Source organism: Triticum urartu, chromosome 7, assembly GCF_003073215.2.
Source record: "Triticum urartu cultivar G1812 chromosome 7, Tu2.1, whole genome shotgun sequence".
NCBI classification, from domain to species: domain Eukaryota; kingdom Viridiplantae; phylum Streptophyta; class Magnoliopsida; order Poales; family Poaceae; genus Triticum; species Triticum urartu.
In genome coordinates, this window is record NC_053028.1 from 219,574,311 (window position 1) to 219,646,399 (window position 72,089).

A 72,089-nucleotide genomic window follows, 5' to 3' on the forward strand; every position below is an offset into this window, starting at 1 on the left:
AAGGTAAAAGCCTATGTCTAGTTGTGTTGTAATTGTTGGGGTTTCGATCACCAAGAGGCTAATCCGCCGGCTTGGTTATCGATTTCTTGTTTCTTGCCCTAAGCCGCCACCGGGTCGTCCCCTTATATACACGGGTTAGCGCCCGGTGGCCTACAGAGTCCCTGCCGGTTATGACTAATGTTGAGTTACGACTCAAAGTTTCTGTCTTGGCAAATGGGCTGAGTCGGAGGAAATAGTTACCTCTTCTTCCACGGCCTGACTGGCCCCAGTGTCGTCCTGGTAATGATCAGTGTTAATAATATTACTAAAAAGTTGGCCAAGGGAGTCACGGGCTACCTCCGACTCAGAAGTATCGTCAAGCTTCATCAAGTCTTCAGCGGTGCTAACATGGATGAACTACTGGAACGACGTCGGGGTGGAAGATCACAGAGAATATGAGACCAGGTTCTGCTATTTGCATCAACATTCGTGCGCCAACTTTCAGTCTGTAACACTTGAGAAAGTTTATCCAAGTTCGGCCATAAAAAAGCAGCGATCTTCTTGGTTCATGAACCCAACTCGAAACTTATATCCATGGCTTGTCTTCAATGTGACCAATTAACTGGTGTATTCAGTTATGGCAAGGCCAACCATCTTGAGTACATGTGCTCTGGCAAAGCAAGGAATGCACTGCAGGAAAAATAATATGAGAACACAATATATTCGCTATCCAAATCTAGAAATAATTTCCTCCTTCATGTAGGTGTTGACCATGGTACTAGTACCTTTTATCCAAATATAACAATCCAAATTTCCAAATTAGTCAATAGCATGTTCAAAAACCCCCACCCTCCCGGATAGGAAAGAGGATTCTAGGAACATACTGTGCACGTTTTAAAATCATGGGTTAGGATGAGAAGGAACAAGTGTGGCGTCTCGCCGAGGGCGCAGAAACCTGTAGGGTCCTCACACTTTGGGCATTGCAAATGAAACACACTAGATTCAGTAGGAAGAAAAATGCATCAATGGCAGCGGCTGCCATCCTAGGATTACCCGTGACCAAGGGACTTGGATTTATCGGGGATGGATGAAGATTCGTACCTGGTTCTCCATGAGAAAACCCTATGCAATCACCGAGAGGGGGTTTTCTCCGAACAAGCAGACGAGGGAGAAGGGGATTCAGGCCCAGTGAAATATTGTTGCTTTGTTCGTCCAGCTTACTGCTAAAGCTAGAAAGGTGGGGGTTTTGTGATTTGATGGCTCATTGGGCATTACTGCGGCGCTACGACCGGGGTGAGTCTACCGTGCAGTTGTGCACTCTAATTTGGTGCATGGCACGTGGACCCCATTGCCGGATGCCCCACATATCAGCGAAAGGAAGTAGAAATGCAGGAGTAACTAGTTACACATAAATATATTTTTGACAGAGAGATACTCCCTATGTAAAGAAATATAAAAATCTTTTATATCACAACTTTATACATAATAAAAATCAAGGGGAATATATATATAACATAATACGGGGGTTCAGCTGAGAATATAATACTCAGACAGGCTCATGGTTCTGGACTTAAGGCCACAGGCCGGTGGGCCTGCATGTTTGGGGGGCCATGTGTTCTAACTCAACGCATTTCATATTGCAAGCGATAGGTATGGCACTGGTTTTAGATGCTGTGGCAAGGAGAATACAGAAAATTGAATAAAGCACGACAACTGTTAGAATAAAATCGAACAACAGTTCCTAACCAGCAATCAAAGTTGCAATTCTTTCACGATATCCTATGTGATAAATAATACTATTGTACTACTTATACACACAGGACACTTGTTTCACCATGCCATATTATTACATCAAAATCTCTCGAAGGATAGATCAGTTCGGCAGTTGCGTGCTGCTACTGAAGAAATTCAAAGTTGATTTGGACCAGCTCTCCTTGTCAAGAAAGTTCGATTTTGACATCATCCCCTGCCACGAGATTTGATTTAGATTTGAACCTTGACCATCCTTTGGCATAAATCATCATGCGACCATCCTTTGTACTTATGGTATATTGAGCAGGTTCATTCACACCAAGGCTGCGCATGGTAAGAGAAACTTGGCCACGGTCGCCCGGATTGTTGAACGACTCCCTCGTTGCTCTAGGAATTATCTATTTGCAAACAAGAAGACATGCACAAATAGTTAGATCAAAACAGTGAATCATGTGAAACAACATGGAAAGAAAAAAGAACGAAGCACTTGGGCGGCCAATGCTTACCAAGAAGGTGGAGATGTCGGTTTTTGTAAGGACTTTGGTATATGTAGTGCGAACTGCAGCACAGTCTGTTGCCAGTGCAACTATTGGTTCCGTTGTCGCTGCACGGGCCGGAGCAGATGCAAGTGCAACTTCAAGTGTTGGTGCAGGAACCAGAGCCGTTGCTGGTGCCCGTGCCGGTGCAACTGGTAGTATCGCTGCTGCTGCCGGAGATGGTGCTCCTTGTGGAGCTGGTGCTGGTGTCGATGCCCGATCCTCTGGTAGATCAGCCTGATCCATTGACGCAGCCGATGCCCAATCCTCAGGTGGATCAGACTGAGCTATTGCCGCTGTTAGTGCTAGAGCAAGTGCCGTCGAAGAAGGTGCCGGTGCTCGATCCGTTGCCGAAGGTGGTACCGATGTGCGAGACAGCAGCGATCGTCTGTGGTCTTCTATGATCAGCTTTCTAACTTGACTAGGCTCTGTGACCTTGATCCAGTATTTTTCTTCATTTCTTTTAAGCGCAAGAAGGACTAATTGTGGCGTGTTTGTTAAATCAAACTGCAGTTCATCATAGGGCTTCAGATTGTACTCAGACAACAGACTAATCCAATTGTGTCCAGTAATATAAGTGATGGACAGTGCCTTCGTTACTGACATGACATAAGAAGTGAAACCCGCAAAAATAACCATCGTAGATCAAACCAAACGGTTTATTCTGTGACGAATGTCACATGGCAAAACCCGCATCATAAAATTGCAGCATAAGTAAGAAAACATGACATTAAATCAATAAGATTTAGACAGTAAATCAATAAGATTTACTAGACATGAGTTGTCATTTGATAACGGGATCACATCATTAGGAGAATGATGTGATGGACAAGACCCATCCGTTAGCTTAGCATATGATTGTTCAGTTTATTGCTACTGCTTTCTTAATGTCAAATACATGTTCCTTCGACCATGAGATCATGCAACTCCCGGATACCGGAGGAATACCTTGTGTGCTATCAAATGTCACAACGTAACTGGGTGATCATAAAGATGCTCTACAGGTATCTCCGAAGGTGTCTGTTGAGTTGGCCTGAATCGAGATTGGGATTTGTCACTCCGTGTATCGGAGAGGTATCTTTGGGCCCTCTCGGTAATGCACATCACTATAAGCCTTGCAAGCAATGTGACTAATGAGTTAGTTGTAGGATGATGCATTACAGAACGAGTAAAGAGACTTGCCAGTAACGAGATTGAACTAGGTATGATGATATCGGCGATCGAATCTCGGGAAAGTAACATATTGATAGACAAAGGGAATTACCTATGTTGTCATAAGGTTCGACCGGTAAAGATCTTCATAGAATATGTAGGAACCAATATGGGCATCTAGGTTCGGCTATTGGTTATTGACCGAAGAGGTGTCTCGGACATGTATACATAGTTCTCGAACCCGTAGGGTCTGCACGCTTAACGTTCGTTGACGATATAGTGTTATATGAGTTATATGGTTTGGTGATCGAATGTTGTTTGGAGTCCCGGATGAGATCATGGACATGACGAGGAGCTCCGTAATGGCCCGGAAGTAAATATTGATATAAATGTTGGGAAATGTAGTAATTTCAAAAATTTCCTACGCACACGAAAGATCAAGGTGATGCATAGCAACGAGAGGGGAGAGTGTTGTCCACGTACCCTCATAGACCGTAAGCGGAAGCGTTAGCACAACGCGGTTGATGTAGTCGTACGTCTTCACGATTCGACCGATCAAGTACCGAATGTACAACACCTCCGAGTTCAGCACACGTTCAGCCCGATGATGTCCCTCGAACTCCGATCCAGCCGAGTGTTGAGGGAGAGTTTCGTCAGCACGATGGCGTGGTGACGATGTTAATGTTCTACCGACGCAGGGCTTCGCCTAAGCACCGCTACAGTATTATCGAGGTGGACTATGGTGGAGGGGGGCACCGCACACGGCTAAGAGATCAATGATCAATTGTTGTCTCTAGGGTGCCCCCCTGCCCCCGTATATAAAGGAGCAAGGGGGGGTGTGGCCGGCCAAGGGAGAGGGCGCGCTAGGAGGAGTCCTACTCCCACCGGGAGTAGGACTCCCCCCCTTTCCTAGTTGGATTAGGACTTGAGGGGGGAGGAGTGGAGGAGAAGGAAGGAAGGGGGGGCGCCGCCCCCTTTCTTTGTCCTATTTGAACTAGGGGGGAGGGGCGCGCGGCCAGCCCTTGCCTCCTCTCTTCTCTTCCACCTAGGCCCACTAAGGCCCATTAGATTCCCGGGGGGTTCCGGTAACCTCCCGGTACTCCGGTAAAATCCCGATTTTACCCGGAACACTTCCGATATCCAAACATAGGGTTCCAATATATCAATCTTCATGTCTCGACCATTTCGAGACTCCTCGTCATGTCCGTGATCACATCTGGGACTCCGAACAACCTTTGGTACATCAAAACATATAAACTGATAATATAATTGTCATCGTAACGTTAAGCGTGCGGACCCTACGGGTTCGAGAACTATGTAGACATGACCGAGACACGTATCCGGTCAATAACCAATAGCGGAACCTGTATGCTCATATTGGCTCCTACATATTCTACGAAGATCCTTATCGGTCAGACCGCATAACAACATACGTTGTTCCCTTTGTCATCGGTATGTTACTTGCCCAAGATTCGATCGTCGGTATCTCAATACCTAGTTCAATCTTGTTACCGGCAAGTCTCTTTACTCGTTCTATAATACATCATCCCGCAACTAACTCATTAGTTGCAATGCTTGCAAGGCTTAAGTGATGTGCATTACCGAGAGGACCGAGAGATACCTCTTCGACAATCGGAGTGACAAATCCTAATCTTGAAATACGCCAACCCAACAAGTACCTTCGGAGACACCTGTAGAGCACCTTTATAATCACCCAGTTACGTTGTGACGTTTGGTAGCACACAAAGTGTTCCTCCGGTAAACGGGAGTTGCATAATCTCATAGTCATAGGAACATGTATAAGTCATGGAGAAAGCAATAGAAACATACTAAACCGTCGTATGCTAAGCTAACGGAATGGGTCATGTCAATCAGATCATTCTCCTAATGATGTGGTCCCGTTAATCAAATGACAACCCATGTCAATGGCTAGGAAACTTAACCATCTTTGATCAACGAGCTAGTCAAGTAAAGGCATACTAGTGACACTCTGTTTGTCTATGTATTCACACATGTATTATGTTTCCGGTTAATACAATTCTAGCATGAATAATAAACATTTATCATGATATAAGGAAATAAATAATAACTTTATTATTGCCTCTAGGGCATATTTCCTTTAGTCTCCCACTTGCACTAGAGTCAATAATCTAGATTACACAGTAATGATTTTAACACCCATGGAGCCTTGGTGCTGATCATGTTTTGCTCATGGAAGAGGCTTAGTCAACGGGTCTGCAACATTCAGATCCGTATGTATCTTGCAAATTTCTATATCTCCCACCTGGACTAGATCCCGGATGGAATTGAAGCGTCTCTTGATGTGCTTGGTTCTCTTGTGAAATCTGGATTCCTTCGCTAAGGCAATTGCTCCAGTATTGTCACAAAAGATTTTAATTGGGCCCGATGCACTAGGTATGACACCTATATCGGATATGAACTCCTTCATCCAGACTCCTTCATTTGCTGCTTCCGAAGCAGCTATGTACTCCGCGTCACATGTAGATCCCGCCATGACGCTTTGTTTAGAACTGCACCAACTGGCAGCTCCACCATTCAATGTAAACACGTATCCGGTTTGCAATTTAGAATCGTCCGGATCAGTGTCAAAGCTTGCATCAACATAACCATTTATGATGAGTTCTTTGTCACCTCCATAAACGAGAAACACATCCTTAGTCCTTTTCAGGTACTTCAGGATTTTCTTGACCGCTGTCCAGTGATCCACTCCTGGATTACTTCGGTACCTCCCTGCTAGACTTATAGCAAGGCACACATCAGGTCTGGTACACAGCATTGCATACATGATAGAGCCTATGGCTGAGGTATAGGGAACATCTTTCATTTCTCTCTATCTTCTGCAGTGGTCGGGCATTGAGTCTTACTCAACTTCGCACCTTGTAACACAGGCAAGAACCCTTTCTTTGCTTGATCCATTTTGAACTTCTTCAAAACTTTGTCAAGGTATGTGCTTTGTGAAAGTCCAATTAAGCGTCTTGATCTATCTCTATAGATCTTAATGCCCAATATGTAAGCAGCTTCACCGAGATCTTTCATTGAAAAACTCTTATTCAAGTATCCCTTTATGCTATCCAGAAATTCTATATCATTTCCAATCAGTAATATGTCGTCCACGTATAATATCAGAAATGCTACAGAGCTCCCACTCACTTTCTTGTAAATACAGACTTCTCCAAAAGTCTATATAAAACCAAATGCTTTGATTACACTATCAAAGCGTTTATTCCAACTCCGAGAGGCTTGCACCAGTCCATAAATGGATCGCTGGAGCTTGCACACTTTGTTAGCTCCCTTTGGATCAACAAAACCTTCCGGTTGCATCATATACAACTCTTCTTCCAGAAATCCATTCAGGAATGCAGTTTTGACATCCATCTGCCAAATTTCATAATCATAAAATGCGGCAATCGCTAACATGATTCGGACAGACATAAGCATCGCTACGGGCGAGAAGGTCTCATCGTAGTCAATCCCTTGAATTTGTCGAAAACCTTTTGCAACAAGTCGAGCTCTGTAGACGGTAACATTACCATCAGCGTCAGTCTTCTTCTTGAAGATCCATTTATTCTCAATTGCTTGCCGATCAATGGGCAAGTCAACCAAAGTCCACACTTTGTTCTCATACATGGATCCCATCTCAGATTTCATGGCCTCAAGCCATTTTGCGGAATCTGGGCTCACCATCGCTTCTTCATAGTTCGTAGGTTCATCATGATCTAGTAGCATGACTTCCAGAACAGGATTACCGTACCACTCTAGTGCGGATCTTACTCTGGTTGATTTACGAGGTTCAGTAGCAACTTGATCTGAAGTTCCATGATCATCATCATTAACTTCCTTACTAATTGGTGTAGGTGTCACAGAAACTGGTTTCTGTGATGTACTACTTTCCAATAAGGGAGCAAGTACAGTTACCTCATCAAGTTCTACTTTCCTCCCACTCACTTCTTTTGAGAGAAACTCCTTCTCTAGAAAGGATCCATTCTTAGCAACGAATGTCTTGCCTTCAGATCTGTGATAGAAGGTGTACCCAACAGTCTCCTTTGTGTATCCTATGAAAACACATTTCTCCGATTTGGGTTTGAGCTTATCAGGTTGAAGCTTTTTCACATAAGCATCGCAACCCCAAACTTTCAGAAACGACAACTTTGGTTTCTTGCCAAACCACAGTTCATAAGGCGTCGTTTCAACGGATTTCGATGGTGCCCTATTTAACGTGAATGCGGACGTCTCTAAAGCATAACCCCAAAATGATAACGGTAAATTAGTAAGAGACATCATATATCGCACCATATCTAGTAAAGTACGATTACGACGTTCGGACACACCATTACGCTGTGGTGTTCCGGGTGGCGTGAGTTGCGAAACTATTCCGCATTGTTTCAAATGTAGACCAAACTCGTAACTCAAATATTCTCCTCCACGATCAGATCGTAGAAACTTTATTTTCTTGTTACGATGATTTTCAACTTCACTCTATAATTCTTTGAACTTTTCAAATGTTTCAAACTTATGCTTCATTAAGTAGATATACCCATATCTGCTTAAATCATCTGTGAAGGTGAGAAAATAACGATATCCGCCATGAGCCTCAACATGCATCGGACCACATACATTTGTATGTATGATTTCCAACAAATCTGTTGCTCTCTCCATAGTACCGGAGAACAGCGTTTTAGTCATCTTGCCCATGAGGCACGGTTTGCAAGTACCAAGTGATTCATAATCAAGTGGTTCCAAAAGTCCATCAGTATGGAGTTTCTTCATGCGCTTTATACCGATATGATCTAAACGGCAGTGCCACAAATAAGTTGCACTATCATTATCAACTCTGCATCTTTTGGCTTCAACATTATGAATATGTGTATCACTACTATCGAGATTCATCAAAAATAGAGCACTCTTTAAGGGTGCATGACCATAAAAAGATATTACTCATATAAATAGAACAACCATTATTCTCTGATTTAAATGAATAACCGTTTCGCATCAAACAAGATCCAGATATAATGTTCATGCTCAACGCTGGCACCAAATAACAATTATTTAGGTCTAATACTAATCCCGAAGGTAGATGTAGAGGTAGCGTGCCGACCGCGATCACATCGACTTTGGAACCGTTTCCCACGCGCATCGTCACCTTGTCCTTTTCCGGTGTTCGCTTAATCCATAGTCCCTGTTTCGAGTTGCAAATATTAGCAACAGAACCAGTATCAAATACCCAGGTGCTACTGCGAGCTCTAGTAAGGTACACATCAATAACATGTATATCACATATACCTTTGTTCACCTTGCCATCCTTCTTATCTGCCAAATACTTGGGGCAGTTCCGTTTCCAGTGACCAGTCTGCTTGCAGTAGAAGCACTTAGTTTCAGGCTTAGGTCCAGACTTGGGTTTCTTCTCCTGAGCAGCAACTTGCTTATTGTTCTTCTTGAAGTTCCCCTTCTTCTTACCTTTGCCCTTTTTCTTGAAACTAGTGATCTTGTTGACCATCAACACTTGATGCTCCTTCTTGATTTCTACCTCCGTAGCCTTCAGCATTGCGAAGAGCTCGGGAATTGTCTTATCCATCCCTTGCATATTATAGTTCATTACGAAGCTCTTGTAACTAGGTGGAAGTGATTGGAGAATTCTGTCAATGACGCTATCATCCGGAAGATTAACTCCCAGTTGAATCAAGTGATTACAATACCCAGACATCTTGAGTATATGCTCACTGACAGAACTATTCTCCTCCATCTTGCAGCTATAGAACTTATTGGAGACTTCATATCTCTCAATCCGGGCATTTGCTTGAAATATTAACTTCAACTCCTGGAACATCTCATATGCTCCATGACGTTCAAAACGTCGTTGAAGTCCCAGTTCTAAGCCGTAAAGCATGGCACATTAAACTATCGAGTAGTCATCAGCTTTGCTCTGCCAGACGTTCTTAGCGTCGTCAGTTGCATCAGCAGCAGGCCTGGCACCCAGCCGTGCTTCCAAGATGTAATTCTTCTGTGCAGCAATGAGGATAATCCTCAAGTTACAGACCCAGTCCGTGTAATTGCTACCATCATCTTTCAACTTTGCTTTCTCAAGGAACACATTAAAATTCAACGGAACAACAACACGGGCCATCTATCTATAATCAAACATAGATAAGCAAGATACTATCAGGTACTAAGTTCATGATAAATTTAAGTTCAATTAATCATATTACTTAAGAACTCCCACTTAGAAAGACATCCCTCTAATCCTGTAAGTGATCACGTGATCCAAATCAACTAAACCATAACCGATCATCACGTGAAATGGAGTAGCTTTCAATGGTGAACATCACTATGTTGATCATATCTACTACATGATTCATGCTCGACCTTGTGGTCTCAGTGTTCCAAGGCCATATCTGCATATGCTAGGCTCGTCAAGTTTAACTCGAGTATTCTGCGTGTGCAAAACTGGCTTGCACCCGTTGTAAATGGACGTAGAGCTTATCACACCCGATCATCACGTGGTGTCTGGGCACGATGAACTTTGGCAATGGTGCATACTCAGGGAGAACACTTTTATCTTGAAATTTAGTGAGAGATCATCTTATAATGCTACCGTCAATCAAAGCAAGATAAGATGCATAAAATATAGACATCACATGCAATCAATATAAGTGATATGATATGGTCATCATCATCTTGTGCTTGTGTTCTCCATCTCCGAAGCACCGTCATGATCACCATCGTAACCGGCGCGACACCTTGATCTCCATCGTAGCATCGTTGTCGTCTTGCCAATCTTATGCTTCCACGACTATCGCTACCGCTTAGTGATAAAGTAAAGCATTACAGGGCGATTGCATTGCATACAATAAAGCAACAACCATATGGCTCCTGCCAGTTGCTGATATCTCGGTTACAAAACATGATCATCTCATACTAAAATTTAGCATCATGTCTTGACCATATCACATCACAACATGCCCTGCAAAAATAACTTAGACGTCCTCTACTTCGTTGTTGCAAGTTTTACGTGGCTGCTACGGGCTTAGCAAGAACCGTTCTTACCTACACATCAAAACCACAACGATAGTTTGTCAAGTTGGTGCTGTTTTAACCTTCGCAAGGACCGGGCGTAGCCACACTCGGTTCAACTAAAGTTGGAGAAACTGACACCCGCCAGCCACCTATGTGCAAAGCACGTCGGTAGAACCAGTCTCGCATAAGCGTACGCGTAATGTCGGTCTGGGCTGCTTCATCCAACAATACTGCCGAACCAAAGTATGACATGCTGGTAAGCAGTATGACTTATATCGCCCACAAATCACTTGTGTTCTACTCGTGCATATAACATCAGCGCATAAAACCAGGCTCGGATGCCACTGTTGGGAAACGTAGTAATTTCAAAAATTTCCTACGCACACGCAAGATCAAGGTGATGCATAGCAACGAGAGGGGAGAGTGTTGTCCACGTACCCTCGTTGACCGTAAGCGGAAGCGTTAGCACAACGCGGTTGATGTAGTCGTACGTCTTCATGATTCAACCGATCAAGTACCGAACGTACGGCACCTCCGAGTTCAGCACACGTTCAGCCCGATGGCGTCCCTCGAACTCCGATCCAGCCGAGTGTTGAGGGAGAGTTTCGTCAGCACGACGGCGTGGTGACGATGTTGATGTTCTACCGACGCAGGGCTTCGCTTAAGCACCACTACAGTATTATCGAGGTAGACTATGGTGGAGGGGGGCACCGCACACGGCTAAGAGATCAATGATCAATTGTTGTCTCTAGGGTGCCCCCTGCCCCCGTATATAAAGGAGCAAGGGGGGTGTGGCCGGCCAAGGGAGAGGGCGCTCCAGGAGGAGTCCTAGTCCCACCGGGAGTAGGACTCCCCCCTTTCCTAGTTGGATTAGGACTTGAGGGGGAAGGAGTGGAGGAGAAGGAAGGAAGGGGGGCGCCGCTCCCCTTTCCTTGTCCTATTCGGACTGGGGGGGGGCGGCCAGCCCTTGCCTCCTCTCCTCTCTTCCACCAAGGCCCACTAAGGCCCATTAGATTCCCGGGGGGTTCCGGTAACCTCCCGGTACTCCGGTAAACTCCCGATTTTACCCGGAACACTTCCGATATCCAAACATCGGCTTCCAATATATCAATCTTCATGTCTCAACCATTTCGAGACTCCTCGCCATGTCCATGATCACATCCGGGACTCTGAACAACCTTCGGTACATCAAAACATATAAACTCATAATATAATTGTCATCGTAACGTTAAGCATGCGGACCCTACGGGTTCGAGAACTATGTAGACATGACCGAGACACGTCTCCGGTCAATAACCAATAGCGGAACCTGGATGCTCATATTCGCTCCTACATATTCTACGAAGATCTTTATCGGTCAGACCGCATAACAACATACGTTGTTCCCTTTGTCATCGGTATGTTACTTGCCCGAGATTCGGTCGCCGGTATCTCAATACCTAGTTCAATCTCGTTACCGGCAAGTATCTTTACTCGTTCCGTAATACATCATCCCGCAACTAACTCATTAGTTGCAATGCTTGCAAGGCTTAAGTGATGTGCATTACGAGAGGGCCTAGAGATACCTCTCCGACAATCGGAGTGAAAAATCCTAATCTCGAAATACGCCAACCCAACAAGTACCTTCGGAGACACCTGTAGAGCACCTTTATAATCACCCAGTTACGTTGTGACGTTTGGTAGCACACAAAGTGTTCCTCCGGTAAACGGGAGTTGCATAATCTCATAGTCATAGGAACATGTATAAGTCATGAAGAAAGCAATAGCAACATACTAAACGATCGTATGCTAAGCTAACGGAATGGGTCATGTCAATCACATCATTCTCCTAATGATGTGATCTCGTTAATCAAATGACAACCCATGTCAATGGCTAGGAAACTTAACCATCTTTGATCAACGAGCTAGTCAAGTAGAGGCATACTAGTGACACTCTGTTTGTCTATGTATTCACACATGTATTATGTTTCCGATTAATACAATTCTAGCATGAATAATAAACATTTATCACGATATAAGGAAATAAATAATAACTTTATTATTGCCTGTAGGGCATATTTCCTTCAATATATAGGACGATGATGTTTGGACACCGGAAGAGTTTCAGGTGGTACCGGGTAATCATCGGATCATCGAAAGGAGTTTCGGGAAGCCCCAGGAGGCTATATGGGCTTAATGGGCCAAAGGGGGAACACACCAGCCCACAAGGGGTTGGTGCGCCCGTCTCCTTGGCTGTCGGCCCTAGGGGAAGGAAAGGGGGAGGGTTGGCCCCTCCTGCCTTTCCCTCCTCATGAGAGAAAGGAAAGGGGGGAGGGCGCCACCTCCTCCTGCCTTCCTCCCGCGCATAAACAAAGGAAAGGGGGCGGCCAAAGGCAGGAGCCCAAGGGGGATTGGCCACCCTTGGGGCGCCTCCTTCCTGCCTCCCCTCTCCCCTGCCTATATATATGAGGGAGGGGACGCCACACAAGGACACAACAATCTCTTAGTCGTGTGCGGCGCCTGTCGGTGTCAAAACCGACGGATCTCGGGTAGGGGGTCCCGAACTGTGCGTCTAGGCCGGATGGTAATAGGAGGTAGGGGACACGATGTTTTACCCAGGTTCGGGCCCTCTTGATGGAGGTAAAACCCTACGTCCTGCTTGATTAATATTGATGATATGGGTAGTACAAGAGTAGATCTACCACGAGATCAGAGAGGCTAAACCCTAGAAGCTAGCCTATGGTATGATTGTATGTTGTGATTGTTGTGCTACGGACTAAAACCCTTCGGTTTATATAGACACCGAAGAGGGTTAGGGTTACACAAGGTCGGTTACAAAGGAGGAGATATCCATATTCGTTTTGCCTAGCTTGCCTTCCACGCCAAGTAGAGTCCCATCCGGACACGAGACGAAGTCTTCAATCTTGTATCTTCATAGTCTAACAGTCCGGCCAATGGAGATAGTCCGGATGTCCGGAGACCTCCTAATCCAGGACTCCCTCAGTAGCCCCTGAACCAGGCTTCAATGACGATGAGTCCGGCATGCAGTATTTTCTTCGGCATTGCAAGGCAGGTTCCTTCTCCGAATACATCACAGAAGAATTTGAATACGAGGATAGTGTCCGACCCTGCAAAATAAGTTCCACATTCCACCGTAGAGAGAATAATATCTTCGCTGATCTAATTTGCTGGCTTGTTTTGGCAGCATGACGTTATGTCATGGCCCGGTGATCATTTGAACCGTTTCTTTTAACCAGCCCCGCACATAACGCGAGGCAGTTTTTCGACACGTCTTCTCAAAGCAGAGATCGTGTCCCCTTCTTATGGGATTCTCATCAATACGGGCGTGGGTAACCCAACCGCGCCATCAATTGCGGCGCTTGGGGGATAAGCGAGTTTTACCAGGCAAGTGGGGACGCTTAGTTTCGTCCGCCCATATAAAGGGATAAGGATTCACCTTTCTATCCACGCCTTCTTCCTCCTTTGCTCATCCCTTCTCGCACACTCGAGCTCTAGCGCCCAAGTCCACACTTCCACCTCCACCTTTTCCAATCATGTCCGGAGCAGGAGGCAAGTGGATGGTCTCCTCCGTCACGGAGGGAGACATCAAGAAACTGAGGAGAGCCGAATACCTGCCCAACGACATCGAGCACCGGCTCCCAGATGAGGGGCAGCTCATCCCCACCCCCAGGCCCCATGAGAGGGTAGTATTCCTCACCCATTTCCTCCGCGGACTGGGGTTCCCTCTCCATCCCTTCGTCCGGGGGCTCATGTTTTATTACGGCCTGGATCTCCACGATCTAGCCCCGAACTTCATCCTCAACATCTCGGCGTTTATCGTTGTGTGCGAGGCCTTCCTCCGCATCAAGCCCCACTTCGGCTTATGGCTGAAGACCTTCAATGTCAAGCCGAAGGTGGTGGGCGGCGGCCAGGCGGAGTGCGGAGGCGCCATGGTAGGCAAGATGCCCAACATAACATGGCTCGAGGGCTCCTTTGTGGAAACCATAAAGGGGTGGCAATCAGGGTGGTTCTATATCACCGAGCCGTGCGACCCTGCATGGGCAGCGGCCCCCGAGTTCCGATCTGGCTTCCCCACGCGGCTCACCTCCTGGAAAGAGAAGGGCCTGTCCTAGGGTAGTTCGAAAGAGCTGACCGGACTCCAAACATGTATTCAAAACATGGTGGACAAGAAGCTCAAGCTTGTCAACATAGTCCAAGTTATGCTCATCCGCCAGATACTCCCGTGCCAATAACGGGAGTTCAACTTGTGGGAGTTCAATCCGGCGCAGCACCGAACTCTGAACAGGCTCTTCGACACAACTCATGAAGACGCCTGGAGGGTGCTGTTCAAAAGTGCCGAGGTCCCCCCCCCTATTACTGAGGATCGCAGATTCAGCGCGAAGCGCCAAGCCAGTGCGGTAAGTTGTTTTACCTTTCACAGGATAATTATTTTTTATATAGATTGACTCCATGTGGGATCTAAACTCCCGTACCTTTGATAGGACTGGCAGAAGATGGCCGGACAGATCGACTGTCCGGCTCCTTTGCCCGAAGGCCTCGCAGACGCTCTTCTGGCGAAGATGCTGACTCCGGCCCCTTATAAGGTGCCGGAGAAGACCAAGAAGGCCAAGGGAACCCGAAAGAGTTCCCGGCGCCAGGCGTCGTCGGACTCACCGTCCGATGACTCTGCGGCGCTCTCTTCCCCCGAAGACGAGGAAGAAGAAGAAGCAGATGCTCCCCCACCGACTGGGGGAGACAAGAAAAGGAAGGCCCCCCCAACCGGGGAGGCCGGAGGGTCCAAGAAGGGAAGGACTCTCCTTCCGGACAGTTCCACCGCCGCCGATGAAGGCAAAGGCGAGTGGTTGCCCAGGGTCAAGCCCCCGGGGAGATCGTAAGTATTTGAATACCAGAGTAACTCCTAGGATTCCTTTGTCGCACTGCTTTCCCTAACGCCGAACGCAATTATGCAGGCCGCCACGAGCCAGTATCGATGTATCATCGGACGGCTCCTTGGGCTTGTCGGACATGGATAGCGATCCAGTCTCGACCGCCACCTCCCCTCATTCTGCCGACGATGCCGAGGTGTTGTCTCAAGAGGCACCGGATCGAGGAAAGACAGTCCCGGAGGCGCCTCAAGGCGACCTTCCGGACTGCGGGAGCCGCGGGGACAGGGCCCCCGAGAGCTCCGAGTTCGGCCCTTAGCCGAACACCGTGCCGGACCCTCCAGCGGTTCCGGGCTCGGGCAGGCGGTCTCCTTCTAAGGGGGGCAAGACGCCTGTGCCAGTGACCTCTGTCCATCCAGAGGTACCGGACAATCTGCTGGAAGCGCTTCGCAGCGCTTCCATCGACGAGGAGCACCGCACTATCATGAGTACGGTGATCCAGAAGGTTCAGTACGCCAAGAGCGGATTGACTGAAGCCTGTGCCAGCCTTCTAACAGGCTTCGAGGTAAGTGTTTTAAAATGTAGTAGAAATATTACCGCATAGACAGTAGCTCCTGATGCTCTGTTCGGTGTTCACAAAGAAAAGCCGAACAGAGGATCAAATAATATCGCAGGAGTCTAATATAAGTATGTCAATATGCGTATGCAGGCTTCGTTGCTGGCGTCCGCCGCACTGACTGCGGAGGTCGCCGTACTGAAGCAGGACCTCGAGGGGTCCAAGAAAGAGCTCGGCCTTGCCAAGAGGCAGCTCGAAGAGAACAAGGGTAAGTAATACCCCGTCTATAGATATGTATATATATAAAAAAGGACGCGATTTCAAAATGACAGGATCATTGTATGTTTGCCAGGGGCCACGACCGAGGTGGCGACCCTGAAACAAGCATTAACCAAGGCCGAAGATACAGCGGCCAAGGAGCGCACCGAGCGAGAGAAGCACGAGGCTCGGGTGGGCGGGGTGCAGCAAGAGCTCCAGGCTCTTGTGGCGAAGCACGAAGCGTTGGAGCTTGACTCCAAGACGCGGGAGTATGAGCTTGCCGCGTCCCTCGAGAGTGTAAAAAGTGCCAAGGCTGAAGCCCAAAAGGTCCTCCAAGAGATCGACGCAATGAAGAAGATAGCGACAGGTAAGGCTTTCTATATGCAAAGCAAGCATGTAAAAGTAAATAACCGATTACTTACCCGGATCCGGAGCTCTTCAGGAGCATTCGCAGATTTGCCCCGCAGTGTGTCCAATGCCGCACAATTTTACCAGGCCGAGGATTGAAGCTCGACGGAGAAGCTGTTCTGGTCTCAGTATGCTGAGGCCGAACATCCGGTGCCAATGAGCGACCAGCTGTAGCAGATGGTCGAGCTACATAAGGCGGCCGATCAGGCCATGAAGAGCTTTATAGTCCGGTTGTGGCCTAGCGACGCCCTTCCGAACAGCTTCTTCGGCCTGGTGAGGCGGCTCATGGATGCCTGCCCGCCGCTGGAGGTCGTCAAGCGATCTGTCTGCATTGAAGGTGCATGCCGGGCTTTCGCCCGTGTGAAATTGCAGTGGGTCAAGCTAGACGCCGTGAAGCTGATCAAGGAGGGGCCGCCAGAGGGCAAGGAGCACCGCCACCCCGAGATGTACTACGAGGGTGTTTTGCCGGGCGCCCGTCTCATCGCGGACGAGTGTTCGAAAGATGTAGTATTTGAATGAGACTTGCTCGTTTTATCATGTATGTATGAAAACTTGTTTCATATGCGCTATGCAATGCTTGTTGGAATTTAAAATATTACCTTCCGTTTGGCTGTTTATCCAATCTGGGAGATGGCTAGTCCTCGGCTTCTGCCCCCATGCCACGAGTGCTGGGGTGTTTGGGGTAAACCTGAGCACTCTTGTTCCCATGTTTGGGTCCTTCGAGGGAGGTGCTCAGCACAACGAACAAGGCAACCGGACTAATAATACTTTATCACTCTCACTTAGCCATAGAATTCTATAATTTTAAATTTCGGCGAAGCCCCTGGTATTCGGAAGGCCGAATTCGGGGCGCGATACACACCTATAAGCCGGACAGGGCCGGCCCCTCGCCCTAAGCGGCATAAGTCTTTAGGGACTCGAAAAACCTCGCCAAACAACGACCAGTCTCTCGCCTTATCATGACAGTTAGTTTTAGCTTTCTCTACTGAGGTGCTCAGCCCGGCAGAACCGGGGCACAATTGCAGTAGTTCTCCTAGAGCTACCTTAGCCGATAGAGCGGAATGTAAGGTACCAAAACATAGGAGTCGGGCAAACCCAGCATTTGACCAAAGACATGATTCGGAGCTGATGCATATAACGCTATAAGTTCGGGGTGTCGCACTTGTGAAAGTGTTCGGACTTTTCACACCGTATTGTGGGGTACATAAGCCCCTGGTGTATTGGCCGTACCAGAGTGTACGGTTGCAAGGCGTCATTAATGAACACACACACATATATATATAACAAAAATGCAATAATAGTCGTAATGTCATGCATTGTTTATTAAAAAATTGCGTTAAAGCAGAGTGATACAGATAGTGCGATAAGCAAAGAGTAGGACTAAGTCCCTTCCAAGGGCAAGCTGAGGAATGATATTAAATTGAATATGTCAGTCGTTACTGTAATCAACCTGGGAATTCCATGATATAACGTAGCTGTCTGCCTCCTTGGTTGCTGCATCATGTGTTCGGCGATAGTGCTGCCGGACAGTGTTTCCAGAGATTAAGGTCCTGAAAGAAAAAGAAAAATAAACAAACGGGAAGCCCCTAGTGCGGTTTAGGCCGCGTTTTGGGGCGTGCCGTAGTTGTGCCCCCCTCCCCACCTGTGCCCATGGTATTTTTAGTGCGTAATTATGTATGCGCGGCACGAGTTTCACCGCTGGGATGGGATTGGGGTGGCCGCCGTATTGCTATGCGTGCTCAGATCGTGCCAGGCGGTCTATTTGCCGATTGCCCCGAGCGCGCTTGAAGGTGTCCGGGCTGTGAAGCGCCGAACTGGTTGATTGCCTTGAGAGGCTGCTTTGCGCTTCTGCTGCGAGGGCCGCGGTGTGCTCCTCTGTTCGGAGAGAGCGCTCTGTGTTTCCATTGACTGTAATAACTCCGCGAGGTCCTGGCATCTTGAGCTTGAGGTATGCATAATGCGGTACCGCATTTAATCTAGCAAATGCGGTTCGCCCGAGCAGCGTGTGATAACCACTGCAGAACGGGACTATATCGAAGATTAACTCTTCGCTTCGGAAGTTATCCGGGGATCCGAAGACCACTTCCAGTGTAATTGAGCCTGTGCAATGGGCCTCTACACCTGGAATGACACCCTTAAAGGTCGTTTTTGTGGGTTTGATCCTTGAGGGGTCTATACCCATTTTGCGCATTATGTCCCGATAAAGCAGGTTCAGGCTGCTGCCGCCATCCATAAGGACTCGAGTGAGGTGAAATCCGTCAATGATTGGGTCTAGGACCAGTGCGGTGAATCTGCCATGACGGATACAAGTGGGGTGGTCCCTGCGATCGAAGGTGATCGGGCAGGAGAACCAAGGGTTGAACTTTGGGGCGACTGGCTCTAACGCATATACGTCCCTGAGCGCACGCTTCCGCTCCCTCTTGGGGATGTGGGCCGCGTATATCATGTTCACCGTCCGCACTTGCGGGGGAAACCTCTTCTGTCCTCCAGTGTGCGGCTGCCGGGGCTCCTCCTCGTCATCTCTATGCGGCCCCTTGTCCTTGTTTTCGGCAATTAACTTGCCGGCCTGCTTGAACACCCAACAATCCCTGTTGGTGTGATTGGCTGTCTTGTCTGGGGTGCCGTGTATTTGACACGAGCGATCGAGTATACGGTCCAAGCTGGACGGACCCGGCGTACTTTGTTTGAATGGCTTTTTCCGCTGACCGGATTTAGAGCCTTTGAATCCGGCGTTGACTGCCGTATCCTCAGTATTTTTGCTGTTAATGCGGCGCTTATGCTTGTTGCGACGTGACCTGCTATTGCCGTCCTTGGTATCTGAGGTACCATGGTTCTTTGATATGTTATTACTGCGAGCCAGCCAGCTGTCTTCTCCCGCACAAAAGCGGGTCATGAGCGTCGTGAGAGCTGCCATAGATTTCGGCTTTTCCTGACCAAGGTGCCGGGCTAGCCACTCGTCTCGGATGTTGTGCTTGAAAGCCGCTAAGGCCTCCGCATCCGGACAGTCGAGGATTTGATTTTTCTTTGTAAGGAACCGAGTCCAGAATTGCCTGGCCGACTCTTCTGATTGCTAAATTATGTGGCTTAAATCATCGGTGTCTGGTGGTCGCACATAAGTGCCCTGAAAGTTGTTGAGGAATGCGGCTTCCAGATCTTCCCAACAGCTAATGGAGTCCGCTGGCAAGTTGTTAAGCCAATGCCGCACTGGTCCTTTGAGCTTTAGTGGGAGGTATTTGATGGCGTGTAAGTCATCACCGCGGGCCATGTGGATGTGGAGGAGGAAATCCTCAATCCATATTGCGGGATCTGTTGTGTCGTCGTATGATTCAACATTTACAGGTTTGAAACCTTCTGGGAATTGATGTTCCATTACTTCGTCTGTGAAGCATAAGGGGTGTGCGGCGCCTCTGTATTGAGCTATATCGCGACGCAGCTCGATTGGGTCTTGCCCGCTGTGTTCGGCCCGGCCAGATTTGCTTTTACTGTATCCGGCGTGACATTTGTCGTCTCACAGAGTGGTGCGCCCTCGTGATCCGTAGATCGATCTTGAATGCTTTGCCTTGTCCTCCAATATGTCTTGCAGGTCTGGCGTATCTCCCCATGCCTTTTTATTTGAATGGCGTTGGGGGGAGGCTGAGCTTTTGGCTGGAATGCCTCTCTATCGCGGCCACGAGGTGGCCGATCAGCCGTATCATACGCTTCTTCCTCCAGTAGGGGTAGTAACCTGCGCCTTGGGTAACTCTTGGAAGGACGCTCGAGTTTATATTCCTCGGCCGCGAGGACTTCAGTCCATTTGTCAGCTAGCAGATCTTGATCAGCTTGAACCTGCTGCTGCTTTTTCTTCATGCTATTTGCCGTGGCCATAAGCCGGTGCTTGAAGTGCTCTTGTTCGATGGGATCCTCTGGTACGGCGAATTCATCGTCGCCGAGGCTTGCCTCGTCTTCGGAGGGGGGCATGTGATCATCCTCCTCCTCTCCGTCTGCCGCTCTCTCAAGAGAGCTGGCTCCTTCATTCTCCTGCTCTAAATCTTGCTGGAGGGGATTGTTGTTGTCTTCGGCACTATCCGGAGTGTTATTATCTCCTGTGCTGGTATCACCACTTTTGCTTTGGCAGGACTTAGAGCGGCGCCGCTGACGTCGGCGCTTGGGTTGCTTCTTGGAGGGGTCATCCTCCGCTATCTCGTCGCCATTGCCTTCGTTGGGTGTATCCACCATGTATATGTCATATGACGACGTGGCTTTCCAGTGCCCTATAGGTGTTGATTCATGTTCGTCTTCTACATCGTCGTCCATACCGTCGATGTCTTCGGAGTCGAAGTCGAGCATGTCGGTTAAATCATCGACAGTGGCTACGAAGTGGGTGGTGGGTGGGCATCGAATTTCTTCGTCGTCCGCATCCCAATCCTGTTGGCCATAATCCGGCCAGGGCTCTCCTGACAAAGAGAGAGACCTTAGTGAATTCAGAATGTCGCCGAAGGGCGAGTGCTGAAAGATATCTGTGGCGATGAATTCCATGACCGGCGCCCAATCGGATTCGATTGGCAGGGGCGCGGATGGTTCAGAGTCAGAAAAAGAGTCCGGCACCTTGGAGTCACGGGCTGCACAGAGGATTATGCCGGTGTTTGGCTCGATCGCCATTGAGACTGCAGCCCCTGAGGCGGTGTCTAACCACCCTTCCTCGATTGGCGCAATTGGCTCCGAGCTAAGGGTCGGAGCTGATGCGGGCATGGCCTCTGGGGTACTATTCAGCGGCAGAGCTAGGTCATACCCATCGCGACAGTGCAGCGCGCCCGGCTGTGGCTCGAATCCGTTGAAGATCAAGTCTCCACGGATGTCGGCCGTGTAGTTCAAACTTCCAAATCTGACCTGATGGCCAGGGGCGTAGCTTTCAATCTGCTCCAGATGGCCAAGCGAATTAGCCCGCAGTGCAAAGCCGCCGAATACGAAGATCTGTCCGGGGAGAAAAGTCTCACCCTGGACCGCATCACTATCGATGATAGTAGGAGCCATCAAGCTTAACGGCGACGACACAGAGGAACTCTCAATGAAAGCACCAATGTCGGTGTCAAAACCAGCGGATCTCGGGTAGGGGGTCCCGAACTGTGCGTCTAGGCTGGATGGTAACAGGAGGCAGGAGACACGATGTTTTACCCAGGTTCGGGCCCTCTTGATGGAGGTAAAACCCTACATCATGCTTGATTAATATTGATGATATGGGTAGTACAAGAGTAGATCTACCACGAGATCAGAGAGGCTAAACCCTAGAAGCTAGCCTATGGTATGATTGTATGTTGTGATTGTTGTGCTACGGACTAAAACCCTTCAGTTTATATAGACACCGAAGAGGGTTAGGGTTACACAAGGTCGGTTACAAAGGAGGAGATATCCATATTCGTTTTGCCTAGCTTGCCTTCCACGCCAAGTAGAGTCCCATCCGGACACGAGACAAAGTCTTCAATCTTGTATCTTCATAGTCTAACAGTCCGGCCAATGGAGATAGTTCGGCTGTCCGGAGACCCCCTAATCCAGGACTCCCTCAGCGCCCCTCTCCATATTTTCGTCCATTGGTCATATTTTCGGAGTGCTTAGGCGAAGCCCTGCGGAGATAGCATCAGCACCACCGTCACCACGTCATCTTGCTGCCGGAACTCATCTACTACTTCGCCCGTCTTGCTGGATCAAGAAGGCGAGTACGTCACCGAGCTGAACATGTGCTAAACGCGGAGGTGCCGTATGTTCGGTACTCGATCAGTTGGATCGAAGTTCGACTACATCAACCGCGTTAATAAACACTTTCGCTTACGGTCTACGAGGGTACGTAGACACACTCTCCTCTCTCGTTGCTATGCATCTCCATGGATAGATCTTGCGTGTGCATAGAATTTTTTTGTTTTCCATGCAACGTTCCCCAACACTGCCTTCTTTGCATCCCGGAAGGCCGTAGGCAACAATAATTGTCTTGTCACCATGACCGTTAGATCGATGTGACCACATCGTTCGAGCTCGAGCTGCCGCAAGGGGACTCAAATGTGATCGTGTACAGGTTTACCATCTGAGAGGCTCTCCCGCGTCGGGGACCCGTCCAGCCTGTGGAAATGTTCATGTCAAATTTTTATTCTTTTGATCACTTCTAGGTCGCCGATGGATTTGTCATGGAATGATGGCTATGGAAACACCAACCTTGACGAATTCATATTCAACAAGTTCATCGACTTGTTAGATTCAGACGACAAATATGTTGAAATGATGATGATGATGAGCATCCAAGAGGAGACGGAGAAGGCGGAGGATCACGTACTCAACTTCAAAGTTCCATAGAGGGTCGGAGAGTTGTTCCCTGGGATAGTATTTCCTGTGCATGGCTTATGTACACGGATTATTTCTTTGTAGACCCAACATACCATGAAGGTTTCTTTCGACATTGCTTTCGGATGAACATGAATTTGTTCTTGCGCGTCGTGAGTGTCGTGGAGAAGGCTGATGACAACTTCAAGCTGAGGAGGATTGTTGCGGACAACTTTCTTTCTCTCCTCTGCAGAAATGCACGGCTGCTTGCTTACGGTAAGGCCGCAGATGCAATTGATTATTGAAATCCGGATGGGAGAGACCGTGAAAACCACAACGCAATTTGCATGCACTCTGGTGAATGTGTTTGGACCAGAGTACCCGATAGAGTCAACTGTGGAGGACACGGAAAAAGTATTGGCAATTGGAGCTACGAGAGGATTCCCAGGTATGCTGGGTTTAGTTGGTTGCATGCACTCGCAAGGAAGGATATAGAGAGGGCATTCAGAGTGCTCCAGACTCGTTGGGGGTATTGTTTGTGGAGTTGCAATGATGTGGGGAGCAAAGACACTTTTACAACTCATGATATGTTGCGTAATCTTACAATCATGATTGTCGAGGATGAGGATGAAGCAGCAGTGCACACACATGATTTTGAGAAGCCCGGTGTTCGGCTCCGCCTCCCGGAACTTTCTGAAGATGCATCGATAACTATGAGATTAACGGGTGCATATACGACCTTTCAATGGTCTTGTGAAGCATATGTAGATTCAGGATGGAATTCAGTAAACTTTGTTTTTAATTTGTAGTTATGCACCATGGACAATATTTATGTTCGGCCTGTGGTTTTGTTATGTATTCTTAAGTGTGAATAATTTGTATTTGTGTGCACTAACATTTGAAAGAACATGCGGTGCCCCCATGTTTGGTTTTGGAAATTGATGACAATCTCTATGGACTAATGGTTGCCTTGAGTTATATTTGAAGGTTTTGTCCATAGGCTTTTCTTGGAGTACATGTGTTGGTTTCAAGAAAAGTTTGTGTCGACCAAGGTGCTATTCAAGGAATTATCCAAAGATTGGTCATTTGAGAGTTGAGCTTATTGCAAGCATGTCTTGAAGAAGAAGATTGTGTGATCATTCATGTTTACCTTCAAGACATCATCCAAACGAAGAGAGTTGGAAAGATTCAAGGTTGATCAAGACTAAGTCAAGAGTGAATCAAGTTGATCAACTCACAAAGCATAGAAGATGTACCGAGAGGGATCAAGTGATCCCATGGTTTGGTAAGCATTGTCCATTGTGCTTTGTGTACTAACCCATGGTCTATGTGAGAGTTTTACGTGGGGTTAGGTACATGTTCATGGGCTTGTGTCAAGAGGAAGATATCTCTCAACCCATGGAGAGGATGACATCAAGTGATGATCGTCATCAAGATTGCCGTGTGCAAGTTCAAGTGGATCATCGCGAAGAGATCAAGTGCTTGAAGCTTCCCGGCCACTGTGGTGACAATGGACTTGTGAAGATGTGCTGAAGAGTGGCTCACCCATAGTGGTCTATGGGGGAGCAATCATCTAGTCTTCATCGTGCCAACACAATCAAGAAAGGTGGTCCAACTTGAGGAAGTCAAGATCGTCATCATCTAGCTCAAGTGGACCATGTGCAAGGCAAAGGTTTGCCCTTAATAGGTTTTCTATTTTACCGGTCTCATGATGGTAGTTGGGAGACCGGGTTATAGGATCGATTGCCGTACTATCAAGGGGGGCTCTCGATGAGTAGCTTGATCGTATCGTTCGTAGAGAGCTCAAACCATTGCATCCTTGCATCATCTTTCTTGGTTCTTGTTTGGTTCTCTTTTGAGTCTTAGAGCTTATGGTCATCTTGATGACAAGCTTGAGTTCATCGAAAACGGAGTTCGCATGCTTCTTCTATGATGTTTTCGATGTTGGAGGTTTTGTCGGTTCTTCTCGGTTGGAGGTTTCACTCCTCTATTTGTTGGCATTCCTCCCCTGCCTCTTCTTACTCGTTGTTTTGATGCTACTCGTCGTCTTGTTTTTAACAAGCTTGAGTTTACTCAATTCGGAGCTCATATGCAGAAGTTATGGCAGTTCTGATTTTCTTGAGTGTGGTTTTTGTCAGGGTCCCAGCGGTAGTACCGTGGTACCCAGCGGTAGTACCGCTGAGGAGTCACAAGCGGCAGTACCGCTCCGCAGCGGTAGTACCGCGGGCCACAGCGGTAGTACCGCTCCTCGGAGCGGTAGTACCGCTTGATGGTCTCAGCAGTAGTACCGTTGCGGCTCCGTGCTCCTACCGCCTTGACTCGAGTGCGCTTTTCTCGTGTCGGGTTTTGCGGCACTTGCTGCGGTAGTAGTGGCGGTAGTACCGCTTATTAGCGGTAGTACCGCCCTGCCTCCACGGTAGTATCGCTCTGGGTCCCAGCCCCAGCCCCTTTTCTTCTGGCGCGGTAGTACCGCTGAAGGGGAGCGGTAGTACCGCTTATGAGCGGTAGTACCGCCCTGCCTTCGCGGTAATACCGCTCTCTGCGGGGCTGAGTGGGGGATAACGGTTGGATTTTCCCCCTCCTATAAAAGGGGGTCTTCTTCCCCGTTGAACCTTATCCTTTAAGCTCGTGTTCTTCCCCCATTGTTGACCTTCTTCGAGCTTGCTAACTCTCAATCCCTCCATGGATTCTTGCTAGTTTTTGAGGGAAAAGAGAGAGGAGATCTAGATCCACATTTCCACCAATCACTTTCTCCTCTATGTGAGGGGAACCCCTTGGATCTAGATCTTGGAGTTCTTGGTGTTCTCTTTCTTGTTCTTCCTCTCACCTTCCTCCCTAGCATTAGTTGCTTCGGTGGGATTTGAGAGAGAAGGACTTGGGCACTCCGTGTGCCCTTACCATTGCATTTGGTGCATCGGTTTGAGTTCTTCACGTGATACGTGGAAGTTACAAGTTGAGAAGCTTATTACTCTTGGGTGCTTGGTACCCTTGAGCTTGTTCCTCTTGGGTGCTTGGGCGCCCTAGACGGTTGTTGGTGTTCGGAGCTCAATCATTGTGGTGCAAAGCTCCGGGCAAGCGTCGGGGTCTCCAATTAGGTTGTGGAGATTGCCCCGAGCAATTTGACGGGTACCGGTGACCGCCCCCAAGGGTTGCCAAAGTGTACGGGTTCGGTGACCGCCCCCAAGGGTCGCCATTTGTACGGGTTCGGTGATCGCCCTCAAGGGTCCCTTAGTGGAATCACGGCATCTTGCATTGTGCGAGAGCGTGAGGAGATTACGGTGGCCCTAGTGGCTTCTTGGGGAGCATTGTGCCTCCACACCGCTCCAGACGGAGATTAGCATCCGCAAGGGTGTGAACTTCGGGATACATCATCGTCTCCTCGTGCCTCGGTTATCTCTTACCCGAACTCTTTACTTATGCACTTTACTTTGTGATAGCCATATTGTTTCTTGTCATATATCTTGCTATCACATAGTTGCTTATCTTTCTTAGCATAAGTTGTTGGTGCACATAGGTGAGCCTAATTGTTTTAGGCTTTGTGCTTGGCAAATTAACCGCTAGGTTTATTCCGCATTTGTTCAAGCCTAAATCGTAATTATTTTAAAACGCCTATTCACCCCCCCCCCTCTAGGCGACATCCACGATCTTTTAACATTGATGATCGACGTATATGTGTTTGTATGTATTTAATGTTTTGAAAGTAAGGATTGTGATTATAAATGTGTTCATTTGAGGGCCCGCCGGTATGTTACACTATGATCCAAATTCAAGTACTCCCTCTGTGTGTCTAAGTGTGTAAGTCACCTTACGAAAACCAAATAATTCCAAAACACTTAGGCACGGTCCATTAGCTCCCTCCTCGTTTCTTATTTCGCGATATATCAACCAATAAGAGATGTGGGACGTGCATACTTTTAATGACTCGAGACTAACAAACATGACATGCAGTGGTTAGTTCATTGCATGCAATGCTATTAATTAGCAAAAAGACATTAAGTTCTCTCATTTTCTCCTTCGCCTTGGTCGCGATGCACAACCTAAGATGACTTATACACCTAGATGTAGGGAGTATAAAGATAAAAGCTATTTTTTGATTGAGCTAAATCACTTGTGTTGTACTATATCGTTTGATTTACATGTCGTATTCCACGGGCGTGTAGGGGCTGGACTGCTCTAAGAGCCAATACGGAGTGCCTTGGTGACAGATTTGAAAATTGAAAACATCCCCAATTATTTAATCCTTACGGGACTGTAAGCAGACACCATCAACCAGTAATCAAATTCAAACAGGACCCCACACACAGCCCCAGTCCCATGTGCCGGCGCCTGCACAAATTCAAACGGAGAGGCTCGAATCCAGCAGGGGCCCAGCGCACAGCCTCAGGAGTAGCCAATCACCCCGACCACTCCAGCAGAACAGCATACTAGTACTAGTAGGAGTATGATATCAACGTTAACCCTGGGGATTATAAACTACTAATCCATGCGATTTCCCACATGCCAACACGCTTAATAACTCCTTTAGCAAAAGTCGCCCCGAGCACAGAGCTTCGATCGAATCCACCAGCCAAGCCCACCTCGCCCCTACCCCTCCCCCTCCAGCGCAGCTCCCCGTGCCCTGCGGTTCGAATCTCCATCCCCGAAATGCCCCTCACGTAGGCCCCAAATAACAGAAGGGACATCATCCTCCAGGTGGGTATTTCCGTCATTTCGCAAGTAAAATCTCACTCCCCGGCCTAAACCCAGTCTCCCCGGTTCCCCAATCCCTCGGCTGTCCTCTTCTCCCCCTCTTCCGTGCTGCAACCCCACGTACTCCCAAGAAATGGCAGGGCTGTTTGTTGTAGTCTAGCGCGAGCCATTCCGAGGGGCAGATACGAGTTCTTTCTCCCGTCGCAATGGCGGCCGTGCGGGCGGCGGCGGTGGCGGTGCTGCTGGCGGCCGTGGCCGTGGCGGCGGCCGCGCTGAACACGGACGGCCTGGCGCTTCTCGCGCTCAAGTTCGCGGTGACCGATGACCCTGGCAGCGGTCTCGACACCTGGAGGGACGCCGACCCCGACCCCTGCGGCTGGGCCGGCGTCACCTGCGTCGACGGCGGCGGGGGCCGGGTCGCCGGCGTCGAGCTCGCCAACCTCTCGCTCGCGGGCTACCTGCCCTCCGAGCTCTCCCTGCTCTCCGAGCTCGAGACGCTGGCGCTGCCGTCCAACCGCCTCTCCGGCCAGATCCCGGTCGCCATCTCCGCGCTGCAGAAGCTCACCACCCTAGACCTGGCGCACAACTTCCTGTCCGGCCAGATTCCCGCCGGGATTGGGAGGCTCGCCTCCTTGTCCCGCCTCGATTTGTCCTCCAACCAGCTCAACGGGACGCTCCCGCCGTCCATCGCGGGGCTTCCGCGTCTCTCCGGCGTGCTCAACCTCAGCTACAACCATTTCGTCGGCGGGATCCCGCCGGAGTTCGGCGGCATTCCCGTCGCTGTCAGCCTTGACCTCCGGGGGAACGACCTCGCCGGCGAGATCCCGCAGGTGGGCTCGCTCGTCAACCAGGGCCCCACCGCCTTCGACGACAACCCGAGGCTCTGCGGGTTCCCGCTCAAGATCGAGTGCGCCGGGGAGAGGGATGAGCCAAGAATCCCGCAGTCGAACCCTGGCATGAACCCTGGTGCGGCGGCGCAGGTTGGGAGGCCGCCGAAGCGTCGGTCGTCGCCCACGGTGCCGATTCTTGCCGTCATTGTGGTGGCGGCCATCGTCGCAGGGCTAGTGCTGCAGTGGCAGTGCCGGAGGCGGTGCGCTGCGACGACCAGGGACGAGGAGAAGGAGTCGTCGACCAAGGAGAAGAGCGCGGCGGTGACGCTCGCCGGCACTGAAGAGCGGCGCGGCGGCGGGGAGGAGGGGGAGCTGTTCGTGGCCGTGGACGACGGTTTCGGGATGGAGCTGGAGGAGCTGCTCCGGGCGTCCGCCTACGTCGTGGGGAAGAGCCGCGGCGGCATCGTGTACAGGGTCGTCCCCGGCCGCGGCACCGCCGTGGCCGTCCGCCGTCTCAGCGAGCCCGACGACGGCGATGGCACTGAGTCCGGGTGGCGCCGGCGCCGTGCCTTCGAGGCCGAGGCTGCCGCCATCGGCCGCGCGCGCCATCCCAACGTCGCCCGCCTCCGCGCATACTACTACGCCCCAGACGAGAAGCTGCTAATCTACGACTACCTCGGCAATGGCTCCCTCCACTCCGCCCTCCACGGTAATGTGCCGCCGAAATCTTGTCTTGTTAACTGCTAGACTAGAGGTTGCATTTGATCCAGAGATAGTGGCACTGAATAGCATGTTTGAATCAGGTGGCCCGACGGCTTCGCCAACGCCATTGCCGTGGTCGGTGAGGCTGTCCATCGTGCAGGGCGCGGCGAGGGGGCTGGCATACCTGCACGAGTGCAGCCCTCGCCGGTACGTGCACGGCTGCATCAAGTCGTCCAAGATCCTGCTCGACGACGAGCTCCGTCCGCACGTCTCCGGCTTCGGCCTCGCTCGCCTCGTCGCCGGCGCGCACAAGACGGCGCAGTCGAGGAAGCTCGGCAGCGCGGCGTGCGCGCTCCGCAGCGGCGCCCTGTCGGCGCTGTCGTACGTGGCGCCGGAGCTGCGCGCGCCGGGGGGCACGGCCGCGGCGGCGACGCAGAAAGGGGACGTGTTCGCGTTCGGGGTGGTGCTGCTGGAGGCGGTGACCGGGCGGCAGCCGACGGAGGGGGAGGGCGGGCTGGAGCTGGAGGCGTGGGTGCGGCGAGCCTTCAAGGAGGAGCGGCCGCTGTCGGAGGTGGTGGACCCGACGCTGCTCGGCGAGGTGCACGCCAAGAAGCAGGTCCTCGCCGTGTTCCACGTGGCGCTCGGCTGCACCGAGCCCGACCCGGAGCTGCGCCCCCGCATGCGCGCCGTCGCCGAGAGCCTCGACCGGGTGAACTAGTCCGGCGATCCATCATCAATCATTCCGGGGAACGGAAGCCATGACCCGTCATTCTCGTCGACCATCAGCAGCAGTAGTTCCTGAAATCCTTAGCTCCGCAGATTAGCATCATTTGCCAACGTTATTAGGTTTAGAGAGACGGTGAAGAAACCAGCCAAGAATCGTTCGCTGATGTGCGTTTGGTACTCCTTTTTTTGTAGCTGCAATCTTCGCGGCCGTGTATGTATGTAACCGATGATCATGATCTGGACAATTTGCATCCTCCTTTCGCTAGCGTTTTCGGAATGCAGCAGCAGGCATTGTTGCACTTTTTGCGGTGAGAACTGAGGAAAAGCATTGGCTGGTGGCTTTCTTGGGGTTTGGAACCTGGGGAATGGGAGGCGTGTTGCGGTGCTGTACACCTTTGGGCCAGTTGACCCTGAAAGATGCGACAACGACACAGGAGGGGCTGCGTCCATCAGTGTCAGCGCATTGTCTTTTTACCTGTGCCCTGCCGTGCTGTGGGCCTGTGGCTGTGCATGCACAGCGAAACAGCCACACGCAATGGCGCAGTAGACTGGGTTCAGTGGCAACACGCGGGTAGGTTCAGTGGCCCGTGTCTAGTCTAGGTTCGCCTGGTACGGTTTCTTGTTGAGGTGAAATGGGTTCCCTACACTTTAATGACAGCCTGAGATTCTTGCTGAAGAATGGAGGTAGTCATTGCACATTCGCAGTGCTAGATTGGTCATGGGTGCATCATTGGTGCCATCATGCACGGGGATCCAATGTAAACATAATCATTTGCGATTTAGATCGAATCTGGTGTTATGTCAACGTTTTGCTTAGACCCTCGCACTGTAATCATCTCTATTTGGAGTTCTTGATTTTCGGATGCATTTTTACCAGGAAAGCTGACAAAATATGAAGGCCAGAGAGAAGTTTTTTCTTCTCCTTTCACTGTGGCAGCACATGAAGGACATTCAAACTTGAAAGGTTTAAATGCAGGGCACTGGATACGCAGTCATCAAATCCTGCAGGAGCATGGAGGAACTGCTCCTGATGACCTTAACATTTATAATCCTGCAGACCAACCGATCGATGATCCAATAATTCACCACTTGAACGTGACAGCTGCTCAGGGTGGGCGCTATTTGGCCCGTGATCTGACAGAGGTTTTAAATAGCAGTAAAGTTCTTCACCAACCTTCCACGCCAAGATGATAAAGCGTCATGCAAATTTAAACAACCCCTTAATGGTTTAGGACAAGTAGGCAGCTCAGTGTACTGGAGGTTAGAAGAGACCCCCCATCTAGTTTCTTGTCATGTCTAATTACCTCCTGACCGCAAAGTGTATACATCCAATTGGTCTTTGGAAAGTCCAGTACACATTTTGGTTGAGACTGCAAGCAAAAGAAGAAGATCCAGACCCCGCAAAAAAAATTAAAAAAAATCCAGATCAAATGCTAACAAAATTACCAGGCACCGGGCATACAGCTGAAGAAACTCTTGATGTGTAGTTTCATCGATTGATTCTCAGGTAAAGTGTTTTCATCCATAGATATCCTCTGCTGGGAACAGTCCTTGCGCTTCCTCTGGGAGATCAGGTTGGTACTGGAGCTGCTCGTAGTTCAGCTGCCTCGCTGCTTCGTACAGCGCTACTCCAACACTCACCGAGAGGTTCAGGCACCGGACATAGGTTTCCACCATCGGAATTCGGATGGTTCCACCACCCAGGGCTTCTCCGGAGCAGTCTTCCAGGGCGGACTCTGGTAGCCCTTTTGTCTCGGACCCGAATACTAGCCAGTCCCCAGGCTTATATGAGAAATCCTGAACGAAACATGTCGACAATAAGCTAACAAAATACAATCATCTATTCAGAGAATATGACTTGTATGTTTACATTGCATTGATCTGTCCACACACATCGGTTATGGGATGGCTGACCCAGAAAGAACTTCAAGGGGTGGACAAGTATTATATAAACATTTTAAGTGTCAACAATTCAACATGATTCATGTAAATGCACAATTATGAATAATTAGGTGTCGAAGTGTTAACAACAAGAAAAGGACACGACAACCCATTTATGATACTGAACGAATGAAGGATGAAGGAAAAAAAATGAACACAGATAGCTGTCATGAGCAACATACAACTTCTATGGGCCACTGGCTTTTTCCTTGATAATGATGGACCACTGTGGGTTGAGAGATTGACTATGTGGGAGATAAACATACATGGCGTAATCATAGTTGGGAGAGTTAATTGCATATAAGTACCACAATTGGGGTTAGGTTAACGGATCGGAACCTCGCAAAAAAAAAAGGTTAACGGATCGGAACCACTGTGGTCGTGTACTGGGCCGGTGCGTGCATCCCATGTGCTAAGTAGCCACTGGCTAGCCAGATCGATCAGGATACCCGGAGCTTGGTACGTACGTGCAATTGGCGTGAGGCCTGGGCGCTTGCCGCCAGCGGCATGGTGGCCTGCATGACGTGAATCGCTGGACTGCTGTGAGTGGCGTGCTGGAGGCGCGGGACTATGCGGGGAGCTTGGCGTCGAGAACGGATGCTGCAGGAGCGAGGAGCTCGAGAGGCGGGGGACTGGGGAGAGAGAGAGAGAGAGGACACGAGGAAGAAGATGGAACTGACAAGTGGGTCCATGTATGACTCAGCGGGTTGTTCATGTGTGCCCCATCCATCAGAAACACTATCAAAACCAGTATGTGCAACACCTCACCCCAAAACCAGTGCTGACTTGCAAAAAAATTGAAAAGTGGTACTGATCCGTTAAGCTAGCCTCAATTGTGGTACTTTTATGCAATTAACTCTAGTTGGGATGCTAGCCGGTTCGTTAAAGAAAGATTGGATAGACTATGCCCTCGAGGAGTTGATGTGCAAGATTCCTTAACCTTTAAGTCCTAATAGAGATCCATATCATTAGGACCATAGGCCTATAACTATCCAAATAGAGGAAGCTGGGAGATCATATTTTTTCAGGAGAATGGCGCGTAGTTTCAAGTTTGAAGCTAGGTTGTTGCAAGAAGATTGCGAGATCGTGGTCAACAATGTTTGGACCAACGCTGGCATGCGAGGGGACCATAATACTCAGGTGATGTTATGCAGGGTGGCAGGAGATTTGAAAGACTGGGATGCAAACTGTTGGGAACCAGGTCATACAAGAGGTTCTTCGGATATTGAAGGAGAAATGCGCGACGGGTGGAACTATACACTCAGTGCTAATTCCAAAGCATGCCAACCCAGTGAGCATAAAGGACCTGAGACCAATAAGCCTGTGTAACGTGGCGTATAAGCTGGTCTCCAAGGTAATCACAAACAGGCGCAAGGTAATCCTTCCCGACATCACCTCCCCCAACCAGAGTACCTTTGTGCGTGGGAGACTAATCTTGGATAATATTCTATTGGCATATGAGCTAACTCACTTCCTGCGGAGGAGAAAAAGGGGCTTGATGGGCTATGCAGCTATTAAATTGGATATGAGCAAAGCCTACGACCATGTTGAATGAACATTTTTGAGAGTCATGATGCAAAGGCTGGGTTTCAACATGGGCTGGATTAAACTGATAATAGTGCGTCTCGACTGTTAGGTACCAAATCAAGGTGAACCAAGATACAACTGAAATTATTACACCCCAAGGGCCTGCGCCAAGGAGACCCTCTCTCTACTTGTTTCTTATCTGTGCAGAGGGGTTCTCAGCCATGTTACATGAAGCTGAGATGAGAGGATCATTAAAGGGAATCAAGATCTGTAGAGAAGCTCCCAGTGTAAGTCAGTTACTCTTTGTAAATGAGTCATTTACTACTCATGGAGGCCAATGCTGAGAGTGCACATGAAGTAAATAGAATATTGAATACTTATGAAGCCTCTTCAGGCCAAATGATTAACAAAGACAAATCCACAACACTATTCAGCGCAAACACAAGGCAAGGGCTAAAGGAGGAAATGAGAAGTATTCTACAGATTACTTCGGAAGGTCTTTCCTCAAAATATCTAGGTGTTCCATCCTATGTGGGCAAGGCCAGGAAAAGGACCTTTAAGTATATTAAAGAGAGTGTGTGGAAAAAGATCTAAGGCTGGAAGGAAAAACTCCTTTCAAAAAGAGGGAAAGAAATTCTTGTAAAAGCAGTTGCACAAGCAATCCCCGTGTACTCCGTGGCTTGCTTTGATCTAACCAAGTCCTTGTGCGACGAGCTGAGCACTATGATCAATAGATACTGGTGGAGTCAAATGGACAAGGAGAATAAAACACACTGGGTCAGCTGGGAAATATTGATGAAGACAAAGAAAACTGGAGGTCTGGGCTTTAGGGACTTACACGCCTTCAATCTAGCTATGCATACAAGACAGGCATGGAGGCTTATTCAAAACTCATCTTCCTTATGTGCGCAGGTTTTGTCAGCACAGTATTACCCAAATGGCTCAACTCTACATGCCAACCCCACAGATGGCACCTTACACTTGGCCTAGTATACTAGAGGGAGTAAACCTGCTCAAGAAGGGGATCATATCGAGAGTTGGCAGTGGTACCAACACCAATATTTGGTCTGACCCATGGATTCCAAGAGGAAGAACTAGAAGAGTCATCACTCAAACGGGCAGACATGTTGTAACTAAAGTAAAAGACTGATTGATCCTGCCACAAACAACTGGGATGCAGACCTAATAAGGCAAACCTTCCTCCCTGAAGATGCAAAGATTATTTTGCAAATCACAATTCATGAACATAATGATGATATCATAGCATGGCCTTTTGATAAAATAAAAAAGGTATATTTTCTGTAAAATCTGCATACAGAGTTGCGATGGCTACTGCAGCTTGTGAACCCACTGCAGGGCTAACTTCTTCCTCAAGTGCAGATGAAGAAACATGTGGTTTCGACTGGCCGAAGCTGTGGTCACTTCCCCTTAGAAACAAAGTTCTTCATTTCATATGGCGTCTGTGTACGGATAGCTTACCCCTGTGCATGAAGCTTCAGCACAAAGGCATGCATGTAGAAACCCGTTGTCCTGTTTGTTTTTGATTCGATGAGGATGGCAGGCGTTGTTTCATTAAATGTAAGAAGGTTAAGGATGTGCGGAGGAAACCTCAGCTGGAGCATGTTAGACTGCAGATTCTTCCTTCTGCAGATGCACTGAGCTGCATGGAGCAAATCTTGAACCTCAATGAGGAGGGAAAACTTAAATCTTGCCTGCTCCTTTGGCAATGGTGGCATGAAAGAAATAGGGCAAATGCAGGAGATGCTATTAAATTTTCTGATGAAATATGTCATTCTATTGATTATCTTTGTATGCATCTCTTTAAGGTACAACAAAGTGGGAAAGTGCAGAAGCAGCAGCAAAAAGAAAGATGGTCCAGACCTCCACTGGGAACTCTGAAAATCAACGCAGATGGCGCCTTCCTGAAGGAGACAAATACTTGAGGTTGGGGCTTTGTTAGTATAGATGCTTGTGGTGTGGCACTGGCTGCTGGTGCGGGTAATCTGGATTCTGGAGAGATTCTCGGATGCGCTTCATTCAGAGGCTTTGGCAATGCTTTATGTCATAAACACAGTCACTCAGCTAGGCTGCGACCGAGTGATGATAGAAACAGATTCTGTGCAACTGAAGAATGCAGCAACCACTGAAGGCTTTGATCTATCAGTTTTAGGAGCGATTTAAAAAAATATTAGAGTATAGATGCCTGTGGGTTTCAATGATGTATGTGTGGCGTCTTGTCCTCAAACTTGTAATGGAGTTGCGCATCTGTTAGCTGCATGTGGCACTAAACTGCGAGCTAGCTTGTGTGAGATCTGGCTTCACCAGCTTCCAGACTTTGTAAAAGACGCTGTTGCTGGCAATTTGTAAAGCCCTTCTATATAATGGAATGCTTTGTGTTCCTTTAAAAAAAAGACATAGTGCCTAAGGTTGTATCTGTTAGAGCAACTCTAGCAGAGTCGCCAATAAAGCCCGATAGGCAAATAACTGCTAAAATACCAGTCTAGCAGATTCGCCATACAATCCTCAATCGACAAATTTTTGGAGGACACTCCATATTTCCCTTCCTCTCTCTTCCCCTCTCTTCTGCGCCAATACCAATGTCGCAGCCGCGTTTCCCGGTCCCTTAATGGCTGCCCGCCGTCTGCCCAACTGCCCATTAATGGCTGGCCACGCCCGTTCCTGCCACCATTTCCTCCCGCCTGCATCCTTTCCTGCCGCCCGACGCTATAAGAGGCTGGCGCCTCCCCCTCCCCTTCTCCACTCCCCCTCCACATCTCCCTTATGGGAGATCTCACAAGGCCAGACCCCACGGCCGCCGGCATCAAGCAGGATGAGGACGAGGCACTGCTCGAGCAAGCGCCCCCCACCCCCCACCCCCACCCATCAAGCAGGAGGAGGATGTCGTGTACGACGAGAAAGCGGGTGGGTGTATTTCAAGATCGCCATGGCGGCAAGATGGATGCCAAGAGGGAGCACTGCATTTAGGGGGCTGCCCCCAAAGCCGACAATGGCACATGGCTGGAGTGGGACGAGGCCTTAGCCCGTTTCCGCCCATTGAGGCCGCCAATACCTCATTCCACGCAGGCACGCCCACCACCGGCAAGTCCTCCCGCCACCCGCCACACTTTACTTTAGTTAATTTTCTATATGTATTAAGCTGCAGTGTGACTCATTTTCTGCCCCTATATATGAATGAAATCTATTTAGCAACATTTACTTTGCAAGTTTATAATTGCTTGAGGTTGATCTTGCCCAAAAAAATTCAAGAAAAAAAATATGGCGCGTTTTTGGCGACTCTGTGCATGCGCACAGCCTCCAAAAAATTATGGAGGGCATTCCAAACCGGTTTTGGAGGCTGTGGATATGCCGATTCTACTAGAGCTGCTCTTAAAAATGGTTCACTAACTACTACCATCCCTACAGAGACTGTTGACCAAATGATACGAAGTATTTGAAACAATGGAAAACATTTAAGTATATAACGATTTACTTTAAGGAGATGGATTTGATTAATATAAAAATCCGGTTCAGGAAAAGTTGTCATTTTGGACACAGATTGAGTGCTAACATCTTTTAAACTGTTTATAATAGATGGTAAAACATAGTGTATTTTTTCTTAAAAGTGAGTTATAATATTTGTTGGGTTTCGTAAATATACTACAACATAAATTAGTGGTGAAAATTGTTGCATTTGGAGACCATGCAGATGTCCAAAACACCGCTTTGATAGAACCAGAGGGAGTAGTTACTCACTGAATGAATGTGGGTGCCTCTTTTGGTAAATGCCAACAATCTTTTTTGCCCATCCTAATGCAAAGAAACACAATAGTTAAAACTTCACAAATATGCAGTAGTTACATTGATGTCAAATGATAAACTATTGTACCTGCTTCATGAAATAATCTCGGAACTCATCCCAGGAGTCATGAATCTTAACGACAACATATCTTAGTATAAATAGTTAAGGTTGAGACTTGCTACACTTCAAAGACACACTCGACAAAAGATTGGTCATGAATGCACCGCTGAGAGCAGCAGCCAGCAGGTTCAAATCACTGATTTGCAAATCATACAAATGGAGTATCTCCACATATAGGATACGGCCAATAATCCAATCCAGCACGCTTAAGTTTTGTGTCATCCACATGAAAACCCAATGGCTGCGAATATCGATGAAGAAAAATCATTCAGATCAAATAATACAATATAAAGCATGCACATTCTATAACATGTGTCTGGGGGACACAACAATGAGTACTAACCTTACCCCGACAAGATGGAGGCCAACTGCTGAAGCTGCACAAGTCCTTGCAATTGATCCTGTATTTCCTGGGATCTATGATGTAAACTTATAGTTTAGTGACAAGCAGCTAATTCGATACCTCAAAGAATCATCTCACTGACATGGTGTGCATTATTCTTCTACACAATACTACTACTTTCATTTGCAGTAATAGATTAATAATTCACTAAATCAAGCCAACATACTACTCCCTCCGTTTCAAAATAGATGACCCAACTTTATACTAAAGTTAGTATAAAGTTGAGTCATCTATTTTGGAACGGAGGGAGTAGTACTAAGTTACATGTTTGTTAAATTTTTACATTCAGAGTAGCAGAAACATTAATTAATTTCGTAGGGACTAGCAGAGTAGCAGTGCCTGTAATTTTGGACTCACAACCACCATCTACAACAGTTGACACGCTACACCTTCATCCGTGAAGTACGTCACTGCCAATCGGCCGAGAAAATAAGTTGCAAACGGAGCAATTACCAGAGGGGAAACCAGCACCACATGGAGCATCCTCTTGGCGCGCGCGACCTCCACGCCGCTCCCCACGGGTCCAGCCGCGGCTCCATTGCCGCTGGAAGCAACTGCAACTGCAAGCGCACGGGCAATCACGGAATCATTAAAAAGGGGCCGGCCGGAATAGCAGGAGACGAGCTTGTCACGCACGGGAACAGGAGGCAGATGAAGAGGCTACGCGGCGCGGTTGGCGATGCCTGCAGCCGTGCGCGGCCGCTGAAAATCCGGCGAATGCCGCGCGGCTGTGGGCGAGAGCGCGTAGCCGCAAGCCCACCTCCATGTTTGTCTCCCTGGACGGCGGCGGCGGCGGCGGCTTCTTCCTCCGAGCGCTCAGTTTCCCGGGATAAGGTGCGACCGAAACTGCAACGATATCGGCCTTATCATGGGCCTAATGTGGGATAGCTTCGGCTGGGATACGGGCTTTGGTCCTAGGAATCTGCAAAAACCTCTGTTTGCTAAATCTTTTTCTTTTTCTAATTTCTGAGAACATGTACAATGATTGATAAAGTCTTGCATGTAATTTAGAGATAAAAAAAATGTCTACAATGAGTCATCTCTTAGCCTTATCTTCAATAGCTAGCTATTTCTAAAAACATGGTGAGACATATTGTACTAAGAGATCATCAATAGCTAGCCTTGAATAAAAGAAGACAAGCCTTTCTTATAATTTCTCTCTCCTCCATCTCACTATTTATTCTATTTGGCATTTCTAAGATAGAACCATTGTACATGCCCTAAGAGAACAACTAACCAAGGGGGCCCCCTTGCGTGAGTCCACAAGGGTCATTGATTGGTTTGCTACCAACATTTTGCATTCCCAACATTTGGCAAAATCAAAAGTTGACAATATTTGACAACCATTGGTGAGATTGGCAATGAAAATTGGTATGCAATAAAACTCTAGCCAACATTTGGCAGCTGCCAAAATTTGGCATGCAAACTTTTGGCATCAAACCAATTATCTTACGCACGGTGCTTGGCGCTTCCTCGAGATTTTGTATTTTTATTTTTTACGCGTTTTCGGTTTTTAGAAGTTTTTTTTTGGTTTTTTGGTTTTTGCCCGGTTTTGTTTAGATTCCGGAGAGAAAAAAATGCCTGAAAAAAAATGTGTTTTTCTTCTTCCGAAAGAGGCACAATTTTATTTCTCGTGGAGGCACAGATTAACTTCCGCGAGAGCCACAGGGAAAACAACGAGTTTTTTTCTCTCTTCCGTGAGAGACACAAATTTGCTTTTTCCGAAGGCACATGCACATGTTTGCTTTCATAAGTTGTGCCTCTCAGAAAGGAAAAAAATCGTATTTTCTTTCTTCTGCGAGCTCATGAGGCATAGTTTTGCCTCCCCAAGAGGCACAGTCGTATCTCTTAAACAGACTCAGATTTGCTTCTCGTGGAAGCACATATTTACCGCGAGAACTCAAAAAAGGAAAAAAGCGTTTTTTTTGTTCTGGGAAGGCATAAATTTGCTTCTCGTGCATGCACAGTTTTGCTTCCGCGTGCCTCTTAGAAAAGAAAAAACATATTTTTTTCAGCTTGGTTTTTTTATTCCTTTCGGATTTTTTTCATGAAAAAAGTTCGTCCAAACCTATTAACATGAGATTTAATTTTAAAGATCTCGATGCAGGAAAACCAGCGCTGAAAACGGTTCATGATTTAAACGCGCGGTTTAAGAGATAAAATATTTTGCATAAATGAATCAACGAAAAAGGAAAAACTCATAAGTTACGATAAGTGACACACATGCAAGTGCCACTTGTCGTAACCTAAAAAGGTGGGAGTGACCTTTGTAAGGGCACCCTTTAATTAGTGATTTCGCTTTTCGTAGCTTCGCAAAAAACTCTCAAGAAACGCTCAAGAATTTTTTTAGACCCAATTATACTAGCTTCGCAAGAAAGCTCGCAAGAAACAAATGTAGCATTGCAAAATGTTTTTCTTCTACTAGCTTATTATGGCTGCATTCCTGCGTCATGTACAATGGGAATGGGCGCCTCTATTTATTGCTTCTAGCGAATTGGAAGGAACGCTGGCCCGCGCATTGCACATAGCCGAGGCGAGCCACAACTACTTCGTCTGTGTATGTTTGTGAGGCATCTTTCCTGAACTCCTCCAGCTTCCAACTTCACCAACTCCATAAATGATTTTGAGCCGAACGGATGGACTCCAAGAAGCTAACTTCTGAGAAGCTAGCCGGATCGTAGTGCAAAAACGAGAAGCCCGCTTGGCCCAGCTCCACCGAACGTGAAGTTGGAGTTCACCTAATTTACAGCGATCTGCCATCATCAAGTTACATACCAGTTCGATGCCCCCTCACTCAATAGATAAATGACCCCTTGAAGCGGCGCTCCTCCTCACGATCGAATCGGCACCCCTCATCTCTCGAGCCTGCTCATTATGGGATGGTTCTAGCCGGCCCATTATGGCGCTAAGACAGGCCATAGATGCTGCCAGCCCATGTTGGCAATGAGAGAAGCTAGCGTGGCTGCCGAACGGGATTAAATCGCTATGTGAAGTTGGAAGCTGCGCTGGGAAGCTGGATTTGAGGAGTTGGGAGAGTTGGGAGGAGTTCAGAACACGCCCACCTCAAGTAACTATTACTCAAAAAAAAACTCAAGTAACTTGCATTGCTCATTGTATTTTATTTTTCATTGCAATGGTAAGAGAGTTTTATTCCATAGGGATAAGGTTACAATCCAGGGGTACCAACTCCTCAATACACGGTGGACTTCTACCGAACCATACAACGGTTTTACTTTCTATACGACTATACAATGCCAACCAATGTGCTACCCTATTCTGCTCACGCTTGATTTTGGACGGAATAAACTCTCGAACACCCATGTGATGTCGAATCTCCGCTACTAAGTGTCCATACGCCGATCTGGCTAAGCTATCCCCAGTCATAGCCGCTAGTGCCACTGACGAGTCGGACTGAGCGACGATCGGGAGGGTACAGTGCTGCAGGGCTAGAGCCATACCCTGCATTATTGCATGTAGTTCTGCCTCCAATGCGTCATTACAGTTGAAAATGCATCTGTAGGCCGCGAAAATCACACTTCCATCATGCCTTCGCAATATCATACCAGCCGCCGCTGAGCCATCAGCTTGCATGAACGCTCCATCCACAGATAGAGCAGCTCGGCCAGCCGGCGGACGCGGCCACGTCAAAGGATTGCCCAGGCCAGGAATCTCGACGATCGCCTCCTGCATCATTGGCATCTTTCCTTTGATCATTTCTTCTGTAGAGAATCTCCTGCACATATTCAAAGAATTCATATAGCTATGTAGAAAGTCGGGTGTAGTCGCCAAGGGTGGAGTCTCCTTCCCATGCGTTAAGTCCGAGCGCAAGGACCATATTCGACAGATCAACATAATCGTGCAATCCCGCATATTGTCTGTTGGGGAACATAGCATGCCATTTCAAAAAAAATCCTACGATCACGCAAGATCTATCTAGAAGATGCATAGCAACGAGAGGGGGAGAGTGTGTCTACGTACCCTCGTAGACCGAAAGCGGGAGCGTTTGTTAACGTGGTTGTTGTAGTCGAACTTCTTCTCGTACCGACCGATCAAGCACCGAACGTACGACACCTACGAGTTCTGCACACGTTCAGCTCGATGACGTCCCTCGAACTCTTGATCCAGTAAAGTGTCAAGGGAAAGTTCCGTCAGCACGACAGTGTGGTGACGGTGATGATGAAGTGATTCACGCAAGGCTTCGCTTAAGCACTGCGTGAATATGACCGGAGGCATAAACTATGGAGGGGGCGCCGCACACGGCTAACAATGTTTGTTGTGTGTTCTAGGCGCCCCCTCCCCACATATATATAGGTGGGAGGGGGAGGGGCACAGCCATGCAGCGCCCCAAGTAGGAGGAATCCTACTTGGGGGCCTCCTCCAATTCGGCCTCCCCCTTTCCTTATCTCCGGAGGGGGGAAGGAAAGAGGGGAGAGGGGAAAGGAAGGGGGAATCCTATTCCCTCAATTTCCTTTCTGTGACGTCCTCAATTCAATCGTACACTAATCATACACGCAAATGTGTATGATCAAGATCAAGGACTCATGGGAAGATATCACAACACAACTCTAGGCACAAATTAAAATAATACAAACTTTATATTACAAGCCAGGGGCCTTGAGGGCTCGAATACATAAACTCGAATACACAAGAGTCAGCGAAAGCCACAATATCTGAGTACAGACATAAGTTAGACAAGTTTGCCTTAAGAAGGCTAGCACAAAAGCAGCAATGATCGAAAAAGCAAGGCCTCCTGCCTGGGAGCCTCCTAACTACTCCTGATCGCCGGCGGTCTCCACGTAGTAGTATGCATCGGCGGTAGCATCTGGCTCCTGGGCTCCGACATCTGGTTGCATCAACCGGGAAGAAGAAGAAAGAGGGAAAGGGGGGGCAAAGCAACCATGAGTACTCATCCAAAGTACTCGCAAGCAAGGATCTACACTACATATGCAACATTATCAAAGGAAGGTTGTATATATGGACTGGGCTGCAGAAATGCCAGAATAGAGAGAAGGCCTAGTCCTATCAAAGACTAGCATCTTCTGGAAAATCACCATATTGCAGCAACAGGAGGGAGTAGAGTAGCATAAAGTAAAGTAGTAGTGTTATCAACCTCGGCCAGAGATCCTTTCTCGACTCCCTGCGAGAAAGCAATCCCAGAGCCATACTATCCAGTTATCATCACAATCCAATTCTCATCACCATCCAGTTCTAGTTGTATTGATCGGGATACAACTCCAAGTGTCCGTTACCGTAGGACAAGCTATCGATAGATGTTTTCTTCCCTGCAGGGGTGCACCAACTTACCCACCACGCTCGATTAACTCCGGCCGGACACACTTTCCTGGGTCATGCCCGGCCTCGGCCAAACAATACGCCGCAACCCGACCTAGGCTTAATAGGGAGGCCAGCACGCCGGACTAAACCTATGCCCCCAGGGGTCATGGGCCATCTCCCCAGGAACTCCTGCGCGTTGTGAGGGCGGCCGGTGAGCAGACCTAGCTACCTCCCTAAAAAGGAAGGAGCTTACCAGTCCAACCTGGCGCGCGCCGCTCAGTCGCTGACGTCTATTAAGCTTCAGCTGATGTATACGACGCAGAACGCCCATACTATGCCCACGTGATGGTGCTATCGGGACAGAGGCCCCTCGGATCAAATATCCAAATTATAGTGGATTAGGAACGCGCGGTAATAAGCAGAGACTCACGAAAGATGTGACCCCGTTGCCCCGTCTCGAGGACTTGCGGCAAGGGCTAGGAATGCCCGGCCATGCCTCGTAATTATCTCGCGAGCACCCTCCAGTTCAACCCGTCTCCACATCACTCGCAATTAAGCTCGCGCGGGTACCCCTCAGGGCCGACCCATCTTTCCAAGTAACATAGGTAAAGTCCAAGTATCCGTGTATCCAAACATCAAGGGGAAAATCCGAGGAATCACCCCCGGTGAATTCCACTCGATGTAATCATCAAGGTGAACGTAAGAGGATCTACCCTCGAGGTTCACACTTGAGGGGTTGCACGACAGAGCCGTATCGGAAGTGGTTAAGAAGGAAATCACCCTCGATGACCACGACCGAATAGCTACACTACAGATTAACATCAAAAGTGTTGAAGAGGTCTCACCCTCGGCACTCGATAGTAACCCAATAGTGTCGAGCAACTAAGGGGAAAGTGATGTGCGGTGTCGGGGCCTGGTCTTCGATCCCGTTGATCGGGTCTTCAATGATGAAGCAGGGGCAACAAGGACAAGATGGGGGTCACTGATGGATCACTAACCAACCTATACTAAGCAGTTTAGGATAAACATGTAAGGTATAACAACAGATACAAAAGCAGGCTATGCATCAGAATAGGAGCAAACAATTACAGTAGCAAAATCTAATGCAAGCATGAGAGAAAGGGAATGGGCGATATCGGGATGATCAAAGGGGGGGCTTGCCTGGTTGCTCTGGCAAGGAGGGGTCGTCGTCGACGTAGCTGATCACAATGGCAGCATCGATCTCGGGGTCTACCGGAGAGAAGAGGGGGAAGAAACAGTAAATATAAAGCAAACATAGTATCACAAAGCATAACGTGGCAATATGCTATGCCGGGAGTGACCTAATGTATGGCTACACGATATAGATGAAGGGGGAATTCAACCGGGAATGTTTTCCCGGTTCCGCACCTGTGTCAGACAGATGACCGAAGGAGGAATGTCCCATGTTCAGCATGCTAGGGGCATGTGACAGATGAACGAACCGCGTATTCGGATTCGTTGGATTTTTATGAGCAACTTTCATATATAAAACTTTTTTATCCAAGTTACAGATTATTTTCTATTAATTTTTAAAGTTTTAAACATTTTTCTAAATTTATTTATATTACGAATATAAACAGTAAATTACTTTTTGCACCTACCTGCAGCTAGCCATAGTGGCTTACAGATGGGACCAGAAGGCTAGGTTGACCCAGTCAACTAGTCCAGTCAGCAGTTGACCAGTCAACAGTTGACTAGTTAACAGGGTCAAACAGGACCCACATGTCATTGACTATTTACCTAAATAAATAAACAAATCTAACTTATTTAAAAGGGCCTACATGTCATCTACTACTAGACTAACTTAGCACTAATTAATACCTAGTAGCACTAATCTAAGCAAGGACCAGCCACCACTGGGCATAGCCCAGCCGTCCACACGCACGGCGCACACACACACACCACGCTGCACACATGGGCGCACACGGCCATGGCCAGCTGCATGCGCACACACCATGCAGAACACACACACACACACTCACTCACAGCTCGGCCATGGCCGGCCGTAGCAGCGGCAACAACGAGCGGCGGCACCGACGGACAGTAGCGGCAGCAACACGAGCGACGCAGCAGCAACGGCACAAGGGGCAGCCCGCACCAGTACAAGCAGCAAGCAGTGGAGAGAGTAGGAAGCAGGCAACAGCAGCAGAGTTTCAGCGGCAGCAACGACAAAGCACTAGGCAGCGGCCACATGCAGCAGCCATTGCGGGCGCGCACAGGCAAGGGGGCCGCGGGTGCAACGCATGACGACGGGAGCGGCGGGGTGCGGCCAGGGGACGACCGACGGGGCGCCCTGGCGTGAGGCACGGACACGAACCGCGGCCAACGGCCGGAGCTTGGGCGGCGCGGGACGGCGACAACTGGCGTCGGGGAGAGGGGAAGCAAGGGGGAACGAGTGGAGGCTCACCCCGGGGAGGCCGTGGACGAGCTTGGCGAGGCCGGGAGGCGCTGGTGGTGGAGATCGACGGCGATGGTGGGGGCGGCCGACAGGAGAAGACCGCGCGATGGCGAGGCAGCAGGCCGTCCGAGCTCCAACCGATAGTCGATGGCGACGGAGACGACGATGGCGGAGCTCCTGGACGTCTTGCCGCGACGAAGGGAGGCCGGTGGCCACGGGATCGACGACGATGACGACGACCGCGAGCTCGGCCTCTTCCAGGTCGTCGAATACTTACGAGGGAGAGGGGTATTTGGGGACTAGGGTTGTCTCACGCATCGGGGAGGGCCTTATACGCATCGGGGGCTCACTAGATGGTTGACACGGCGGCCATGGCGGCGCGGATGCGTGCCACGCACAGCCCCTGCCTTCTTCTCTGTATTGAGATTGAAGGAGGCTTGTGGTGGGCTGGGCCTAATACTGTAGTAATAGGCCTTTAGTGCACAGTAGACCTTTAGCATTTCCCCTTTTTCCAGTTTGTTTGTTTTTCTTTTATTTATTAACAGAAGTTGTCTAAAAATAATTAGGGCTGCCAAAACACTTTTGATAAATGTGGAACTAGGCCACATAAATACTTTGTGAATTATGAAACTGCCACAAATTGTTTCAAGGCATTTGGAAGTGACTAGGTATTTTTAGAAACTAAAATAAGGCAAGATAAATGTTGTTGGACCGCCAAAATATAATCCAGGGGCATTTTGTTAATTTTGGTGAGGTTGGTTCCAATTTTATAATTGCATTGGGATTATTTGCAATAGTAGGAACATTTTAGTTCCTGGAATTTGAACAACTTTTATTTATCACTTTGAATTTGAATTTATTTCAGAGAGGATTTTGATAGGAGGTGTTTATCCACTGTGATAAAAAAATGGAATAAGGTGATGACTTAGCATGATCAGAGGATGATTACTGTAGTGTGATGTTGGGGATGTTACACTTTCCTCCTCCCCTTTTCCTTTCTCCACTTAGGGCGGCCCATATGGGGGCGCACCAGGGCCTTAGGGGCTGGTATGTCCCGCCCTTGGCCCAATAAGGCCCGTATCTTTGCCGGGGGGATGCCCGGAACCCCTTCCGGTGACCCGATACATACCCGGTACCCCCAGAACACTTTCGGTGTCTGAATACTATCATACTATATATGAATCTTTACCTCTCAACCATTTCGAGACTCCTCGTCATGTCCGTGATCTCATCCGGGACTCCAAACAACATTCGGTCACCAAATCACATAACTCATATAATACAAATCGTCATCGAACGTTAAGCGTGCGGACCCTACGGGCTCGAGAACTATGTAGACATGATCGGGACACATCTCTGATCAATAACCAACAGCGGAACCTGGATGCTCATATTGGTTCCTACATATTCTACGAAGATCTTTATCGGTCAAACCGCAATGACAACACACGTCATTCCTTTGTCATCGGTATGTTACTTGCCCGAGATTCGATTGTCGGTATCCTCATACCTAGTTCAATCTCGTTACCGGCAAGTCTCTTTACTCGTTCCGTAATGCATCATCCAGTAACTAACTCATTAGTCACATTGCTTGCAAGGCTTATAGTGATGTGCATTACCGAGAGGGCCTAGAGATACCTCTCCGATACTCAGAGTGACAAATCCTAATCTTGATCTATGCCAACCCGACAAACACCTTCGGAGACACCTGTAGAGCATCTCTATAATCACCCAGTTACGTTGTGACGTTTGATAGCACACAAGGTGTTCCTCCGATATTCGGGAGTTGCATAATCTCATAGTCAGAGGAATATGTATAAGTCATGAAGAAAGCAATAGCAATAAAACTTAACGACCAATATGCTAAGCTAACGGATGGGTCTTGTCCATCACATCATTCTGAAGGAAATGTGCCCTAGAGGCAATAATAAAGTTGTTATTTATATTTCCTTATATCGTGATAAATGTTTATTATTCATGCTAGAATTGTATTAACCGAAAACTTAGTACATGTGTGAATACATAGAAAAACAGAGTGTCACTAGTTTGCCTCTATTTGACTAGCTTGTTGAATCAATGATGGTTATGTTTCCTAACCATAGACATGAGTTGTCATTTGATTAACGGGATCACATCATTAGAGAATGATGTGATTGACCTGATCCATCCGTTAACTTAGCACGATGATCGTTTAGTTTGTTGCTATTGCTTTCTCCATAACTATACATGTTCCTATGACTATGAGATCATGCAACTCCCGGATACTGAAGGAACACTTTGTGTGCTACCAAACGTCACAACGTAATTGGGTGATTATAAAGGTGCTCTACAGGTGTCTCTGATGGTGTTTGTTGAGTTGGCATGGATCAAGATTAGGATTTGTCATTCCGATTGTCGGAGAGGTATCTCTGGGCCCTCTTGGTAATGTACATCACAATAAAACTTGCAAGCAATGTAGCTAATGAGTTAGTTACGGGATGTAGCATTACGAACGAGTAAAGAGACTTGCCGGTAACGAGATTGAACTAGGTATTGAGATACCGTCGATCGAATCTCGGGCAAGTAACATACCGATGACAAAGGGAACAACGTATACCGTTATGCAGTTTGACCGATAAAGATCTTCATAGAATATGTAGGAGCCAATATGAGAACCCAGGTTCCGCTATTGGTTATTGACCGGAGACATGTCTCGGTCATGTCTACATAGTTCTCGAACCCGTAGGGTCCGCACGCTTAACGTTCGGTGACGATCGGTATTACGATTTTATGTGTTTTGATGTACCGAAGATAGTTCGGAGTCCCGGATTTGATCACGGACATGACGAGGAGTCTCGAAATGGTCGAGACATAAATATTGATGACTATGTTTGGACATCGGAAGGGTTCCGAGTATGTTTGGACGAATACCGGAGTACCGGGGGGGGGGGGGTTACCGGAACCCCCCGGGGGGTGTATTGGGCCTCATGGGCCTTGGTTTAGAGAGGAAGGGGCGGCCAGGGCAGGCCACGCGCCCCCTCCTCCTCTAGTCCGAATTGGACTAGGAAGGGGGGCGCCCCCTTTCCTTCCCCCTCTCTTCTCCTTCCTTCCCTCCTACTCCTACTCATGGAAGGGGTGGAATCCTACTCCCGGTGGGAGTAGGACTCCCCTTGGGGCGCGCCTAGGAGGCTGGCCTCCTCCCCCTCCTCCGCTCCTTTATATATGGGGGTGGGGGGCACCCCATAGACACACAAGTTGATCATTGATCTTTTAGCCGTGTGTGGTGCCCCCCTCCACCATAATCCACATCGATCATATCATAGCGGTGCTTAGGCGAAGCCCTGTTCCGGTAGCAACATCATCACCGTCATCACGCTGCCGTGCTAAAGAAACTCTCCCTTGAAGCTCTACTGGATCGTGAGTTCGCGGGACGTCACCGAGCTGAACATGTGCAGATCGCGGAGGTGCCGTACCTTCGGTGCTAGATCGGTCGATCATGAAGATGTACGACTACATCAACCGCGTTGTCATAACGCTTCCTCTTATGGTCTACGATGGTACGTAGACGACACTCTCCCCTTTCGTTGCTATGAATCACCATGATCTTGCGTGTGCATAGGAAATTTTTGAAATTACTGCGTTCCCCAATAGTGGCATCCGAGTCAGGTTTATTCGTAGATGTTATATGCACAAGTAGAACACAAACGAGTTGTGGGCGTGTGTATATACATATTGCTTGCCGTCACTAGTTGATTCTTGATTCAGCGGCATTGTTGGATGAAGCGGCCCAAACCGACATTACGCGTACGCTTACGCGAGACTGGTTTTACCGACGTGCTTTGCACACAGGTGGCTAGTGGGTGTCTGTTTCTCCAGCTTTAGTTGAATCGGATTCAATGAACATGGTTCTTTCTGAAGATCAAAAATCAATCACTATACCACATTGTGGTTTTTGATGCGTAGGTAAGAACGGTTCTTGCTCAGCCCGTAGCAGCCACGTAAAACTTGCAACAACAAAGTAGTGGACGTCTAACTTGTTTTTGCAGGGCATGTTGTGATGTGATATGGTCAAGACATGATGCTAAATTTTATTGTTTGAGATGATCATGTTTTGTAACACAGTTATCGGCAACTGGCAGGAGCCATATGGTTGTTGCTTTATTGTATGAAATGCAATCGCCATGTAATTGCTTTACTTTATCACTAAGCGGTAGCTATAGTCGTAGAAGCAATAGTTGGCGAGACGACAACGATGCTTCGATGGAGATCAAGGTGTCAAGCCGTTGACGATGGTGATCATGACGGTGCTTTGGAGATGGAGATCAAAGGCACAAGATGATGATGGCCATATCATATCACTTATATTGATTGCATGTGATGTTTATTCTTTATGCATCTTATTTTGCTTAGTTCGGCGGTAGCATTATAAGATGATCTCTCACTAAATTTCAAGGTATAAGTGTTCTCCCTGAGTATGCATTGTTGCTACAGTTCGTCGTGCCGAGACACCACGTGATGATCGGGTGTGATAAGCTCTACGTTCACATGCAATGGGTGCAAGCCAGTTTTGCACACGCAGAATACTCGGGTTAAACTTGACGAGCCTACCATATGCATATATGGCCTTGGAACACTGGAGACCGAAAGGTCGAGCGTGATTGCGTGAATCATATAGTAGATATGATCAACATAGTGATATTCACCATTGAAAACTACTCCATCTCACGTGATGATCGGACATGGTTTAGTTGATATGGATCACGTGATCACTTAGATGATTAGAGAGATGTCTATCTAAGTGGGAGTTCTTAAGTAATTTGATTAATTGAACTTTAATTTATCATGAACTTAGTACCTGATAGTATTTTGCATGTCTATGTTGTTGTAGATAGATGGCATGTGCTATTGTTCCGTTGAATTTTAATGAGTTCCTAGAGAAAGCTAAGTTGAAAGATGATGGTAGCAACTACATGGACTGGATCCTTAACTGGAGGATTATCCTCATTTGCTGCACAGAAGAATTACATCCTGGAAGCACCGCTAGGTGACAAACCCGCTGCAGGAGCAACGCCATATGTTATGAACATTTGGCAGAGCAAAGCTGATGACTACTCGATAGTTTAGTGTGCCATGCTTTACGGCTTAGAACCGGAACTTCAACGACATTTTGAATGTCATGGAGCATATGAGATGTTCCAGGAGTTGAAGTTAATATTTCAAGCAAATGTCCGGATTGAGAGATATGAAGTCTCCAATAAGTTCTATAGCTGCAAGATGGAGGAGAATAGTTCTGTCAGTGAACATACACTTAGAATGTCTAGGTAGCACAACCACTTGACTCAACTGGGAGTTAATCTTCCTGATGATAGTGTCATTGACAGAGTTCTTCAATCACTGCCACCAAGCTACAGGAGCTTCGTGATGAACTATAATATGCAAGGGATGGATAAGACGATTCCTGAGCTCTTCACAATGCTAAAGGCTGCAGAGGTAGAAATCAAGAAGGAGCATCAAGTGTTGATGGTCAACAAGACCACCAGTTTCAAGAAAAGGGGTAAAGGGAAGAAGGGGAACTTCAAGAAGAACAGCAAGCCAGTTGCTGCTCAAGTGAAGAAACCCAAGTCTGGACCTAAGCCTGAGACTGAGTGCTTCTACTACAAAGGAACTGGTCACTGGAAGCGGAACTGCCCCAAGTATTTGGCGGAGAAGAAGGATGGCAAAGTGTACATGTTATTGATGTGTACCTTACTAATGCTCACGGTAGTGCCTGGGTATTTGATATTGGTTCAGTTGCTAACACTTGTAACTCGAAACATGGGCTACGGATTAAGTGAAGATTGGCTAAGGACGAGGTGACGATGCGCGTGGGAAATGGTTCCAAAGTCGATGTGATCGCCGTCGGCACACTGCCTCTACATCTACCTTCAGGATTAGTTGTAGACCTAAATAATTGTTATTTGGTGCCAGTGTTAAGCACGAACATTATATCTGGATCTTGTTTGCTGCGAGACGTTTATTCATTTAAATCTGAGAATAATGGTTGTTCTATTTATATGAGTAATATCTTTTATGGTCATGCACCCTCGATGAGTGGTCTATTTTACTAAATCTTGATAGTAATGATACACATGTTCATAGTATTGAGGCCAAAAGATGCAGAGTTGATAATGATAGTGCAACTTATTTGTGGCACTACCGTTTAGGTCATATTGGTGTAAAGCGCATGAAGAAACTCCATTCTGATGGACTTCTTGAATCACTTGATTATGAATCACTTGGTACTTGCGAACCATGCCTCATGGGCAAGATGACTAAAACTCCATTCTCCGGAACAATGGAGCGAGCAATAGAGTTATTGGAAATCATACATACTGATGTATGTGGTCCAATGAGCATTGAAGCTCACGGCGGATATCATTATTTTCTCACTTTCACAGATGATTTGAGCAGATATGGGTATATCTACTTAATGAAACATAAGTATGAAATTTGAAAAGTTCAAAGAATTTCAGAGTGAAGTGGAAAATCATCGTAACAAGAAAAACAAGTTTCTATGATCTGATCGTGGAGGCGAATATTTGAGTTATGAGTTTGGACTTCATTTGAAACAATGCGGAATAGTTTCACAACTCATGCCACTTGAAACACCACAACATAATGGTGTGTCCGAACGTCGTAATCGAACTTTACTAGATATGGTGCGATCTATGATGTCTCTCACTAATTTACCGCTATCATTTTGCGGTTACGCTTTAGAGACAGCTGCATTCTCGTTAAATAGGGCACCATCTAAATCCGTTGAGATGACACCTTATGAACTGTGGTTTGGCAAGAAACCCAAGTTGTCGTTTCTTAAAGTTTGGGGCTGCGATGCTTATGTGAAGAAACTTCAACCTGATAAGCTCGAACCCAAATCGGAGAAATGTGTCTTCATAGGATACCCAAAGGAGACTGTTGGGTACACCTTCTATCACAGATCCGAAGGTAAGATATTTGTTGCTAAGAATGGATCCTTTCTAGAGAAGGAGTTTCTCTCGAAAGAAGTGAGTGGGAGGAAAGTAAAACTTGATGAGGTAATTGTACCTTCTCCATTATTGGAAAGTAGTTCATCACTGAAATCAGTTCTAGTGATTCCTACAACAGTAAGTGAGGAAGCTAATGATGATGATCATGAAACTTCTGATCAAGTTACTACCAAACCTCGTAGGTCAGCCAGAGTAAGATCCGCACCGGAGTGGTACGGTAATCCTGTTCTGGAAGTCATGTTACTTGACCATGACGAACCTACGAACTATGAGGAAGCGATGATGAGCCCAGATTCCGCAAAATGGCTTGAAGCCATGAAATCTGAGATGGGATCCATGTACGAGAACAAAGTGTGGACTTTGGTTGACTTGCTCGATGATCGGCAGGCCATAGAGAATAAATGGATCTTCAAGAAGAAGATTGACGCTGACGGTAATGTTACTGTCTACAAAGCTCGACTTGTTGTGAAAGGTTTTCGACAAGTTCAAGGAGTTGACTAAGATGAGACCTTCTCACCCGTAGCGATGCTTAAGTCTGTCCGAATCATCTTAGCAATTGCCACATTTTATGATTATGAAATTTGGCAAATGGATGTCAAAACTGCATTCCTTAATGGATACCTTAAAGAAGAGTTGTATATGATGCAACCAAAAGGTTTTGTCGATCCAAAAGGTGCTAACAAAGTGTGCAAGCTGCAGCGATCCATTTATGGACTGGTGCAATCCTCTTGGAGTTGGAATATACGCTTTGATAGTGTGATCAAAGCATATGGGTTTATACAAAATTTTGGAGAAGCCCGTATTTACAAGAAAGTGAGTGGGAGCTCTGTAGCATTTCTGATCTTAAATGTAGATGACATATTGTTGATCAGAAATGATACTGAATTTCTGAATAGCATGAAAGGATACTTGAATAAGAATTTTTGAGTGAAAGACCTCGGTGAAGCTGCTTATATATTGGGCATCAAGATCTATAGAGATAGATCAATACGCTTAATTGGACTTTCACAAAGCACATACCTTGATTAAATTTTGAAGAAGTTCAAAATGGATCAGGCAAAGAAAGGGTTCTTACCTGTATTACAAGGTGTGAAGTTGAGTCAGACTCAATGCCCGACCACTGCAGAAGATAGAGAGAAAATGAAAGGTGTTCCCTATGCTTCAACCATAGGCTCTATCATGTATGCAATGCTGTGTACCAGACCTAATGTGTGCCTTGCTATAAGTTTAGCAGGGAGGTACCAAAGTAATCCAGGAGTGGATCACTGGACAGAGGTCAAGAACATCCTGAAATACCTGAAAAGGACTAAGGATATGTTTCTCATATATGGAGGTGACAAAGAGCTCGTCGTAAATGGTTACGTCGATGCAAGGTTTGACACTGATCCGGATGACTCTAAGTCACAAACCGGATACGTGTTTTTATTAAATGGTGGAGTTGTCAGTTGGTGCAGTTCTAAGCAGAGCGTCGTGGCGGGATCTACGTGTGAAGCGGAATACATAGCTGCTTCGGAAGCAGCAAATGAAGGAGTCTGGATGAAGGAGTTCATATCCGATCTAGGTGTCATACCTAGTGCATCGGGTGCAATGAAAATCTTTTGTGACAATGCTGGAGCAATTGCCTTGGCAAAGGAATCTAGATTTCACAAGAGAACCAAGCACATCAAGAGATGCTTCAATTCCATCCGCGATCAAGTCAAGGAGGGAGACATAGAGATTTGCAAGATACATACGGATCTGAATGTTGCAGACCCGTTGACTAAGCCTCTCTCATGAGCAAAACATGATCAGCACCAAGACTCCATGGGTGTTAGAATCATTACTATGTAATCTATATTGTTGACTCTAGTACAAGTGGGAGACTGAAGGAAATAATCCCTAGAGGCAATAGTAAAGTTGTTATTTATATTTCCTTATATCATGATAAATGTTTATTATTCATGCTAGAATTGTATTAACCGGAAACTTAGTACATGTGCGAATACATAGACAAAAAGAGTGTCACTAGTTTGCCTCTATTTGACTAACTCGTTGAATCAATGATGGTTATGTTTCCTAACCATAGACATGAGTTGTCATTTGATTAACGGGATCACATCATTAGAGAATGATGTGATTGACTTGATCCATCCGTTAGCTTAGCACGATGATCGTTTAGTTTGTTGCTATTGCTTTCTCCATAACTATACATGTTCCTATGACTATGAGATCATGCAACTCCCGGATACCGGAGGAACACTTTGTGTGCTACCAAATGTCACAACGTAACTAGGTGATTATAAAGGTGCTCTACAGGTGTCTCCGATGGTGTTTGTTGAGTTGGCATGGATCAAGATTAGGATTTGTCACTCCGATTGTCGGAGAGGTATCTCTGGGCCCTCTCGGTAATGTACATCACAATAAACCTTGCAAGCAATGTAGCTAATGAGTTAGTTACGGGAGTAGCATTACAGAATGAGTAAAGAGACTTTCCGGTAACGAGATTGAACTAGGTATTGAGGTACCGTCGATCGAATCTCGGGCAAGTAACATACCGATGACAAAGGAAACAACGTATACAGTTATGCGGTTTGACCGATAAAGATCTTCGTAGAATATGTAGGAGCCAATATGAGCATCCAGGTTCCGCTATTGGTTATTGACCGGAGACATGTCTCAGTCATGTCTACATAGTTCTCGAACCCATAGGGTCCGCATGCTTAACGTTCGGTGACGATCGGTATTACGATTTTATGTGTTTTGATGTACCGAAGATAGTTCGGAGTCCCGGATTTGATCACGGACATGATGAGGAGTCTCGAAATGGTCAAGACATAAAGATTGATGTATTGGGTGACTATGTTTGGACATCGGAAGGGTTTCGAGTAAGTTTGGACGAATACCGGAGTACCGAGGGTTACTGGAACCCCCCGGGGAGTGTATTGGGCCTGATGGGCCTTGGTGGAGAGAGGAAGGGGCGGCCAGGGCAGGCCGCGCGCCCCCTCCCCCTCTAGTCCGAATTGGATTGGGAAGGGGGCGGCGCCCCCTTTCCTTCCTCCTCTCTTCCCCTTCCTTCCTCCTACTCCTACTCATGGAAGGGGTGGAATCCTACTCCCGGTGGGAGTAGGACTCCCCTTGGGGCGCGCCTAGGAGGCCGGCCTCCTCCCCGTCCTCCACTCCTTTATATACGGGGGAGGGTGGCACCCCATAGACACACAAGTTGATTATCGTAGCGGTGTTTAGGCAAAGCGCTGTTCTGGTAGCAACATCATCACCATCATCATGCCATCGTGCTGACGAAACTCTCCCTCAAAGCTCTACTGGATCGTGAGTTCGCGGGACGTCACCAAGCTGAACGTGTTCAGATCGCGGAGGTGCCGTACCTTCGGTGCAGATCCATCGATCAGGAAGATGTACGACTACATCAACCGCGTTGTCATAACGCTTCCGCTTACGGTCTACGAGGGTACGTAGACGATACTCTCCCCTCTCGTTGCTATGCATCACCATGATCTTGCGTGTGCGTAGGATTTTTTTTGAAATTACTGCGTTCCCCAACACATTCTCCTAATGATGTGACCCCGTTCATCAAATGATAACACATGTCTATGGTCAGGAAACACCATCTTTGATTAACGAGCTAATCTAGTAGAGGCATACTAGGGACACTTTGTTTTGTCTATGTATTCACACATGTATCAAGTTTCTGGTTAATACAATTCTAGCATGAATAATAAACATTTATCATGATGTAAGGAAATATAAATAACAACTTTATTATTGCCTCTAGGGCATATTTCCTTCAGTCTCCCACTTGCACTAGAGTCAATAATCTAGTTCACATCGCCATGTGATTTAACACCAATAGTTCACATCACCATGTGATTAACACCCATAGTTCACATCGCCATGTGACCAAAACCCAAAGGGTTTACTAGAATCAGCAATCTAGTTCACATCGCCATGTGATTAACACCCAAAGAGTACTAAGGTGTGATCATGTTTTGCTTGTGAGAGAGGTTTAGTCAACGGGTCTGCCGCATTCAGATCCATATGTATTTTGCAAATTTCTATGTCTACAATGCTATGCATGAAGCTACTCTAGCTAAATGCTCCTACTTTCAATATGTATCTAGATCAAGACTCAGAGTCATCCAGATTGGTGGTGTCAAAGCTTGCATTGACGTAACTCTTTACGCCGAACTCTTTTATCACCTCCATAACCAAGAAATATTTCCTTAGTCCTCTAAGGATAATTTTGACCGTTGTCTAGTGATCTACTCATAGATCACTATTGTACTCCATTGCCAAACTCATGCTAAGGTATACAATAGGTCTGGTACACAACATGGCATACTTTATAGAACCTATGGCTGAGGCATAGGGAATGACTTTCATTCACTCTCTATCTTCTGCCGTGGTCGGGCTTTGAGTTTTACTCAACTTCACACCTTGCAACACAGGCAAGAACCCTTTCTTTGACTGATCCATTTTGAACTTCTTCAAAATCTTGTCAAGGTATGTGCTTTGTGAAAGTCTTATTAAGCATCTCAATCTATCCCTATAGATCTTGATGCCCAATATATAAGTAGCTTCACTGAGGTCTTCCATTGAAAAATTCTTATTCAAGTATCCTTTTATGCTATCCATAAATTCTATATCATTTCCAATCAACAATATGTCATCCACATATAATATCAGAAATGCTACAGAGCTCCCACTCACTTTCTTGTAAATACAGGCTTCACCATAAGTCTATATAAAACCATATGCTTTGATCACCTTATCAAAGCGTATATTCCAACTCCGAGATGCTTGTACCAGTCCATAGATGGATCGCTGGAGTTTGCATACTTTGTTAGCACCTTTAGGATCGACAAAACCTTCTGGTTGCATCATATACAAGAAATCCATGAAGGAATGCAGTTTTGACATCCATTTGCCATATTTCATAAAATGTGGCAATTGCTAACATGATTCGGACAGACTTTAAGCATCGCTATGAGTGAGAAAATCTCATCGTAGTCAACACCTTGAACTTGTCGAAAAACCTTTTGCGACAAGTCGAGATTTGTAGATAGTAATGATGTCTACTACACAACCTTCCTCTTATAGACATTGTTGGGCCTCCAAGTGCAGAGGTTTGTAGGACAGTAGCAAATTTCCCTCAAGTAGATGAACTAAGGTTTATCAATCCGTGGGAGGCGTAGGATGAAGATGGCTCTCTCAAACAACCCTGTAACCAAATAACAAAGAGTCTCTTGTGTCCCCAACACACCCAATACAATGGTAAATTGTATAGGTGCACTAATTCGGAGAAGAAATGGTGATACAAGTGCAACATGGATTGTAGATAAAGGTTTTTGTAATCTGAAAATATAAAAACAGCAAGGTAGCTAATGATAAAAGTGAGCGAAAACGGTATTGCAATGCGTTGAAACAAGGCCTAGGGTTCATACTTTCACTAGTGCAAGTTCTCTCAACAATAATAACATAATTGGATCATATAAATATCCCTCAACATGCAACAAAGAGTCACTCCAGAGTCACTAATAGCGGAGAACAAACAAAGAGATTATTGTAGGGTACAAAACCACCTCAAAGTTATTCTTTCTGATCAATCTATTCAAGAGTCCGTAGTAAAATAACACAAAGCTATTCTTTCTGTTCAATCTATCTTAGAGTTCGTACTAGAATAACACCTAATTAAGACACAAATCAACCAAAATCCTGATGTCACCTAGATACTCCAATGTCACCTCAAGTATCCGTGGGTATGATTACAAGATATGCATCACACAATCTCAGATTCATCTATTCAACCAACACAAAGAACTTCAAAGAGTGCCCCAAATTTTCTACCGGAGAGTCAAGACGAAAACGTGTGCCAACCCCTATGCATAAGTTCACGAGGTCACGGAACTCGCAAGTTGATCACCAAAACATACATCAAGTGGATCACGTGAACATCCCATTGTCACCACAGATAAGCACATGCAAGACATACATCAACTGTTCTCAAATCCTTAAAGACTCAATCCGATAAGATAACTTCAAAGGGAAAACTCAGTCCATTACAAGAGAGTAGCGGGGGAGAAACATCATAAAATCCAACTATAATAGCAAAGCTCGCGGTACATCAAGATCGTGCCATATCAAGAACACGAGAGAGAGAGAGAGATCAAACACATAGCTACTAGTACATACCCTCAGCCCCGAGGGTGAACTACTCCCTCCTCGTCATGGAGAGCGCCGGGATGATGAAGATGGCCACCGGAGAGGGATTCCCCCTCCGATAGGGTGCCAGAATGGGTCTAGATTGGTTTTCGATGGCTACGGAGGCTTGCAGCGGCGGAACTCCCGATCTAGGTTATTTTCTGGAGGTTTTCGTATTTATAGGATTTTTTGTCGTCAGGAACAAGTCAGGGGGGTCCCCAAGTCTTCCATGAGATAGGGCGGCGCACCCGGGGGGTAGGGCATGCCCCCACCCTCGTGGACGGCCTGGGACTCTTCTGGCCCAACTCTTTTACTCCGGGGGCTTCTTTTGGTCCATAAAAAATCATCAAAAATTGGCACGTCAATTGGACTCCGTTTGGTATTCCTTTTTTGTAAAACTCAAAAACATGGAAAAACATAGAAACTGGCACTGGGCTCTAGGTTAATAGGTTAGTCCCAAAAATCATATAAAATAGCATATAAATGCATATAAAACATCCTAGATGGATAATATAATAGCATGGAACAATCAAAAATTATAGATACGTTGGAGACGTATCAAGCATCCCCAAGCTTATTTCCTGCTCGTCCTCGAGTAGGTAAATGATAAAAACAGAATTTTTGATGTGGAATGCTACCTAACATGTTTTTCAATGTAATTTTATTTATTGTGACATGAATGTTCATATCTGAAAGATTCAAGACAAAAGTTTAGTACTGACATAAAAATAATAATACTTCAAGCATGCTAACCAAGCAATTATGTCTTATCAAAATAACATAGCCAAAGAAATCTTATCCTTACAAAATCATATAGTTTGGACATGCTTCATTTTCTTCACACGAAATGCTTCCATCATGCACAACCCCGATGACAAGCCATGCAATTGTTTCATACTTAGCCTTTTCAAACTCTTTCAACTTTCACGCAATATATGAGCGCGAGCCATGGACATAACACTATGGGTGGAATAGAATATGATGATGGAGGTTGTGTGAGAAGACAAAAAAGGAGAAAGTCTCACATTGATGCGGCTAATCAACGGGCTATGGAGATGCACATCAATTGATCTCAATGCAAGGAGTAGGGATTGCCATGCAACAGATGCACTAAAGCTATAAATATATGAAAGCTCAACAAAAGAAACTAAGTGGGTGTGCATCCAACTTGCTCGCTCACGAAGACCTAGGGCATTTTGAGGAAGCCCGTCATTGGAATATACAAGCCGGGTTCTATAATGAAAAATTCCCACTAGTATATGAAAGTGACAAAATAAGAGACTCTCTATCATGAAGATCATGGTGCCACTTTGAAGCACTGATACGTCTCCAACGTATCTATAATTTATGAAGTATTCATTCTATTATATTATCAACCTTGGATGTTTTATATGCATTTATATGCTATTTTATATGATTTTCGGGACTAACCTATTAACCTAGTGCCCAGTGCCATCTTCTGTTTTTCCTTGTTTTTGAGTTTTACAGAAAAGGAATATCAAACGGAGTCCAATTGACATGCCAATTTTTGACTATTTTTTATGGACCAAAAGAAGACCCCGGAGTAAAAAAGTTGGGCCAGGAGAGTCCCGGGGCATCCATGAGGGTGGGGGGCGCCCCCCAGGCACGTGGGCCTGCCTCGTGGACGCCTCGGGCACCTCCTTGATGTGAGACCGATGCCAAAAATTCCTATAAATACAGAAACCCGGAAAATTAACCTATATCGGGAGTTCCTCCGCCAGAAGCCTCTGTAGCCACCGAAAACCAATCTAGGCCCTCTCTGGCACCCTGCCGGAGGGGGCCATCATCACCGGAGGGCATGGAGGAGGATCCTGGAGGGGCCATCATCACCATGAAGGCCAAGGAACAGAGGGAGAACCTCTCCCCATCTAGGGGGGCATGGAGGAGGAAGCACAAGGGGGAGAACCTCTCCTCCTCTCTCTCGGTGGCACCGGAGTGCCATCGGGAGGGGAATCATCGCCGCGGTGATCGTCTTCATCAACATCACCATCATCATCACCATCATCATCTCTTTTATGCGGTCCACTCTCCCGCACCCCGCTGTAATCCCTACTTGAACATGGTGCTTTATGCCACATATTATGATCCAATGATGTGTTGCCATCCTATGATGTTTTGAGGATATCTTTTGTCTTTGGGTTGATTGATGATCTAGATTGGTATGAGTTGTATGTCTTACTTTGATGTTGTCCTATGGTGCCCTCCGTGTCGTGCAAGCGTGAGGGGTTCCCGCTGTAGGGTGTTGCAATACGTTCATGATTCGCTTATAGTGGGTTGGTGAGTGACTGAAACACAAACCCGAGTAAGGGGGTTGTTGCGTATGGGAATAAAGAGGACTTGATGCTTTAATGCTATGGTTTGGTTTTACCTTAATGATCTTTAGTAGTTGCGGATGCTTGCTAGAGTTCCAATCATAAGTGCATATGATCCAAGTAGAGAAAGTATGTTAGCTTATGCCTCTCCCTATGAAACTGCAATAGTGATTATCGGTCTTGTTAACAATTGCCTAGGACAATTCCGCACACCGATCCACCATTATTCCACACTCGCTATTTATAATATTTAGTAATATATTCTAACTTTATGATAACATCGCCTACTTTATATTTTAGCTCTCCTATATCATACAAAGTTATCCACTTCATACCCACAACATAGTTTTATTTCTCGTTTCTAGTTGGAAGCAAACGTTCGGTGTACGTAGAGTCGTATCAGTGGCAGATAGGGCTTGAGAGATTATTGATCCTACCTTTAGCTCCTTGTGGGTTCGACACTCCATATTTATCACTTCCACCTTTGGAAATTGCTACGATGATTCCCTACACTTGGGGATTATCAAGCTCTTTTCTGGCGCCGTTGCCGGGGAGCAATAGCGTGGGGTTGATATTCTCGTGTGTGCTTGTTTGCTTCCTTCACTAAGTAGATTTTATTTTTACTTTTTTATTTCTGTTTAGTTGTGGGTGAAACATACAAAAAAATTAAAAGAATGAAAATACCAAAAAAAATACTTGCCTCTCATCCTAAAAAGTTTTTCAAAAAGAGAAGTGATTGGAAAGTTATGCATTGAAGAAGTGAGGGTCGACCTTGAGCACTCGTGTTCATGCTCACGGAAACAATGTAGAATTTTTCATGGAAGTTTCTCTGTAAATAATTATCCCCTTATATATATATATATCCATTGTATTATAAAATAATGTGCCAAGCTTTGGTTTTAGGATGATTAGATTGCTTGTTTACTATGTGCATAACAAAAACAGAAACTTTGGCTGTAGTGCGTGATTTTACATTTTTAATGGAAAGTCAAATGGGTCTGAAACTTTTTTCACATTACTTATGTATAAATTGTTCATATTTTCAAATTTATTTCATAATTTTTGGAGTTACAGAAGTTTACTAAACCTCCAGATTACTACAGACTGTCCTGTTTTAGACAGATTCTGTTTTCTATGTGTTGTTTGCTTATTTTGATGAATCTATGAGTAGTATCGGAGGGTATGAACCATGGATGAGTTGGAATACAGTAGATATTACATCAATATGAATTTATAATTAGTTCACAACAGTACCTAAAGGTAGTTATTTGCTTTATTATACTAACGGATCTCACAAAGTTTTTGTTAAAGTTTTGTGTGGATGAAGTGTTCGAAGAACGAGGAGTTACCGATGTGAGAAGAATAAAGAGAGGCAATAGCTCAAGCTTGGGGATGCCCAAGTCACCCCAAGTAAATATTCTAATGATACTCAAGCATCTAAGCTTGGGGATGCCCCGGTTGGCATCCCATCTTTCTTCTTCAACAATTATCGGTATACCTCGGTTTTTGTTTCGTTCACATGATTTGTGTCCTTTGTGTTTTTTGTTCTTCCTTTATGAACCATGATAGTATGAGATATCCCTTCATTTATTTATATAATTATTCATGTGCTTCACTTATATCTTTTAAGTATGATCTTATAGAATTGCTCTTTGTGCTTCACTTAAATCTTTTGAGTATGGTTTTATAGAATGCTTCGTGTGCTTCACTCATACATTTTGAGCTTGGACATTGGTTAGTTTATATTAATTGTAGAATGCTCCATGAACTTCACTTATATCTTTTGGAGTATGAATAATACTATCATCTAAAGCGGGTTTGGAAGAGTGTCAACTTTAGGAACTAGTGATCCCGCCATTCCGAATGAGGAGAATTTTGCTTATGTGGAAAGTAGTAAAATTACTATGCTTGTAGATCATGAAAATAATGCTTTATGTGATGGTTATATTGTTTAATTCATTCATGATGCTACTGAAAATTATTATTAGGGAGGAATATATGCTTGTAGGAGTTGCAATAATATCAAGTTTCCTCTCTATGCGCTTAAAGTTGTGAAGTTATACTTGTTTTGCCTTCCTATGCTAGTCGATTCTTGTTCCTATAAACTGTGTGCTCACAAAATCCCTAGGCATAGGAAGTGGGTTAGGTTTGAATGTGCTAGTCATATTCTTCATGATGCTCTCTTTATGTTCCAATTCTTATCTTTTATGTGAGCATCATTGAAATCATCATGCCTAGCTAAAAGGCATTGAAGAAAAGTGCTTGTTGGGAAACAACCCAATATTTAACCTTACTGTTTTTGTGTGTTTACATGACTAATATACTGTAGTAATCATGTTTTATAGCTTTTGTTTCAATAAAGTGCCATGTAAGACCTTTGAGAAGACTTGGGTGAAAGTTAATGTGATCTTGCTGTAAAAAACAGAAACATTGCGCTCACGAGATTAGCTGCCATTTTTTACAGAAGAGTGCTTTGGTGCTTATTATTTTTGAAGAAGATTAATATACAAATTCCTCATGTCTAACAATTTATTTCATAATTTTTTGAGTAGCAGAAGTATGATTAGTGTTCGAATCATTACAGACTGTTCTGTTTCTGACAAATTCTGTTTTCGTTGCATAGTTTGCTTGTTTTCTAGTTTCTATGACTTATATTCCTCAATATAAATTGTAGAAATGATATGGTAAAGTAGGCATTGTGTGAGAACAATTATGATCTTTGTCTTTGACAGTACCAAGGTGAATGGTTTACTCTTTATCATACTAACCTATCTCACGAAGTTCCGTTAAGTTTTGTGCGATTGAAGTTTTCAAGCTTTGGGTGAGATATCGATATGAGGAGAGTAAGGAGTGGAAAGACCCTAAGCTTGGGGATGCCCAAGGCATCCCAAGGTAATATTCAAGGAAGACTCAAGCGCCTAAGCTTGGGGATGCCCCGGAAGGCATCCCCTCTTTCGTCTTCAAAACTATCGGTATACCTTACTCGGAGCTATATTTTTATTCGTCACATGATATGTGTTTTGCTTGGAGCGTATTTTCAATTTTACTTGCTGTCTTAATAAAATCATTGGATCTTAAATATTAAATGAAAAAGAATCCCCCCATGGCTAGTTAATTATTTGAATACTCAGTGTCCTTCACTATTATCTTTTGGAGTAGTTTGTCATTTACTCACGTGCTTCATGTATATCCTATGAGTAAATGGTTGAATAATTGAATATCATAAATCTAGATTTATATATGTTTCATATGCTTATACCATGGGGAGTAATGACTTCACATAGAATAAGTATAGGTAGTAAACTTATTGAAAGTTAGCAAACGTAGAATTGGTCACTTGAACAATTCATGAAAGAATATTGAAGGAAGAGAGATTTCACATATAAATATACTATCTTGGACATCTTTTGTAATTGTGAGCACTCATTAAAATATGACATGCTAAAAGGTTGATGTCGGACAAGGAAGACAATGTAATGGGTTATGTTTTCTTATATCCGAAATAAAGTATATTGTCTTGGATCATCCAACATGTTGAGCTTGCTTTTCCCCCTCATGCTAGCCAAATTCTTTGCACCAAGTAGAGATACTACTTGTGCTTCCAAACATTCCTTAGATCAGTTTTGCCATGAGAGTCCACCATACCTACCTATGGATTGAGTAAGATCCTTCAAGTAAGTTGTATGATCTATTAATGTGGAGAAAATAAGCTTTATACGATCTTGTGATGTGGAAGAAATAAAAGCAATGGACTGCATAATAAAGGTCCATATCACAAGTGGCAATATAAAGTGATGTTCTTTTGCATTAAGATTTTGTGCATCCAACCATAAAAGCGCATGACAACCTCTGCTTCCCTCTGCGAAGGGCCTATCTTTTTCTTTTACCTTCTACCCTTAGGCAAGAGTCATGGTGATTTTCAACATTCCTTTTTACATTTAATCCTCTGGAAAGCGCATTGTGTTGGAAAGATCCTGATATATATATATATATATATATATATATCCAATTGGATGTAAGTTATCATGAACTATTATTGTTGACATTACCCTTGAGGTAAAAGGTTGGGAGGCGAATCTATAAGCCCCTATCTTTCTCTGTGTCCGATTAAAATTTTGAACCCATAAATATCACGTGAGTGTTAGCAATTGTGAAAGACTAAATGATAGTTGAGTATGTGGAGTTTGCTAAATCAAAGCTCTCACATAGACCCTTCCTGAAAATAAGATGAATTGCAATTTTTTGATGACTGAGAATATAGTTTGTTAGTTTCAAGAGAGTTTATGATCTATACTTTAACATGTGAATAGCTTGTTACTTGATCATGAAAAGTTTTATGAAAATGAGCTACTGTTATGATATATAATGATGCTAGAAAAAGTGATTGGAACTATCATTGATGAAACTTATGCACTTGCTAGCATTCACACTTCATAAATTATTTCTTTTATCATTTACCTACTTGAGGACAAGCAGGAATTAAGCTTGGGGATGCTGATACGTCTCCAACGTATCTATAATTTATGAAGTATTCATGCTATTATATTATCAACCCTGGATGTTTTATATGCATTTATATGCTATTTTATATGATTTTTGGGACTAACTGATACGTCTCCAACGTATCTATAATTTTTGATTGCTCCATGCTATATTATCTACTGTTTTGGACATTATTGGGCTTTATTATCCACTTTTATATTATTTTTGGGACTAACCTATTAACCGGAGGCCCAACCCATAAGGGTTTCGAAGAAAAGGAATATCAAACGGAGTCCAAACGGAATGAAACCTTCGGGAACATGATTTTCTCAACGAACAAGACCCAGGAGACTTGGACCCTATGCCAAGACACAAAAGAGGAGGCCACGAGGTAGGGGGGTGTGCCTACCCCCCCAATCATGCCCTCCACCCTCGTGGGGCCCCTGTTGCTCCACCGACGTACTCCTTCCTCCTATATATACCTATGTACCCCTAAACGATCAGATACTGAGCAAAAACCCTAATTCCACCGTCGTAACTTTCTATATCCACGAGATCCCATCTTGGGGCCTGCTCCAGAGCTCCGCCGGAGGGGGCATCGATCACGGAGGGCTTCTACATCAACACCATAGCCCCTCCGATGAAGTGTGAGTAGTTCACCTCAGACCTACGGGTCCATAGTTACTAGCTAGATGGCTTCTTCTCTCTTTTTGGATCTCAATACAATGTTCTCCCCCTCTCTTGTGGAGAACTATTCGATGTAATCTTCTTTTTGCGGTGTGTTTATTGAGACCGATGAATTGTGGGTTTATGATCAAGTCTATCTATGAACAATATTTGAATCTTCTCTGAATTCTTTTATGTATGGTTGGTTATCTTTGCAAGTCTCTTCAAATTATCAGTTTGGTTTGGCCTACTAGATTGATCTTTCTTGCAATGGGAGAAGTGCTTAGCTTTTGGGTTCAATCTTGCGGTGTCCTTTCCCAGTGACAGTAGGGGCAGCAAGGCACGTATTGTATTGTTGCCATCGAGGATAACAAGATGGGGTTTTCATCATATTGCATGAGTTTATCCCTCTACATCATGTCATCTTGCTTAAGGTGTTACTCTATTTTCATTAACTTAATACTCTAGATGCATGCTGGATAGCGGTCGATGAGTGGAGTAATAGTAGTAGATGCAGGCAGGAGTCGGTCTACTTGTCTCGGACGTGATGCCTATATACATGATCATACCTAGATATTCTCATAACTATGCTCAATTCTGTCAATTGCTCAACAGTAATTTGTTCACCCACCGTAGAATACTTATGCTCTCGAGAGAAGCCACTAGTGAAACCTATGGCCCCTGGATCTATCTTCATCATATTAATCTCCCAATACTTAGTTATTTCCTTTGCTTTTACTTTTCCTTTATTTTACTTTGCATCTTTATCATAAAAATACCAAAAATATTATCTTATCATATCTATCAGATCTCACTCTCGTAAGTGGCCGTGTAGGGATTGACAACCCCTTATCACGTTGGTTGCCAGGATTTATTTGTTTTGTGCAGGTACGAGGGACTGGCGTGTAGCCTCCTACTGGATTGATACATTGGTTCTCAAAAACTGAGGGAAATACTTACGCTACTTTGCTGCATCATCCCTTCCTCTTCGGGGAAAACCAACGCAGTGCTCAAGAGGTAGCAAGAAGAATTTTTGGCGCCGTTGCCGGGGAGGTCTATGCAAAAGTCAATATACCAAGTACCCATCACATACTGAAAGTGCGTTATATCGACTAGAGGGGGGGTGAATGGGCGATTTTTATGAAAGTCTTCAAAACGTGGAAGTTTCGAAGACAAACAATAGAAATAAACCTATTACCATGCAGCGGAAGGTAGACTACACTAGGCAAACCATAGTCAAGTATTCAATGAAGTGAAAGCACAATGACTAATAGAAGCTAGGTAGTAAGGATCAGGTAGGAAGATATTATGAAGCCAATCAGAACAAGCAGTCACTCAGTGAAGACAAGAGATAGTGCAATCATACAATGACTTCATAAGGACCAATTAGTAAGTAAAGGGAAGGGAAGGATGAAACCAGTGACTCGTTGAAGACAATGATTTGTTGGACCAGTTCCAGTTGCTGTGACAACTGTACGTCTGGTTAGGGCGGCTAGGTATTTAAACCTGAGGACACACGGTCCCGGACACCCAGTCCTGAACACGCAGCTCAGGACACCCAGTCCTCACCGTATTCCCCTTGAGCTAAGGTCACACAGACCTCGCCCAATCACTCTGGTAAGTCTTCAAGGTAGACTCCCAAACCTTCACAGACTTCGTTCACCGGCGATCCACAATGGCTCTTGGATGCTCAGAACGCGACGCCTAACCGGCTGGAGGATTCACAATCCTCAAGTGTAATAAGTCTTCAGATCACACAGACAGGAAGACTTAAGTGATGCCTAACACTCTTTGGCTCTGGGTGGTTAGGGCTTTATCCTCGCAAGGAATTCTCTCTCAAGGCTTCGAGGTGGGTTGCTCTCAAACGACAAAAGCCGTACTCTAACTCTGAGCAGCCAACCGTTTATGGTTGTAGGGGGTGGGCTATTTATAGCCACTAGGCAACCCGGCCTGATTTGTCCGAAATGACCATGGGTCACTAAAGAACTGACACATGTTCCAACGGTCAGATTTCAAACACACACGGCAACTTTACTTGGGCTACAAGCAAAACTGACTTGTCCGACTCTGGACAAGATTTGCTCTCATAGTCTTCACTCGAAGACATAGGTTTTGGTTAAGCATCACTTCAGTCATTCTGACTTGTTCTCTTGGACCCCACTTAATAGTACGGTGGTTCCTATGACTCAACAAAGAAGAAAAAGAACTACGAAAGATCTAAGTCTTCGAGCTCCATATGCTTCATGCGACGTCTTCTCGTGTCATAGTCTTCAATGTGAATATCTTCATATACCACCTTTCACATCAATGTCTTCATACATTTTTAGGGGTCATCTCTGGTAGGAAAACTGAATCAATGAGGGACTTCTACCTGTGTTATCCTGCAATTCTCACAAACACATTAGTCCCTCAACTAGGTTTGTTGTCAATACTCCAAAACCAACTAGGGGTGGCACTAGATGCACTTACAATCTCCCCCTTTTTGGTGATTGATGACAAACTAGTTGAAGTTTTCAACGGGGAATATAATATGTGAAATTGTAAAAAGATAAGGAATTGTCTTCATAAGCTGCAAGGGCTCCCCCTGAATATGTGCATATAAGTAACTTGCTTTTGGAATGCAAATGCACATGGCAGGTTGTACTTGTGGAGATCCTCTTCAACTTATGATGACAATTCATTATGCATGTGAAGGTATGTGAAGATAATGACATGCATAATGGAAAATGGACGTCTGCAAAATGATCTAAGTGTGGAATTTATCGTCGCACATGCGGAATTTATCATCGCATCACAAGGTAGCAAATAAGTAGCAGACGACCATCGAGTTTAAGTGTTACGACTCAAAGAACCAAATGTATCAAAACGAGAGTTGTAAACACTAGGCAAAATATAAAGCAACCGCCCATAGGGACCTGCTTGAAGACTATCAAACTCATATGCTTCCCCCCCTTTTGTCAGTAAGGACCAAAAAGGTTTGAAGACATAGAGCATCTACTCGTTCCCAAGATGAGTAGGTGATGCAGCAGGGTCGTCGGTGGTGTTCGGCGGTGCAAAAGAACTCGGAGCAGTGTCGAAGCGTGCTGAAGGAGGGGGCGGTGAAGTAGCATCGTCTTCGTCCTCGATCACTCGGGCATTCACAGTTGCCGCGGAGGAAGAGAACTCAGAGTCTTCAAGAGATGGAGTTTGTCGTAGCACTGCCCTTCGAGGAGGTGTGGAGTCAAACTTGAAGCGTTCGGAGAAGCCATCCTCTTGGAGATCATCTTCAGAGCACATAAGCGTCAGCCCTTTCCATGTGTGTCAAGAGGTTTCATGTGCAACAAAGGCATTCTTGGTGGCAAGATTGCGAATGCGGTTGACATCCACCAAGAGGCTTTGCATTTGGCGCTTCAGCCAGTCATGATGCCTATCCTGTTTCTGATGAAGAGCCACCAGAAGCTCTCGGTCATTGAGAACACGAGTGCGCTTCTTGGGTCGTTGGGCAATTGTGCTTTCAGTGGCTTCAGTAAGGGCGGGATGTGGTGCACGTGTAGTTCCAGCCAAAGGATAAACACGAGTGACTGCTTCAACTCCTTCAATGTTCTGAGAGAAACTTTGATGCTCCGCATTCTGAAGACTAAGAGGCTCCTTGGCAGGCTCAGGATAAATAGCTTCAATGGACATATCCACATCAGGCAGAAAGATCCGATGATTGCGAGCAGATGGCTGATATGAGATAGCGGAGTGGAGTTTAATCAGCCGCATTATCCATGGAGCGTAGAACTTCAAGCCAAAAAGATCAGAGCCTGATGCAGCAAGTTGGCGGATGAAGAAGTCTTGTGCATTGAAGCATTTGCCATGAAGAATATAGAAGACCAAAGTCTTCATTGCACCTTCCAGCTTGGTATGGGGAGAATGTCATTTGATAGGCCAGAGAGTTCGCCTTATGATGTGATAAATAGTCCGTGGCAGATACTCAAGGTCCTCAACAAAGAACTCCTTGGGATATGCAGCATCTTGTGGCAAGGGCTTCATCATACTGAGCATCTGGCTCATGTTTGGTTCAGGCTTCTAAAAGATGCTCTCAATAGCTTCACTGTGAAGCTGATAGCCAAGTTCGTAGAGATCGCCAGGAGTGGGCAGACCAGTGAGCTCAATGATATCAAAGGCTTTGGCTTCGTGATGAACATTTCCTGTCATCCACTCTAGGACCCAAGTCTTCGGATCTCTGTTGTACCCACAGATGTGAAGTGTGGCATAGAATTGGAGCAGCAACTCTTCATTCCAGTGCTCTTGGTCAGTGACAAACGGCAACAATCCAACCTCTTTGAAGCAATCCAGAGCTTCTTCCAGACAGGGCAGACCAGCTATGGCTTCTGTGTCAAGACGCTTATGTGGGAAGATGCGACCTTGATTGTACAGAATGCAGGAGTAATAGCTTCGCTGCGGATAGCTCCAGAACTGATCAGAAGATATTCTTTCCCTTGAGTAGGGGTTCTTGGAGCTATTGAAGAAAGTGTTGTCTGCTTTGAAGCCGTTGACATTGAAGGATCCAGGTACTGATGCAGGACCTGGAAACCTAGGCAACCTTGGAATGGGCTTCTGTACCTGAGGCCTATGCTCAACATGATAGTCAAACTGAGGACCAGCAGCAGGCGCAGGAACAGGAGCAGTAGCATTTGCTTCACTGACTTCTGGATCTTGTGTTGGTGGAGGCTCCACATTTGCTTCAGCCATGACAGCGTCAGTGGCTTCATTGGTGTTGGTGGTGGCAGCCTCAAGATTTTCTACCTCCACTTGATGAGCTGGAGGGTCGGGCACAGACACGTTCTCCTCGAGAACAGCTTCTTGGTGAGACGGGGGTGTAGCAACTCTTGGGGTTTCTTTTTCATCGGCTGATGCAGCCGGAATGTCTTCAGTAGCTTTAGCTTCAGACTCGGAGACTGGAGGCCTTGGTCCTTTGCGAAGCCTGCGTAACGCTGGCAACGCCTGTGGAGTTGGAGTTGGTTGGGCCTCAAATTCATCTTCCTCTTGCGCTTGTGGGTGATCAGCCCATGATGCATCCTGAGCAATTGGCGTCAGAGGACGACCAATGCTGATGAGTTCACTGTGCGTAAGCACAGGCGATGATACCTATTGGTGCTCGATCTGAGGAAGAACTGCATCATCTTCAACATGGTCATGGTGACCAATGTCTTCAGCAGCGGTGGGATCAGCTGCTGGAAAGTCTTCAACTTCATGAGCCCCTGTGGAAGCAGGCTCATGGACAGTCAGCTAGCGCTCTTGGTGTTCAGCGGCAGGGCGAACCATGGAGATGGGTTCAACAATTAAGGGCTCTGTGGGAGCAGCCCGTTCCTTCTTGGTCTTCCTCTTCTTCTTGGAGGGAGCAGCATCAGAGGCTTCAGAATGTTTCCTCTTTCGGGCTTCAGCCTCAGCAGTCCTTGTCTTCTTCAGTTCTGAAGCGGTAGACCTGGCTTTTGGCTTCGAGCCAGTCATGCTAGTTGGGAAGACAATGGGATCTGCTTCCTGCCTTGGTGCGTCGGGTTCGGCCATAGCGGGCTTCTTCTTCTTCTTCTTCTTCTTCTTCTTCTTCTTCTTCTTCTTCTTCTTCTTCTTCTTCTTCTTCTTCTTCTTCTTCTTCTTCTTCTTCTTCTTCTTCTTCTGCTTTGCAGCCATCCTGGGGTCGATGCCAGGACGACCAAGGGCCTTGCGCTTCTCAGCCTCATTGTAGGCTTGCACACTCTTGTCAGCCAGGACCTTCATGCGCTCACAAGAACCCTGAGCTTCTGCATGTTTCTTGAGAAAGGCTTCTTTGAGCTCGTGCAACATGATCTTGAAGTTCTTCACCTCTTGTACGCTGAGCTTGGCCATATGCTTCTTGAACTGAGCTTTCTCAAAGTCAATCTTCTGCTTCAGTTCAACAATGCACTGGGCGATAGCTAACTCTGAAGCAATGGCGCCATGGAAGACGACACTAAGGCCAATTGGGAGTTGCAGATCTTCGAAGCTGAGGTTGGGCGTGTCAAACCACTCATCAATGAAGTTGTGTATGATTGCCACGTCAAAGAGAGGCAGATCATTGAAGATTTCTGCTTCTTCCTTGCTCTTGATTAGTTGCTCAAGAGCGTCATCTGCAAGATCTTCATCACTGGACAGATCGATGGCATCGTTGCGCAGAAT

General features: G+C 46.3%; 2 protein-coding genes and 1 long non-coding RNA gene across 4 annotated transcripts; 1 reads left to right on the forward strand and 2 right to left on the reverse strand.

Annotated features, from left to right (window-relative positions):
* Nucleotides 1–27,575: 27,575 nt before the first annotated feature.
* Nucleotides 27,576–30,032, forward strand: LOC125525705 (receptor protein kinase-like protein ZAR1). The gene is made up of 2 exons (XM_048690709.1): nt 27,576–29,048; nt 29,143–30,032. Exons 1-2 carry the CDS (start codon nt 27,716–27,718, stop codon nt 29,757–29,759), a joined length of 1,950 nt encoding a protein of 649 aa, XP_048546666.1. The 5' UTR covers nt 27,576–27,715; the 3' UTR covers nt 29,760–30,032.
* Nucleotides 30,033–30,942: 910 nt separating this feature from the next.
* Nucleotides 30,943–38,424, reverse strand: LOC125525706 (putative tRNA (cytidine(34)-2'-O)-methyltransferase). Of its 2 annotated transcripts, XR_007291397.1 has the most exons (8): nt 38,194–38,424; nt 38,011–38,117; nt 37,503–37,571; nt 37,337–37,395; nt 37,122–37,182; nt 36,989–37,042; nt 31,214–31,564; nt 30,943–31,137 (listed from the first exon to the last, which is right to left on the reverse strand). XR_007291397.1 is itself a non-coding variant. In XM_048690710.1 (7 exons), exons 1-7 carry the CDS (start codon nt 38,321–38,323, stop codon nt 31,286–31,288), a joined length of 759 nt encoding a protein of 252 aa, XP_048546667.1. In that variant the 5' UTR covers nt 38,324–38,424; the 3' UTR covers nt 30,943–31,285. The 2 variants fall into 2 exon arrangements, 1 of the variants encoding a protein (XP_048546667.1); XM_048690710.1 differs by having other exon boundaries at nt 30,943–31,564.
* LOC125525708 lies at nt 34,423–36,980 on the reverse strand. Its single transcript, XR_007291398.1, has 2 exons — nt 34,844–36,980; nt 34,423–34,765 (listed from the first exon to the last, which is right to left on the reverse strand). It is a non-coding gene; the product is annotated as an uncharacterized LOC125525708 (long non-coding RNA).
* Nucleotides 38,425–72,089: the final 33,665 nt, after the last annotated feature.

Bases quoted from the DNA above. Each gene is read 5' to 3' on its own strand.
- LOC125525705 (XM_048690709.1), top strand. From the start codon at position 27,716: ATGGCGGCCGTGCGGGCGGCGGCGGTGGCGGTGCTGCTGGCGGCCGTG. The intron at 29,049-29,142 runs GTAATGTGCCGC...TGTTTGAATCAG, and splicing joins CCTCCACTCCGCCCTCCACG to GTGGCCCGACGGCTTCGCCA.
- LOC125525706 (XM_048690710.1), bottom strand. From the start codon at position 38,323: ATGGAGGTGGGCTTGCGGCTACGCGCTCTCGCCCACAGCCGCGCGGCA. The intron at 37,572-38,010 runs GTAATTGCTCCG...TTTACATCATAG, and splicing joins TGGTGCTGGTTTCCCCTCTG to ATCCCAGGAAATACAGGATC. The intron at 37,043-37,121 runs GTACAATAGTTT...TCTTTGCATTAG, and splicing joins GAGATTATTTCATGAAGCAG to GATGGGCAAAAAAGATTGTT.